Source organism: Lytechinus pictus, chromosome 10, assembly GCF_037042905.1.
Source record: "Lytechinus pictus isolate F3 Inbred chromosome 10, Lp3.0, whole genome shotgun sequence".
Classification (NCBI taxonomy): domain Eukaryota; kingdom Metazoa; phylum Echinodermata; class Echinoidea; order Temnopleuroida; family Toxopneustidae; genus Lytechinus; species Lytechinus pictus.
In genome coordinates, this window is record NC_087254.1 from 11,740,406 (window position 1) to 11,812,494 (window position 72,089).

Sequence of the window (72,089 nt, forward strand, 5' to 3'; positions counted from 1 at the left end):
TCTCACTGATAAAATTACGCAAGCGCGAAGAGCGAGCAATTTTTTTTTTTCGTCTTGAAGACGGGAAGTTTCAAGAAGTTTTATTAAAAAGAACACAATGTATCTCAAATTTAAAAAAAATACGAGTGCTACCAAAGCGTGCCTGACTGAGCTGATTTTTTTTTCTTCTTCTTGGCCTACTGACCCCCAAATTACTCTAATAAGCATTGCATACCATGTAGGAAACTTGCGAAGCAGACACATATCTCACTAAGTGCAATAAAATCAAGCCCGAAGCGCGAGCTAATTTTGTTGAAATTTAGCTTCTTTTCCTTTTGTAATCCTAAATAATATGCATAATAATGTAAGCGCGATGGTGGGCTGAAATATTAGTATGACATGTAAATGAACCTTTTTTTAAAGGATGCTCTGCCGGAATTTATAAAGAGGACATGTATATGCTACTTATCAAATAATGTGAGAGCGCAATGCAAGCTGAATGATATTCAAACCTGAAAGCGGATAATTTTGAGCACTTTAATAGGCATTTATGAAGTGACCTGAAAGTTTTTAAATTTTCATTTCTTTTTCTTCCCTTATTTGATCCATTTAACCTTCTTCTTCTTCCATTTTCCCCGCTCTGTTTTTTTTTTTTTTTTAGCTGTTTAATACCGCCATTAATTTCGATTCTAGAATCTTACAACAACAAAAATCTGTGGTTGTTTTGAGAGGGATTTAACATCGACAATTTTTTTGTAACGGGTGGCACTCCATACTCAATATGCTTACATTTGCACCTCATAATTCTTTCGCACGCTTTTCGAAAATGAAATTATGGACGACCGATATTTCGCTGCATTTGAATTAACTTAAATCATGAAAGCGATATCTTCAAAAAATTACATCTGGATTGTCCTTGAAAAATTGATACAAGAGGCGCAGTGGTACGTTGAATTCATTACTTATGATTTGACGTAACGTAGAAGAGTTATAAGGCTCGATGATGAGCATGATTCGATTGCAGGCCTGTCAGCCTGTTAACGCCATAACGGTGTGGAAGGGTTATTTCCTCGGGTTACTCACCCGGCCCGGGGAGGTCGCGACAGGCATGACAGGCCACACACACACACACTCGAACTCGAAAGTGTTCGTGTTCATGGCTTCTCTTCAGGTAGACAGGAATAGACCTTATCGCAAATAGATTCACGCAAAGGATCATGGGATCGCAAAGGGGGCAATAGCGCCGCTGTTGTCCGGATGCGACCATGCGAGCGCAAGCAGCCGACAATAAAGTGTACGATTTCCATAGTGTATCAAAATACGATCGACGCCCGCAGCCACTCATTCAATGAACAAGGTTATGATATAACCTTGTTCTCAGTTATATCTCCATGTGTGGCAAAATAAGGATGGCAATGTTTGGCTTATTTTCTCTTTTTCTTTGGGACAAATGCTTGATTTTTTTACACTGACAGTTTCCATTACACCTATTCGTCATACATCTTGGCCCTTAAGTAAATTTGATTCTTTAAATTATTTTTTTCTTAATTAAAAATAGAGATAAAAAATGAAAATTTTCTTGCCATATTACTTTTCACCAATAGAGGGCGTATACAAAAATATGCCCCCAAATCAAGTTTTTGAGCGCTCTGGTGAATACAAAAATTATTCCCAATTTACTTATGAAGAATAAATTGCAACTGTATGGAAATTAGTAATTTTGGTCACAAAAGTGATATTTTAATGATTTTTTAAAGTGTGTGCTCTGTATAACATTGGCATACCATAGTTCTACCTGTAGATTCCCCACAGGCAGGATGGTTGCAGTGAACAAGTGCCCGCAGCCAACATTTTGCTAACTTCCAGTAAACGCCTCGTCATATTTGTTCCAGAGTCTAACATTACTTTTCTTCTTAATCATAGGTGGCAGAGATATATGTGCCGTCTATAGCTGCAAGAATTACCACAGATTTTATGAAGACAAGTGCAATTTTCTTTCATTTTCGCGCACTGTCTGTGCGTATTTTGAGCTGTGCAGCTGCTGTGTGCTTTGAATTGTATGCACGGACAGCGGGCATGCACTCTCGGCCCAGGGGTACGTCGGCGAGGCAGTGGAGGAAACTGGTCCCAGAATTCCAAGCAATAATAAAATGATGATCAATAAAACAAACTCTGCAGTAGATTTGATTACTTTATTCTAGTGTTATATTTTTGTAATATCAATCGATAGTCAAGAATACATGTTTCATAAATAATTATCTCAATCATGATTTTATTCAGAGTAGGCCTATAAACCGAGCTGTGTTTTCTTTTTCTCTCCACAGATAGGCTACATAATATTATTGCAAATTATTCAGGATCGTGGTCGGACATTCTGAAGTTTTATAAGTGGCATGCATAGACAAAATAATGAATGAAATATAACCAAAAAATGAGAATAGATGAAAGTATATTGATAGAAAAATAAGCACCAAAAAAAAGAAAAAAGAATTTAATGAGGAAGGTGATCTGAAAGAGAAGTGACTGAATGCGATGAAATTAATTGAATATGTAAATGTTGAAATAAGATTTATTTCAAATGAATGGAATATATATCATTTATATGAATTAAATATCCAGTTTCAGACAAAATAAAATTACAGAGGTTTGAGGGATAGGGCCTATACGGGATCATAAAATGTTTTTAATTTTATTAAAACTTAAAATGTTTTAAATTTAAATAAATTCAGATTTATAGTATTCTGCATGTCATAGGCCTATTATTATGTATATATAAATATATATATATATATATATATATACTAGCTTATTTTTGGCTTTAGATTTGTCTCATGCACCCCCTATATAGAAATTGTATGATCAAACTAAACAGCCCGACTTGCAAAAAAAGGACTATATTTCCCCCAAAATAACAAAAAACTTGGCTAGCTAAATTTATATGGAGATATATGGTCTACATTATGTTTCTCATGAATATTCTTTAATGGAAAAATATGCTATCTAATTTGGATCACCGATCGACGTGCTCTTTTCTAAAGACGATCGGCAATGACCCGCAATCACCGTCTCACTTTTCCCACAAAATCTTCCCAAGTTTAGCCCCAGAAAACTTCGAAAAAACGGTGAGTATTGAGTTCATACTTTCACTGGGCAATCATGATACAAAGATTGTTCTATAAATCTACATTCAAGTATCCAAAATAATTTAAATACGAAGAAATCAGACTTAAAAAAAGCCTGGATTTTGAGTGACACTACACAAAACATATGGCGTTGTATGGCTTCCCGAAAGCCGATTCCGCGTTTGCCCCCTTTCGCATCCCGTGATCCTCTGCGATGACAGACGCCCTCACGCGACAGACGCTATTTGCGATAAGGTCTATAACCGTCGTTTCTGGGGATTTATTTAACAATTTCTGACATTTTACTATCATCCCCATTCACCGACGGTAGTACGTTAGTCATTAGTGCGAGCCTAGCTAGCCGGCATAGTCTAGACTCTAGGAGTAGGACTGTGATGACCAGATTTCACAAAATCAAAAATGACAAAATGAAGTACGGGACGATGCACGAGCGGATCGACCGAGCCAGGTAAAAAACAAAGAGGGCTTCACTATGTTAGACTTGTAAAATATTAAAAAAGGAAGGGAGGGTGAACGAAATAATATGAAGGAAAGAAATAAAAGAGATGAATGGAGATGAAAGAAAACAAAATGAAGGGGCAAGTAAAGAAAATGAAGGAAAAAAGAAAGAAAGTTGGAATAAAAAGAAATTGAAAGAAAGAAAGGAAACGGGTTTCTGGTCATTTTTGGAATAAATCAAGAAAGAAAGGAATGGAAGATGAATGAATGTGTGAAAGAAAAAATAAAGGAGAGAAAGAAAAAAGGTAAGAAAAAAGGAGGAAAAAAGAAAGAATGAAGAAAACAAAAATGCTTCCGACCTTCATTCTTTGAAAGAAACAAAGAAGAAAAACAGGAAGGGAAAGAAAGAATCGGAAGGAAAAACAGAAAAAATGAAAGAGAGAGGAAAGAATGAAAACAGAAAGAAAATAATGGAAGGAGAGAAAGAACGAAAAGAAAAAGGAGAGGAAGGGAGAAGGAAGCAAAGAAAAGTTTAAGGAAAGAAAGAATGAAGGAAATAAAAAAGGGAAATTTAAAAAAGAAGGAAAGAAAGAAAAATGAACAGAGAGAAAGTATCAGAAAAGAAAGGTAGGAAAGATTGGAAATAAAGATAGATGGAACAAAAAAGGCAAGCAAGTAGGATGAAGAAAGAAGGATAGAAAAAAGTTCAAACTTCAAGCAAACATAAAAATCAAATCATTTAACCAAAATGGTAATTATATTTGGTTTTTTTTTGTCTCACCAGCAGAGCTGAGTGAGACTATAGGCTCCGCTTTTCCGATGGCGGCAGCGTCAACATCAAATCATAACAGAAGGTTAAGTTTTTTAAATGACAGCATAACTTAGAAAGTATATGGACCTAGTTCATGAAATTTGGACACAAGGTTAATCAAGTATTACTTAACATCCTGCCTGAGTTTCAAGTCACATGACCAAGGTCATTTAGGTTCAATGAACTTTGACCATGTTGGGGTTATTTGTTGAATTACCATCATAACTCTGAAAGTTTATGGATCTGATTCATATAATTTGGACATAAGAGTAATAAAGTATCACTGAACATCTCGTGCGAGTTTCAGGTCACATGACCAAAGTCAAAGGTCATCTATTAAAGGTCAATGAACTTTGGCCATGTTGGAGGTAATTATTAAATTGCTGTCATAACTTTATAGTTTATATATAGTTAATGAAATGTGGTAACTCCTTCGCCCTCCCCAACTCTGCTGCATTTTGGCCATGGGCATGGCAATATGCAGTTCTAGTGCAAGTGCACACCTGTCGTGCGCATGGATATTTATTTTATTTTAGTCTTTCTGGCCAACCGCTAAAATGGGGATACCACTGCACTGGCTAAGGATCACTCCCATTCCTACCATTGGCTGCGTGGTTGCTCGTCATTCAAACTGAGCGAAGCAGTTTACCAATTGTGATCAGTAGAGATGCTGGACCAAAAATTGGGATTGTCCCAGAGAACATAGCCTGTAGGCGGAGGCTGCAGTTTTTGTCTTTGGCTGAACGCAAGCGAATTAAGGATGCGAAGCATCCACCGCCTATACACTCCTGTCTTGCATTGGATGTTTTTTTTATTATCAACAATGAAATGACGCCAGTTTTTCGTAGGAAAAATTCTCATGCATGCGTATGAAGAAGAAATAAATCGGACCAATCAGAAATACGTTGGAAAGAAGGTAGCATATAAGTCACGTGCCATGACGTCACTTTCTTCATCCAAAATGGTGAGTACACGTGAGAAACTTCTGTGAGAAAGTTTGGATTATGCTGCTGATAAACCCATAAATTCTGAGACCTTCAAGAATCTGCTATTCGCAGCGTATTGACGACGGGAGGGATATATTTGTTGCCTTACCAACATGATATGGAAAAAGTGCAATCTACCAGGCAATCCCTCTGTGTTATGACTGTCTTCGCGATCACGACTTTTGAGATGGAGATGTTTCAAGTCGTTGAATAAACATGAATATCGATTAGGCAGACAGGAGTGTATAGGCGGTGGATGCTTTGCATCCACAATCCGTAGTCTTTGCCACATCAGACGTATCCTTTGCGTTCAGCATGACAGCAAAGACAATAACTGCAGCCTCCGCATAGATTATACATGTAGGCTACAGAGAACAAGGAGACAAATCATGTCTTGATATATTGAGATTGTCCTTGTTTATGAGGAGTTTATTTTTGTTCTCTGCGGGACAACAGTTACACTTACAGGGATCGAGGGTGCTAAAATAGATTCAGTGACCTCAATTCCCTAGTTTACCATCTATTTTTATGACTTTCCTTCTTCCAATAATCCTGAATTATGAAACATGTTTTACGAGGACACTTGATTGGTGTTGGCACTTTACAGGTGAATGAACTTTTCTAGATTTCTTGTGTGGAGAAATCTTTGAAAACTGAGACAGTTCCTCAGCCTGTTCCTGTTAACTGGGACGATCCTAATTTTCTGACCAGTTCCTCTACTGGTGATATTGATAGGTCCCGTGAGCTGTTTTTACCTTTTAATTTCTTCCCTATATCACTTGATTCGAATCTTTCTCCAAACGACAATTGCAAGCCAAGGCATTTTGCAGTAGCATTGTTTGGGGAAAGATTTAAAAAGAAAAAAATCAAAGGTAAAAGCAGGCCACGAATTCTGTGTGACACCCTGCCAGTATTATAGCCTGTTAGACAAATACTGTGCAATTTACATGTAAATCACACTTTCAAAATTACACCACCAGGGTACATTCAAATTTTAAATGTATACATGTAGGCCTACATAAAATACTTGTAACAAAGTTGAGTAAGTGATTATATGATTATTGTACAATGGTAACATTCTATTCTCAATTTCCAAGTTGAAATTATGTTACAGAGCCAAGGATTCGAGTTGATGCAATTCAAGATGGGTTTGGTATTATTGCTTATAGACTTTCTCTTTGAACGGTTATACTTTTAAAAGTAAACATTTAAAACACAACTAATGCTTTTAACGTGTAATATACCGGTACATCATGTATTTGGGTGGGATTTTCCAACGTCTTTGTGGTCAGGGTTTGCGAAAAACAGATCATGCATTTAATTATAAAGTTTCATTCTTCCCTATTGCTTCCCTTTATTTGTAGCTGTTACGATGGCAAACAAAGTGAGAACATGATGGCAAGTTTGTGGTAAAAGAAGAGGATGAAAGACATATTTCTCCGTCGAGAGGAGAACTCTGACATCAAGGAAGTTCTTTTCCAGCTTCAGAAAACGGCTTGTGAGTCAAGAGACCTTTCGTTTCACTTCCACCAAAATGTGAGCATGAATTCCAGTCCTTATCGTACCGGTATATTGAAATTTTGATTAAAGGTTCAAAATGTGAAAAATCCTCACACTTTGAAAATTTTGAAATACCTGGTATCATTTTACAATTTTCAACAAACTTCCAACATACGAAAATTGAAGATTATTTTGTGGGAATATATAAATTTGTTTATGTTATGTATCGCTGCCGGAGTGAGTGCCCAAATGCAGCTATTGAAGTTAATTCAAACCATATTTCAAGAATTGTTGAAACATATTTTTGTTTTCCCCTGTAAAGTAATAATTGTGTATGTTCCTAATATCGGACCAGAGGCGGTGAAATGTTTTTAGCATATTTTTTTGTAAATGACCATGGAATACAGTATCTTACTGTTCTTTAAAATCATCATATGAGTACTTTAATATGTTAAACTTAGTGACTATGCTACCATCCTTATCAGAATTAAAGTGAATTGATATACGGTATATCTAGTGGTAATGACGTCAAAAATTGCATGATTGGCTATGATTTGAAATCAATTTGGCCTTTACTCCAAAATAAAGGAATGCAATCATCCAAAATTGTAATAGTAGTATTTTTACAGATAACTTGAACCTGAAATAAAAAGACATCTTTCATTCACATTTGCGATTTGTTCCAAAATGGGATCATGGACAAGTCGTGTGCGGAGGCCTTAATATATTTTATCCTTGCAGCATCAAATGTGACTTGAACGATCTCTTAACCCTAACCAGGTTGGGCTTTTTGGGGTGTTAGCTTGCGGGGGGTAGGGGGAGGGGGTATCAACCCCCCCCCCTTGATATCTTTGATGAAAATTGGTAGAATAATAGTGTGCGATGTGCTTTACAAGGTTGTATGGTTAATTTTTCCAATATAATTAGATTTTTTTATATGAATTAATTATTCTAATTTAGGCATACATTGTAAATCATACTTTTCGCTTAATAAAGCTCCTAGAATGCTGATTTTTGTCTCGCCTGCATAGCAGAGCGAGACTATAGGCGCCGCTTTTTCGACGGCATCAGCGGCGTCGTCAACATTAAAATCTTAACCAAGGTTAAGTTTTTGAAATGTCATCATAACTTAGAAAGTATATGGACCTGATTTTATGTTCTTTGCTGCAGATTAATTACCCTGCCAAAACTAACTTTCATGTATCTGGCTACCTTGCGGCGGTTGCCCATCCAATTGATCCAAGAATGAATACGAAAGAAAAGTAGAAAGCTTACTGAAACAACAATATTTTCTTGATGTAATATTCTTTTAAATATGTTTTTAATAGGCTTTGGGTATTGATGCTGAAGAGGATATGTCTACAAGTTAGCAGGATACTTTCTAAAGCTATGTATAACAAGGATCAATACCAAAGATAAAGGATCAGGACCAAGGGTCAGGATCAGGGATAGGATCAGGGATAGGACTCAGGGCCAGAACCAAGGATCAGTACTATGGACTCCGGACCAAGACCAATGATCAGGACTAGGGATCAAGACAAGGACTAAGGATTAGGACCAGGGATCGGGATCAGGACCAAGTACCATATAATGTAGAGGTAAGATCTCATCATACAGAGCAGTTAGCAAGCATTTCATACCAGGCATTTGATTTAATTTTCAATATCAGCATACAAAACTTTGTTGAGTACAATAATATCATAATATTATCAGTGAATAATATAGTTTTTGAACAATTGAGCCTCTGAAATTGGATGAATGTAGAAATACCAGTATTTTTGTACTGTGCCGGAAACCCACCAATATAATATTTAGCTTTCTTTTTGTCTATCAGTATCAGGACAGATTGAATCATTGATCTTGTTAAAGTTCATCATTACCAATATGAACAAATTTAGTTCAATGAAGCATTGTTTTAGGGTCATTCTCAGAAAAACGTATCAATTGATGGGGAGAAAAATCGTATAAGTGAAATAGTTGACAGAAGAGTTGAAAGATGCATATTGTGAAAGTACAATGGATGAGAAAGTGGCAACAGAAAAGGGCAAGTGGCTGTTGCGTCTGTCTGAAGTACTGACCGGATTAACTCGAGCACTGTTTATAAAATATTATGGAAGTTAATCATTGTCCACTATGTTACTCAATTATATCACTTTTGGAATAAATTGAATAGAAATGCACACAATGCAGTTGAAGAGTGGTAGCAAAAACTGTGTTTAATGAAACAAAAATCTTTGCTAGATATTAACATATTCAATATTGTTTTCAGATGTTGTATTTTACCAAATAAGAAACAACAAAATCTACACCATACTAATCAATGCACAGCTCTCATTCAGTTTAATGTGCGCAATATAACCTGAGATCCAAAGCAATGCATGACCAATTCGTTGGCGGTCTTCTGAACCGTCGTATCACACATACGACGGAGGAAACCCATTTCAGAGAAAATCGACTTCAAAGTTTACTATAATTTTCACACTTAGTTACCCAGCCTTACAACATATTCATTGCTAGAAAAATACATGGTTGGAAAGACCAAAACAATTGCTTGACAATGGTATCCTTATTTTTACACAAAAGCAAGGATCAGAGAAAATATCGCGAAAGACTAGAGCTACATGCTTGTAATTTTGGTTTGAGCAGTTTAGATTTCCCCCGTATAAAAACGCCATAGGTAATACAACAACCCTGACCGCGATTTCAATGCGTGCGGCGGGGCGGTCAGTCTAAACCCCGGGGGGGGGCACTCAGTATATAATGCATAGTGGGTATGTGCCGCGGAGGGGACCCCCATTTTTACACTCAAATTTCCGTTCCAAGGCATAGCATTTTTGTCCTATTGAGAAAAAAAACAAAGAAAGCCGCTCCAAGGCATAGCATTTCCTTCTTATCGAGAAAAAAGAAGAAAGAAATCCGCTCCAAAGCTTTGCATATTTTTCGTTACGCTGTTCCGGTCGCATTGATCTGCTACAATTTTGGTGAAAAGCGGCCGTAGAGCGCTTTTCGACCATCGCCTAAGCGCGAGCGCACCCAGCGGAGGCCGCGCTAGCTGCGTCATGCACGATTGCCCGTTCCATAGGGATGCATACGCATTCACAGAGATACGGAGATCCGTTCCGAGGACCCCCGTTTTCACAAACATTTGTAGTTCCGAAGCCCGTTCCGAGGACCCTCCTTTTTACAATAAGCCCGCTCCAAGGCCCCCGTTTTTTGCCTCGCCCGCGGCACACCCCTACCACTGTTTTGGTCGAGTGCCCCCCCCCCCCCCCCCCCCCCCGGGGTCTAAACGTCGTATCGATTTTCATGTGCAAAGTCAATGCAGTGCAGAGGGCCGATACGACAGTTTGGCTGACAGCACACATTGAAATCGCGGTCAGTCAAAACATTGTATCGCTCTGTTACAGTACATGTTTCCAATGGGATTTGCACATTTTATTTAAAAAAATATACGGCATCGCCTTGAAAATCCTCTCATATCTCAGAAAATAGAATAAAGTGCTGCCTAGAAATTTAGTTACAAATAGAGTAGGATTTGTACTTTAATTTTCTGCAAAAAATTTCAAAATCCATTTTGGTTTTGGACCAAAATTGACTGATACGACGGTTAGGATGACCACTGACAAATTCTGGGAATCCCATGATGCTCTATTTTATTCTAACCCTTGAGTGGCATTTGCACTTGTCAATCTTTTTTACAGAAGTTAAATCAAGTTACAAATTGAAATACTTTTTGTGTTCTATGTAGCTTAGCAAAATCTGTATTTTGGAAATCACATCAGTTTTTTTACAATAATTTAAAATAAAAAAACCACATTGCATAATCTATTTTTTCAAATGCAATAGTTTGCCTCCTGTCCCCCCCCCCCCCAAAAAAAAAGTGTTTTAATAACACAGAACAAGAAACAGACAACTTTTATTCCTTTTTGTTGTTGTTGTTCATAGTTGAAATGTGAAAACCATATAACCAGGCAACAGAATTGTAGTTCATTTTAAATGTTTTGGGCCCTAAACAAAACATGCCAATCTCAGAACTTCATATAGAAGCCATGGTCATGCTCATCAAGCCATATACTGGCAAAGTCATCATTTCTCCATAATAGAAATTGAATAATTGAAAATAAGAAAACAATCATTTTAGTTGTGGTTTACTTTCTTAAAAGAATGTGAGAATTTAATGATTTTAGTACCGGTAATGTCTTTTCACAGCAACTTTATAGCATCCTTAGTCTGGTCCCATCAGTTGATGAAGTTATAAAATCACAATAAGTGACCAAACATGCCAAAGACAAGTTTGAACAATCCATTTACTCTGATTAACCTGGAATTTTGAGTTGGCACAAAATAGATGACAGGCAAGGCACACCCCCCCCCCCCTCCTCTCATTCCTTATTAATCAAACTTTCATACAATTCTTTCACATCTTGTTATTCTGTCAGTAAATCAATGACTAAATACTACTCTCTGCGACGTTCTTAAAATCAAGATTCGGTATCAGTGCAAATGTGTGTTCGGCTTGTTGCTGTTATGGAAGTTAAGTTTATAATATCTTGAAGAGTTTCATGTGAACATGGGATCTCGTATCTTTCTTGTCAAGTAAGTAGTGGACTTTCCAGCCAGTTGCAGTAGCAACTCGTTTCTCTGACCACCACACTATGTTTCCCGACGGGTTTTACCGCATGTATTGTGAATGTTTCCGGAATCGGTAGCCTTTTTTTCTGAAAGGATATCTGAACATCTGTTGATGTCATCCTGTGTGAAGGAGAACACATGTCAGCTATGCATGTAATACTTGACTGATCAGATTCTGTCAAGCGAATGAAGTCTGAGGCACCTTGGATAGCAAACTTTTGCCTCTTTACCGCCACATCTGCTGCACGTTTCACGCTTCCACCAAGACCATCACATGGGCCTTCCATGCCCAATCAGAAGCTCACATTCCTGTTAAAACATGTACTGTATTGCTATTATTAAAGAATTGTTAACAAAATATATATGTATGCATCATTACCATTAAATGTGATGATTAGAACCGTCTATATGAATTATTTCAAAGGCAAAGTTAATCTCTCAAAAAATTTAATTATTCTCTTTATTTTCAAAGACATCTTTAAAAACTTGACTTGCGTGACGAACCTAAGAAATCTTAGTGTGACTCGTTTTTTATAAAGAAGGGGTTTACATACACATGGAAATCTTTTTTGCTGGAATTATTGAGGATCCTAAGATCCTCAAGGTAATCAACTACAATTCTAACAATCTACTACTTTTCAAGCAATCTAAAATATGGACCTTTTTTGTGGTTCGCTTGACAAATTTTGAGGGCGTTTTATCTAGCTCATCACATATAAATGTAATAACCCAAGAGATCGGGATCCCCTGGAAGTTTAAAAAAAACTTAGGGGTGGGGCACCACCATGATACGATTTCATGTAAATACAAATCAATATGAAACATACATAAAGAGTAAACAACAAATAATAGCATTGGAATACAAAAATAATACAATGCAAAAAATGGGCTAATATAGGGGAAATAAACTTGCAAACAAACAAGAAATGATAATAATAAATTATAGTGACCTACATGTACAGTGTGCTATTGGCAGGATTTTCATACTGAGAGAAACTTTCAGAAGTTTTTGTAATTTATTTAGAGTTTTACTTTGCTTAATATCATTAATCAAATCATTCCATAGCTTGATTCCTCTACAACCAAGAGAATTTTGGGTAATTTTAGTTTTTGGAAGATATTGGTGAAGATCTGCTGAATGACTCGTGAAGTATTAAATAATGGTAAGAGGCATTTGTGTTGAAAAGATTATTAAAGATATTTGGCAAGAGATTTGAATGGTAATTGTACATAAATATATAAAGTATACATAAGAACCAAGTCACAGATTTTCAATATTTTACAATCGAGAAATAACTTGTTTGTGTGACTATTAAAATGTGCATTTGGGACAAAAAGTGAAAATACTCACCAATTGATCACCAAATACTAGGATGATATTGATATGCACAGATGGCCACACCAAGCTGCCCTCACCAGACATAATATAAGTAAGAAATACAGGCTACTTATGATAGAGAATGATAGTATAAAACCAAAAACTGATCAAAGACATTCAACTCTAACAAAATGAAAAAAGGGGCTTTTTTTAGTCAACCTTCACCCTTTTATTCAATTCAATTAATTTATTTCCATATTCAAATTGAACAATATAAAAACATGATAAATTGTACAAAGAAGAGTCGATTAAAATATGACAAATGTGCAAAAAAATATCAATATCAAAAGCTACAAAAATTACAAAGAACAACCAAAGAAACAAAACATATGTAACCTGAAAATGAAGGAAATGCCAAAAGCCAAAGATGCTTTTTAAGGGCAATCCCAGAATAAGATTAAAACATACATTGTATAAAACATGAGAGACGGAGAATGCGAGACAGACAGACAGGCAGAGAGTTAAGAGTGGGGGATTGGGAAGAAAAGAGAGAGATATAAGACAAAAAAAGAGAATTGGTATGGAAAGAAGAGTACGAAAAAGAAGGAAAACATGCTAAGTTTTCAAAAAATCTACACGCAGTAGTATAGAAGCCTTGTATTTACATTTGAATGCTGACAATGAAGGACATGATTTAAGTTCATCCAGAATATCATTTCAGCATTTAGATCCAATGAAAACAACAGTAGAGACAGTTTGAGAAATTAAATATTAACAAGGGTAAATGTAAAATATAATCATTGGAAAATTCTAATACCCACCACTGGTCACAGATCATGCTTTGTGGAGCTTGTCTATTCATGTATAAAAGTGGCTTGATAAAATGTCTTAGAAAATGCTCAGGCTTGTGAAGCTACTTGTAGGAGCAATAAGATAGTTACATGTAAGACATGCTTTTTGGTGAATTGGGATGCGGGTGTTTTTTTAGAATGATACTGTAATCAATGCTGTTGGAAGAAGTACACTGTGGCTCAATGTGTAAAAATTGAAGCAATTATGAATTTATGTTAAAGACTTACAGTTTTGAAACATTTTTTTTTTTTCATTTTAATTGATTGAATTGAAAGCAACAACTTTTATTTCCCTCTACTCACAAGTACAAGGATCAGGGTAAGGACCAAGGATTGGGACGAGGACTAATGACTGAGGATTAGGACGAGGACCAATGACTGAGGATCAGGACCATGATCAAAACCAGATCAGGACCAGGGCCAAGAACTTGGATCAAGGACCAGGACCAAGTCAAGCATCGGGACCAAGTACCACAGAATGCAAAGGTAAGGCTTCATTACACAGAGTAGTTGACAAGCATTTCATATTTAATTTAATTTCCATTTTCAACATACAAAGCTTTGTTGAGCTTGTAAAATAATATCAGTGCATTAGCGGTTCTGACTCTCGCCTTGTAATCAGAGGGTTGTGTGTTCGAATCCCACCATGGCCTAGCGTCATTTGGCAAGGCATCAATCCACAATTTGCAACTCTCCACCCCAAGTGTTAAATGGGTAGCCGGTAGGATGCGAAAGCCTACATGTATGTAGTATGCCTGGCATTTGAGTCTTGGAACTCTTGTTGGAATGCTCCTCAGAGAGTGGAGAAGGTGCATGCATTGTATGTGGGCATGCCACGATCCGATGACCGAGGTAAGAATCTGTAAATTATCTATAGATCTGTAGATTATTATTATTACTGCAGGAAACCCATCTATATAAGTTTTATTTAATTGTATGCTAATCAGAACATATTGAATCATTGATCTTGTTTAGTTCCTAAAGTCCATAATCACCATTATATGCTTCCTAGATTAAATCTTGTATAGTGATTGGTTCAAATAGCCAGAATGCAAATAGCATCACATGACTGAACATATTCTAGCTATGCTGTTGAGATAAAACGCACAGGAAGAAAATTTATTTTATCATACACAAATTAAATCATGTATGCTGATTGGTTTAAATAGCATCATGTGACCAAACATATTGAAAATATGTTGAAAATGAAACGCCAACTGAAGAAAAATTGCTATTCCCTGGTGGCAATGATGGAATAGTGCACTATCCCATCATCGCATCACAGATCATGACGACGCAAGCACTAATACTCGTTCCTCTCGCTAAACACATGGCTTCAAAAAAAGTAGGTCAGTCAGCGCAGCGGGTTATCTTGGTTCAGATTAAAAATGGATGAACTACGAGTACAATAACTAGATTATCAAGATCTATTGCTCTAACTTAGTAAAGTAGGATATAAAACAAATATGCCAGGCCTTTATTTCGAAAGTGTAGAGGGAATTGTTTATCCTCAGTTGTACTGGCGAGTTTACTATCTTATATTTTAATTAAAAAGTCAAAAGGGGCCTAAGCTTTCGATCCTAGCAGAATCTTCGTCGGAGGCAAAATGACAAACATATAAAGTGGAACAACCATAATATAGACCACAGACAAGCTACAGCAACACTAGAAACAAGGAGACAAAAGGGGCGTGAGTAGAGAAGACCAATCAGGTTAGTGAAGGGGATGAAAGAAAAGGAGTAGGCAGGCACAAAGGGAAGTTAGTGTAAGTAAGGCCAGTAAATGACCTCAAGCCAAGAGGGATTAAGATAATGAGGCAGGCAACATCAAACAGGATCTGGAACAAAACAGTGATAGAGGGTATGAGGAAGAGATGAATAACAAGAGAATTGGTGAGAGGTGGGTCAAACAGGTTACAAAGAAAGGCATAATAAACTGGTGCATAAGAGTGGGAGGAAAAGGAAAAGAATGGGGAACAACTGATAATGTGCAAAAGACATAAGTATTATGATAAAGCATTAAACAAACTAAGAGAAGAAGGAAAGTGTAAATATGTATATTTTAATTATCATTTCAACCTCTGACAAAAAATTCCTCAAAGCCTGCCATATTTGAATGATATCCATGTATTTAGTTCAATGACGCATTGTTGTGATCAATGCTACAGAAAGGATTACACTATGGAGAGGCTTAATGTCTAAAAATGGAAGTAAGTTTGAATTTGATTTAAAACGTCTTCTTTGCATTTTGATTGATTGATTTGGAAAGGATCAGGGCTAGGACTAAGGAGCAGGACGGAGAAGCAGGGCCAAGGATCAGGACCGACAAGCAGGACCAAGGAGCTAGACAGAGCATCAGGACCAAGGACCAGGGCTGAGGAGCAGCACCAAGGATCAGGACCGAGGAGCAGGACCAAGAATCAGGACCGAGGAGCAGGACCAAGAATCAGGACCAAGGAGCAGGACCAAGGATCAGGACCGAGGAGCAGGACTGAGGAGCAGGACCGAGGATCAGGACTGACGATCAGGACCAAGGAGCTGGACAGAGCATCAGGACCAAGGACGAGGACTGAGGATCAGGATCAAGGAACAGGACCAGGGCCATGAAGCTGGACAGAGAACTAGGACTGAGGAGCAGGACCAAGCACCAGGACAGAGGATCAAAGATAAGCAGAAGGACCAAGGATAAATCATCAGGACCAAAGACCAAGGACCTGGTACCATAGAATGCAAAAGTAAGATCTTATCCCACAGAGCAGTCAGCAAGCATTTCATTTCTATTTTCAACATTGTGCAATAACATCAAATTTTCAGTGCATATAATGAAAAAACAATGGAGCTGTTTTAAATGAGATGTTGGGGGATGGGGTGGTGAATACCTATATAAACTCCTCAAAAAAAGTTTGGAAATCTGACTTTGATCGATAACCCCTCCTCGGTTTTAGTAAATATCAATGTCTTATTAATATCAATGGATAGATCATTTAATTTTCTTTAAAATTATACCCTATATGATATGATTATGGTTCACATGGAGGTGCAGTGCCTTGAAATGTGGGGCAAGGTCAAAATTCAAAAGTTGCAAAATGACACAATATTGAAAGTCTCTGTTCTTTTTTCTGTGGTGATGAGTGAGTTTCTCAGTGGTTTCTTTAAATTGTTTTCATGCACCTAACATCAACATTAACATGCAATCAAACACACCTCTGCACAAGCAAACACATAAGAAACAAAAAAACATGCATGGGTATTTTAGACCACGACTCAAACCAGGTTATCTCACAGAACCATCACTACAGAAGCAGGGGCTTGATTTGCATGGATTTTCATCTCTATTGACACAGACAAAAGAACCATGTTCTGTATTGACCCTTCATGACTATTTCTGCTCGTTTTGCAGCTTTTCAATTCAGACCTCATCCAACACTTTTGAATCCTGCTCTTTTCATGATGGCATGATCATAAGCATGGTACCATTTTAAAGAGAATTAAATGATCTTTTGAATGATATCAAATATGCATTGTGTAAAATTGGGAGTTGGGAGAAATTAATGGCCAAACTCAGATTTCCAAACTTTTTTGAGGGGTTTATTTATGCCTATCAAAACAGATTGAATCATTGATCTAGTTTAGTTCCTAAAGGGGCCATTCCACAATGCCGATCTAGCTATGATTCGGTAAACCCACAATTTGGGCAGGATCAGGAGAAAATGAACCTTTTATCTGGAGTTGAACAGGGGCTTAATTACGTCCTAGTGCCGCTGTAAGTACATCTGGAAAGATCAGGTTACGTTCACCCACAACTGCTTGCCGTGCTGTTTACACTCTTCCCGCTTTACACATTTAGTCATTTAATATTAGAAAGCTACTGAAAAAGAATATATCCTGTGCATTTTCAGCCCATTCTGTGTTCGAGAAGGTGTTTTGTGTAAACACGACAAAAATATGCAGATATTTTATTTTGATTGAACACCCTATCTAATTAAATTCTGATGTGAAATCTGTAAATTATCCATTAAAGGTAAATTCCAGTTCTGGTAACGATCTCAAAATGACTTTTTACAGAATCTAATATAATGACCACCCAAGTGTCTGTTTGTATGAATAAAAAATATGTGCCAAAGGATTCTGGAAGAAATTGTGTAATTGCTGAGAAATAAGCAAAATAAGCGCGGATTCGGTCACTTCCGCCGGGTCTTTATTCCAGCAATAATAATACACTGTCCCACGTGTGCCTATCTGTGTTGGCGATCTTCAGTGTGATCGTATTTCAGCTTAGATTTTATGATTTCACAAAGTTCAGTTTATGTAACTGTACCAGATCTAGATCCACGATGATATAGTCATACTTAACCTTGGTTTTACAGACTTTCTCACAAAATTAGTGTTTTACTGCAACTACTGTAATTTAGCTTTAAAACACATGCTTAGTTTACGTCCTTCACACCACAACTGTTTTGAGGCACATGTATTAATATAAACTAGCAATGAAATGGAATAGTGACATGCAAAAATGTGTTGCAATGTAATCTTCTGTCTTATAATGGTTGAAATAAATGAAGAGGGTTAGTCTTCTTCTATTCCTATCTCAGGACCGACCTCAGTGGGACCAAACCACTTCAAGAAGTGCAGGATTGGATTCAGTAGCCCCTCTGCCAAGTGGAAGATGCCCCACCTTGAGAGCAACACTGAGCAAACCTGCCAAGAAGAGCACCAGTGAATAGCAGCATAGACACTACAAGGGAAAGACTGGACTCTCAATAGAGCACATAATGCAATGCTTGGGAAGAGCACCCTACAGCGTTGGGTATATATGCATTCACTTATCGTTGTATAGGTTTGTGTATAAAACGTGAAGGAAGAGGCGATTCTCACATCATAACAAAAAATTCCTTAAAACAAATCCTAATATAAATCAGAGATGAATATGTCTTGGAGGTTTCTGAAAAAGAGCGGTGGAATTATCCATAATCCATCCATAATTATCCATTCTCCCAATCCCCTCTTTTATTTTCTCCATATGCTTTATACACAGCCGCTTGTCGATGTGTGACGGTTTACTTACTCAGCGCTGTTGGGTGCCCTTCCCCATGAACAGAATTGAGTGTTTCATACAATCACAGAAGTTTCCAGTCTTCCCCGTGTAGTGTCTTTTGATAGCAGCTCCTATCATCAGTTGGAAATAAGGGTTGTGCGATATCAACAGGAAGATCAGTGTTCATTGGGTGATTTCAAGTCCGGTGTTGGCCTTGGTGTTGGTGTTGAAATTTGGATTGCTTCCCCTAGCTCCAAAACTTATTCAGAGTTTGTAAAACTGATCCAGATCACATTATTGACATCTCAACAATTAGTGAGTGACTTTTCGGGACCATCTTCGTTTTATGTTTGGTGTTATAATCGTGTAAAAATTGACCTGACACCAACACCAACAGGTCCACACTGAACTTGAAATCCCCCATTGAGTTGTCATATGTTCTGAGACATAAATTAAAAATCATGCCCACCTCCACGTGGCAGGTTCAAGCTATTCTCCCATTGGCCCATGTTCAAAATTCCAGTTTAATTTTCACCATGGTCTACCTCTATGAAAGTTATGAGAAAGTGAAAATGTGTACATATTGTTCACATTGTATGTTTCTTATATTTCCTTTTTTGTTTCCCCCTGCTTTAAATGATGAAGCAAACCATACCCAGACAGTTTTGAGCACTTTGAGGTTCAAATGAGTTGATAAATTGAACCTGTATTTTCAGAGATTTGTGTTCACCTTAAATTAATGTCCATTAATTAACTTTAGACTAGAGTTGTGATTAAACCAACGTTCTAAATATGGGCCTTTAAATTAAAAAACCTTTTAAACTAGATCCATTACTTACTGAACCATTTGATTGTGGCTAAACTTTTTATTCAATTGTTTATGTTTAGTAACTTCGAAAGTTGGGGGGTGTTATATCTTGGTTGGAAAACAAGAATTCTGTAGTTATAAAATAGGCAAAATCAGCTTCAAAATATTAACTGGGTCCTGGAACTCAGAATTGAGTGATTGATTGTAAGATTAATTTTTATGATTAAGTCTATGTTCTAGTCAATGCAATCAATCATACAAATATGTCCCACAATCAACTACTAAGCCTAGTGTTATGAGGCCCTGATCTTAGACTATAAGCCAGTTCGTACATGTAGTTCCACTCTGCGCATGATCAGAGGAAGGTTATTTGTACAAAAGTGACATGGTGGTTTACAATTTGATGAGATAAGCACCAAATTTGATGTCTTGATTATTCATATATTCTTTTGAATTGTGTTTTTCATTTACATCCACAAAAAAAAACAATGCGTCCACGAATGACTGGTATTTCAGTTCGCCAAGTGCATTGTACAACATGCTATAATATGCATTCAAAGTAGAAATACAACAAATACCTTCATAGAGTAATCATTGATGTGCTATTCTAGTCACCTGGTCTATTCGATTTCTGCATCCTGCTATTTAAGGCATGCTTACGTAATATCTTGCTTTGAAATCTGCCTATCGCAATGAAAGAAATGAAAGGTCATATGACCAAAATTGTCCATGAAGTAACTACGAACTGGTCTATTATGATGTTCGTCAAGTTTTGAGCTGACTTAATTTTTATAATTGGGATGAGGTCTACACTCGCCCATAGTTTCAATTTTAGTTTTCATATTTTTGTTGGAAGTTTGATTGAATGGACTTTTTTTAGATGTGCTTTAACATTTTGATTTTATAAATGAAATGATATGATGGTTTTCCTTCTAAAAAGTGGATTGCAAACATATTGCCTAGTATGCAGTGGCCTTGACTTTTTTATTTGAATGTTGCAATTAGACAATGAAATTAATTTATGTTAGAAAGTTTGCCTGTATGAGATGGATTTTAATATTTGCAGACAAAATAAGAAAGAAATCATGCCGGGAATGACATGTTGATCTAAGAAAGTCGTGAGGTTGAGGAAATTTAGAATATATGATTATGCCAAACTTAACCCATTAGATGGAATGTGGTGTAGGTATTGTATTCATATACCTGCAAATGTGTTTGTTCTTGGGATAATTAAAGAACCATGTGACCGATCAACTTCAAACTTTGCTTATGTATGCATGAGCAAAGACATTATCGGACCAGTTTCCCAAGTGACAAGGTGGAAGGTATTGAAGTTTCTTTATATCAGAAAATGAGATTGATCAACTTTGAGGACCACAAAGTTGGAGATGTCAATCATAAAAATGTCACCTAATTACAATGATTTAAAGGTCCATCAAACAATCAGATGTCTGTACTTATAGGAGGGGTCATCTAATTAGGAATTATAATAGTGTTTTGAAGTTTGTTTTTTATAAGTTATTGTTTCACAGATCTAGCAATAGCTTATGTAAAGAAAATACTTTGTGTCGAGAATCCATTTAAAGTTTTCAACTGAAATGCTTGATGAAAGTGTAATATTGTTCGAAAAGTGTGTAAAACAATTCATTTTTGTAATCTGTGCATTAAGTAGGGTACTGTATAATATGTCAAAATAGCTTGAACCTGCCCTTAAGTCTAAGAATATTGTATGTCGTATTGTATTAATGAATTTGTAACCCTTTTTATCTTTCACAAACATTGTAAGACCGGCAGCCCAAGAGATTTATTCGAGTAAAAGCTCTGGAGCGGTGACCTTGTAGATCGATGGGAGCAGGCCCTGGCCCTCACAAACATGGACTGGTGCCTGGTCTGTGCTGTGGTCTTCCTGCCAACTCCCACACAATTTATGATGTCACCACTGAAAGACTCTTCTTTTATCAGCGTGTAGAGAGAGGCACATGCCATCATCAGACATGACATACATCTGTCCTAATGTAAGTGCTTTAATTGTGATTTCAATGACTTTTCTTCTGAGAGTATGCAATACAATACAATGAGATTGTCCAGGTCTTGTCACTGTGGGTGAATTCTAAAAGAGACTGCCATTATTCTCTCTTCCACTTTATCCCTCAATAAAAGTTTCAGCTATTTCAAACTATCCCCACCCCCACAAAAAACGGTAAATTGTTAATATATTCTTTGATATCTTTGTCACTCCTCATACTCAATGATTTTTTTCATTTTCATACCCAATCCACTCTTTATAATTAATCTGACCCCCTCCCTAACCATTTCCTCATTCTCTTATTTGTTATATCTCATTCCATTGATCTCTTGCAGTATCTCTGTTCTTGTACCACACCCCCTCCCTCTGATTACCCCCATTCCCCTCTCATTCTCATTACCCCTTCCACCTCTCTCTTTCTCTTCTCCTATCTACATGTTTATCTCTTCATCAATCCATTGATTACAGACTTTCTTTCTCTCCTTGTATTTCCCATCCATCTCTTACACTCAGTTTGTCTTCCTTTTATGCCCTTTCAACATGAATTCATCATGACTGATGTTACAATGTTCTAAATCAGCAGAAAAAAGTTCATGAATAAAGTGACATGATATATATTCCTCGATATAAAAATTAAAAAAAAAGTAAAATTCACTTCAGTAGAAGAGTTTAATACTATACTTAGATATCTGTACATTTTGCAATTAAGTTTCTATGAATTCCAATGACATCCCCCCCCCCCATCCCTTTCTGGAAAAAAAAGATGTACATGTATGGTAAAAACTACATGAAAAAACTTATAAACTTGGTCCTTTGCTTTTAGTCCATATGGTAAAACCAATGTAGGTGTTTATCCATCCAGACGTAATCTCAGAATTCGTGAGGGTAAGTGTAGACTGGCTTACGAATTCAATGGCTCTGTGAAGAAGGTTGAGACTCGGCATAGGTCGTTTCTTAACACTTGAATGTGCTTGAATGTTCATTCCCTAATCTGAAGAAAATAAAAATGAAAAAAACATTGAAAAAAATGAAGACAGAAGACTTATTATCTGTCATAGTATAAGAAAATGAAGTGCAATGTCATATTTTGTGAATAGTTCTAGGAAAACTAGAACAAATTTGCCATCTGATAACCTCCAAGAGCATGACCCCATCAGTGAAAAGCTTCCCAGGTGGCATTTCCTTCTCTCATGAGAAAGTCGTTCCCAAGAAGTAATTCCTCCTTGAAATGATTCCCACCCGGTACCAGAGCATGACGCTTAGAAGACTGCTTCCTCATAGGCAACTCTCCTGGGAGAAAGTGTTTCCCCAGGAGGATAAATCCTCTTGATATGATTCCCATCTGACACCAGAGCATGACTCTTAGAAGATAACTCTTGTGGGAGAAAGTGTTCCCTGGAGGATAACTCCCCTTGATATGATTCCCATCTGACTCCTCCAGAACACAAATCTTCTGGAGGACAGCCCTCTAAGAGCAACTCTGAGGCCTCACACACTTTCCCCCAGATGATGGCTCCCATGTGGTGACAGTCTCCAGGGAGTTGTTCTAATTTATAGACAGCAAATCACTTGTCTGTGTCTTCCATACGGTTACTTGATTGACAACCATAGTGCAAGGTGTCAATTCATATTTTGGCCTTTACGTACTAAACTGCTGTAGGTGTTACTTGATTTACGTACTAAATTGCTGTAGATGTTACTGTAGGTGTTGCTTGATTAATTGTCAGCCATAGTTTAAGTACTTGTTAAAGTTGTAACTTGATCTTTTTAGCAGCCGTTCACAGTACTGTCACAGCAATCTAGTTGATTGTTCTGTACCACACTGGCAGAAACCACTTGTTTGATGATGCTCCACTATTTGAATATCATGCTCCGGTACCCCTCTGGTTTCAAGTTTTGAACATCCCTCAGCAATTGTTAAGGGTACGTAACCCAGCTAGAAAGATCTCTCTGTTACTGCACAAGTATGAAGCACTGATTCCTCCAATGATTGTTTTGAGGAAGGTCTCCATGCTTTATTAGCAAATTTTCTCTGCAAAAATGAAATCTGAATATTTCACTTGATTTTCTGAATATTGGCCTTCTGGTAAATGCCATTACAGTTTTATATCCCGGATTCAGTGCATCTTGTCAAAGTCCTGGTCTAGATTCCTCTGTTGTATTCTGGAAGCATTATTGATTATTGTAATTGCTGGTGAAGTTAATATGTCATCACAGTTTATGATGACTTCTGATCAGAACTCCTAGGTGTAGTGTTGCTTTAATATCTTCGGTGGACTCAACAACCATGCTGTTATCTGGATAACATTGGATCGCTATCAAACAGAGGATAATTCCAAGAGCAGTGTTGACCTTTGGGTCATGGCTTTAGGCTGACTTCTATATTACAGTGACTGCTGTTTTTGGTCAGATATTTGGTTGCAACATCAAAATGCTGACAGTTGGATTTTAGGGTTTGTGTACTTTTCTGTGTGGACTATCTTGAGCCAGAATGATACCACAAAAAGACAATCCAGTCTTTCCTCTTTGCAGGAACATTCTTGCCAAGCGCCTCATTGATGATCGCTATGTCAGCAATCTAATTTATGCTTACCGGGTACCCTCTGAATACCTTGGTAAATATTGTCAAGTGTAGGCTGATATCATCTGGGCAGGATCAGTACCGTAGTGATGTGTCTAGATAAGACCACAGCTCATCTCAAACGTAGTTTCATTTTTTGAACGGTCAGTCCCTTGCTGCATTATGTGAAGGTTGGTCCATTTGTTGCATCAAGGAACTTAGCAGATCAAGGCCATGACACATAGATAAAATTAGTATGGATGGGGTGTCAGAACCCCTTTAGCTTGAAGGAACTTGGGGATACACAGAAGACTCCTAAGCAGCAAGCTAGAGCCTGACAGAGCTCAAAGACCAGCAATGTATGCGTTTTTAGACCAGAGACTCTATCCAAGCAGAGATCACTGAGGGTTGTGTATGTAGGAATTCACTGTGATGTATCCTTGAGAAAGCAAATGTTTAGTATGAGCAAAAGCTCCTACTGCAGGACATTCTATGTATGAGACTTCTGAATGTCTGCAGTGACAGTCCGATGCTATCCATGAAATATGACATTGCACTTTGCTACTAATTATTGATTAGGTTTTATAAACTACCTTTCAGGGGATATGAAGCACCCAGTGTTCAGGGACTGGCTTATGTTCGCCCGCGGGGCTTAGAGGCTCCCGCTTCACATACATTGTTATTTCGATGCTAAGATCTCCTTTCTTTCCGAGTAGTGAGGTGCATTGGATATATAAACACAAGCATGTGTTTTCCATAGATAAATGGACCACCCCCACCCCTCCCCCTACCAAAATATGCCAGTTGCCTTTTTGTCATTTAGACATGCAACTGAATGTTTTAATTCATTTGGAATTCATAGAAACAAGATGTATTCTGTACAGATATAAGTATCAACAATAATTTAAGTAGTTGATAACTTTTTCAATCAAATGATTAAAAGCTGAAAGAAAATGGAAAAAAAATCATTTTGGTATTATGAAGAAGCTGGTTGAATTGAACATTATTACATCAGTCATGATTGACAAATGTTGAGAGGATGTGAAAGGAAAGAAGAGTGACAGAGATGGTTGGATAGTACAGGGAGGTATAGAAAGACTGCAATCAATGGATTGACAGATAAACAAAGGAGAAGATGGAGAAAGAGGAGGGAGAGATGGAGGGGATGATGAGAAAGAGAGAGGAATGGAGGTAAGAGGAGGGGGTAGTACAAGGATAGATAGAGGGACGACAAAGAGTTCAATGGATTGTGATATATGAATAAAGAAATGGGAGGGGTTGTCAGGTAATGAAAAAAAAAGGGGTCTGGTACAGAGACCAGAAAATGGGAATTAGGGGAAAAGAATCAATGTCGCCCTCAACGACATGAGCCAGGAAATCTCATTGTATTGTTTGTGTACTATTGAAAAGTCTTCTTGGAAATCACAATTCAAAGCACTTTAGCTTGGACAGGTGTATTGCATTGTTTGATGTATGTCACGTGCATCTCTCTACACGTTGACAAAAGGAGTCTTTTGCTAGTGATGTCATAGATTTGTGTGGGTCTGGTTGGAAGACTACATCTCAGACTGGATAGCAGCCATTTTGTGAGGGTCAGGGTTTGCCTTATCGATCTTGGTCACCTGCTCTGGGGCTCCTTGCTTGAATAAGTCTTTTGGGCCGTCGGTCATTTTTTTTTTTAAGATGGAATTTCCAAATTTGATGATATTAAAAACGAAATTAATGTAATTTTGTTTCATTCTTGTTATTGTAGTTGATGTTGTGTATAAATAATCTCCCTTCCTTTCTCACCCTCCCCCCCCCAAAAAAAAAAAAAAATCGGCTCATCCAAAATGGAATGGTGCCGCCCCTTTAAATCTACATTAGAATAATAAAAAGTAAAACCAACCCTAATGGCGCAGTCACATTTCCCCTATGACAGCCTTTTTATTAATTTCTTATTCAAACCTATATATGGCTGGTACAAAAAATATTAAAATGGCAGTTTTTTACTCTCCATACGGCCGCCATAGGGAAAATGTGACTGTGTCATTAGGGTTGGTTTTACTTACTATTCTAATGTAGATTTAAAGGGGCGGCACCATTCCATTTTGGATGGGGGTGGCTAACAAATATAGTAGTGTTATACATTCAGTGATTTCCAGTTCGATTTTGGTGTTGGTGTTACAAGAATAAGATTACCTTATATAACTTCAATGTCACATTGATATCTCTCACCAAATGGCACTTTCCTATTGGTGTTATTTGTTTTTGGTGCAGTGCTTATTTAAAAGTAGGCTCAACACCAAAACCAAACTTTAAATCAGTCATAACAAAATAAAGTAATCCAAATTTAGACGGTTCCAATAGTTCTATAGATAACTATGAAACTACACATAGTCGTAGATGAATGAATTAATCTGAAAAGTAATCTGTTTATCTAAGATGGGTTAAGCGTTTGAAGTGAATGGAAACTGATGACATATTCATTGTATAAACTTGGAGGGATGAGATATTTTTTAAGTTACGAATTGCTCTTTCATATTCCGGCAAATTACCATTTCTTTTAAAAAAAGGGTTTTTTAACCAAAATTCTTGAGATCTGTGTTGTACCTGATATTGTACAAATGGTCAAAAAAGAACATTAAATATTTGCCCTCTAAATTTGGATTACCTTTTTTTTTAAACGCACTGTAGTTGACCAACCCCTCATTTTTTTAACCCCCCCCCCTCCTTTCATTAATATATTGATCATTAAAAGTCACAAGAAGTGGTGCCGCCCGTATTTTCACAATCGTCACCATTTTCCTGGATTAGCTCATTTGCATACCGTGAAAGAGCCAAACTATCCCGTACATTTCAAATTTACTTCCTTTTTTTTTTCGTTGGAGGAATATTTTGTCTATCTCAAAAATTTGGAAGATCTGAATGCAAGCGAATGAAGCGATCAAGCAAAAAAAGTTGTGGATAGATTCAGAAATATTCAGAAATAATATAGTATTGCATTCTTTCAATTTCCTTTTCATATTCCCTTCTTAAAAAGATTTTTGGGGGGCTATGGTCCCAAGCCCCCAGTGTTCTTGATCCTGTTGTAAAATGAGCTTCTCCAATAAATGGTGACGAATTGCTAGTTTATTCAAAAGGTTTGCATTTTTTGTTTTGTTTGAATACTGGTCACGTTGTGGTGGTCATGTGAATCCTGACCAAAATCTTGATAAATTATCTACTTCCAATCCGAGAAGAAAACTTCCGAAGAATGAAAGTTCGGCTAACAATTTTTTTTTTACTGAAATATATTTGTATATTTTTTTGATGGTATATTCGGTATTGATATGATATACTTCAACAAAACAAAAAGAACAAACCTTTTTATGATTGATGTGAACTTCATGAAATTAAGATGATTTTTTTTTTAAGTGAAGTCTAATAGATAAGTTAAAATCTATTTTAAAACCAGATTTTTTTATTCAATAGAATGTTTTGGTCTACTTTGACAGAGTAAGCAGTATTTCAGACTGAAATACATTTCTCGAGGTGGATTCTTTATTGGCTTTAATGACTGAATCAGTCTCAAAATGTGAATAAGATTTACCTGTAAACACATTTCATGAAGTTCACATTTTCTTATATTAACGAAACAAACAAGATAATAAAACACATGCACACAGAGAGGGGAGGGAGAGATAGAAAGAGAGTGGGAAATCGAGATTGACAAAAATGAGAGAATTTAGGTAGATGGAGAGAAAGGGGATACAGAGAGATAGGTCAACGGAACATGACAAAATTTAATGGGGATCAATCAAGAAAGAGAAAAGGGATGCAAAGATCGAAGTGTACAAGGACAATTAATATCAAAGGGCATGTCCACCCCAACAAAAAGTTGATTTGATTTGAATAAAATAAAAAGAGAAAAATCAAATCAGCATAAAACTTAAAATTTCATCAAAATCGGATGTAAAATAAAGTTATAAAATTTTGAAGTTTTGCTTAATTTCACAAAATAGTTGCATGTAAATGCATATCCTGGTCGGTATGCAAATGAGGTGACTGATGACATCACCCACTCACTATTTTTTTTTTGCTTTTGTATTTCAATATATGAATATTCTAATTTTCTCCTCATTGTCATGTGAAACAAAGTTTTGTTCCTTCACTGAACATGTAGTATCACCTATGGTTCAGTCAATTTGGTCTTTATTGTCAGATCGATAAGAATTGAAATAATGTATAATTCAAACAATAAAATACAAAAGAAATGGTGAGTGCGGGATATCATCGAATTTCTCATTTGCATATCACTGAGTTGTGCATAAAACTGTTTTGTAAAAAAATAAGCGAAACTCTAAAATGTTTTACATCCAATTTTGATGAAATTTTCAGTGTGTTTGTTTGATTTTCTCTATTTCTCCAAATCAAACATTTTCTGGGTTGGACTTGACCTTTAAATACAAAGCAGGGGCCGCGGAACGGTTTTCAAAGTGGGGGCTGAGCCAAAAGTGGGGGGCTGACCATGCAAAAAATCACAATTCTATGGTCATTCGCGGCCCCTGCAAAGTAGACAAAGCGGGGAAAATAAATCATTTAATCAAAAAATTTCAATGGAAAGGACAGTGTCACACAGGAGTATATATTCACACTGATAAAATTTAAGAGTCACAGTGCATTTCACAAGTCATCATGGACTGTGGAAATACAATTCTCACTGTTGAAATTCTCTAATATAACAATGTAAAGATGATTTCACATTTTTGTTCCACACTGTGAACCCAATGTGAACACACCGTGGAACTCACTGTGGGACACTATGTTCTTTCCAGCAGAAATATTATATTCAAGGAAACTCAGTGTACAAGGCAAGACCAAGTTCATTTAGCAGATCTTTGCAGATTTTCGACTGCAGTGCACCTATGTATATACGTCGTCAAATTTCATCTCCGTCAAGACCGTCCTTGTAAATAAACAATTCGATACATTGAGTAGTAGAAATAACCAGTTGTCTCACGATGTATCGACTCAGTAGGAAAGCGATGTTTGATACATCGTGAGACAACTGGTTATTTCTTCTACTCAATCCTTCACCACGATGAACCTATTCCACATCATCAATTCGATACATTATGGAAAAGGCAATCGGAACTAAATGATTTGGGTTATATGGATCATGATTAATCCCTCACAAAAGTTCTGCAACTGGGTTAGGGGTAATACATTTCGTATTGATTATTTTCCATTGATGATAATATTTCATGGGATGCGCAGTCCTGATAAGTATGCAGCCAAATAAAAAGATAAAAATTAATGTTGCGAAATAGGTTCTTTCAAGTAGTGAACTCCTTATTGTACCGAGGACTGATTGAGTTTGAAAGTCCACAAATGTATGTTGCATTCACATTTGCATAATGGATTGAATGTATTTGGAATAACATTGAACCCCGTCATATTAAAGAGTTAAGAATATTAACAAATTTGAGAATCGATGTTGATTTCATAGTTTACTGAACATTTTAAGTTTTTTGAACATTTTAACTCCAAGCAGACACTAAGTCATCTGGACAACATACAAAGGACACTGCATATTCCAAAGAAATTGAGATTTCAGATTTTAAAAAATTCAATTTCACTTCCCCCTTTTCCCAATATTCAGTATTAATGCACATTCCATGAAGAAGGAATAATGAGTGGTTAATAATGATACAATTTTGCTTTTCATAATTGAGTAACAACAAAAAAAATCCTTCAAATTTGAGTTGCCATGGTTTCCGATGCGTTCAGTCTGATGCGAGTCAAGAAATGATGGCCAGGAAAGGAATCCTTATTCTTCTCGTGTTTCATCATGATAACCCTTTTTTATATTTTGTTGCGCTTTTCTCATTGTTTTTACCTGTGCCTTTTTATTTCTCTGAATACTCTGAGACATCCGCGCTTCCTCTCGTAAGGCTCTTCAAAGGCATGAAATGTTAGCAAACATGGGAAAGTTAAATAAGAGGTCACCAGAAATCAGAGCTTGTGAATAGTTAGATCCTAATCTAAGAGAAAAAAAGAAAAAATCATTAGACACAATTATAATATCAATACATAGAATATGGAGGATGGAGGGGGATTAGGGATGGGAAAATTTGCGATCTATATTTTTTTTTATAAATATTATATAGAAAAGAGTATGAATACTATAAAAACTAAAATATTAGCTCTTTTACTAGGAAATGTAAGCTATATAACTCAATTGTTATATAATGAAACTAGCCTTTTTCAAATTTCATATTTTAGAGTGAAAATGTGTCTTACTTCTTTAACGTCACTAGACAGGGAATTCCAAATTTGAGGGCCGTAAAAACAAGTTTTTTTCGCAAGCGTAACACGATTTCTGTGAAAGTGGTAGATTTTTTTATTATTATTTTTATTGTTATTTAATTTGGGGGGAGGGCTGGCGGGATATCATTACACTTTCTTATTTACTTAATATAACGCAGAGGGAAATTCATGTTTTTATAAGCACTGCAAGAATTAGTTACATATATATTATTAATTATTAGTTATACGTATGTATAAATATATATATATATACAGTTGAGGCCAAAAGTTAACATACACCCATGGAATTCAGTGAAACTTGTTAGCTTGCCAAACATCGTAAAATTTACTATATCTTCAGAAATATAAATACTACCATGACGAATTTGGTATCAAATGAATGAGCGTATTAAGCTCTTTCACATGATTGATATTTGTGCCAAATGTATTCTATTATTTGTTATTATATTTTCAACATCGTTTCATAGAAATATATAGATGTCAAATTTATGATTTATATTACATTTACTATTATGTTATGTCAACACTGAACAAAAAAATGTAATCTCAAATGTTTGTGTTGAAAAGTTACTAGCACATTTATGAAATGTTTTTGTCAAGTTTTTATTTTTAATTTCATTAATTTGTCTAAAATATGAATAATTTGGGGGGAAAATGACACCTTAATATTTTTCAGCTCCTGATGACATGGATGACAAAACAATGTGATGAAGGGGCATGACATACTCATTTGTTTGATACAAATTCGTCGTAATAGCACAAATATTTTGTAAGATATACAGTGTTTGGCAAGTGTCAACTTTTATTTGAATTTCCTGGGTGTGTGTAAACTTATGGCCTCAACTGTATATAAAACCAACCCTAAAAATGGTATTGAATATATGTGTGTTGACGATAATTAAAATCGCCAATAATTCGAAAAGCATTTTGAGGTAATAAAATTCTATATAGTATGACTGACAATTGCACCACTCTACAAGAGGGTAAAATTGTTAAAAAGAAAAATAATTGTGATTATTACAGACATTGCTGAAATTGTGTTTATTTCCTATGGGTATACCTTAATGACTGAGTCTGTTGTAATATAACTTTGCTAAACTACCATGGTAACAGGGCTCAGCAGCTGATCAAAAATCGAGATCTCTTTATACCATCGATGGTGTTTTCAGGCAAAAAAAATGATACAAAAATAAGAAATAAGAGGATCGCCCTTTTCATACTGTGCACTAGAATTTCGAAAACTTCGCTATAGTAGTAGTGAACAAAAAAAAAATCAATATATATCATGTGAAGATTCGAATTGTTTAAATATTAAAATCGAACCTACATTCTAGGGAATTCGATCAATACTATAGGCACTTATCTTGAAAATGGCAATTGCTAAACTTAAAGGGGAATCCAACCTTGGTCAAAATACGGTGTGGCTTATGAGGAAGGAGTAACTAAGTTAAACACAATGGTAAAAGTTTAGAAGAAATCCGACAAAGAAAGTTTCGTCTGTTTTAAGAATAAAATCATTAAGATTAAAAAAAAACGGCAATTCGGTAAGTAAATTATGACGGGTGTTAGAGAAAACTTTCCAATATTCGGTGTACTTAATTATCAGGGATTTAATTGTGAATTTTTCCTCAGTACCTATATTCCACTGAAGCAGTACTCAAAATATAACACAGATAACTTAGTGTTTTATGACCTCATGAAAGAAAAAGAAAATTTGAAGCAAAACTTTTGAAAAACATGTAGTTTAGCCATATTATCATTGGAGTAAATGGAAAGGTAGACCTTGCCCTTAATCACAATAACACCATCAATGCGGCCAATTTGAAGTCTCCGTAAAAGTTATTACATTTCCTTAATCCATAACTTTCCTTTGTCGGATATTTTTAAAACTGGATGTCACCTAACTGTTTGTCAATATTCGTTTTACATTAAGGTTGGATTCCCCTTTAAAAAAGATTCCCTTGTGGGGGGGGTGGGGTATCCACCCTCATCCCTCAACCATATACACTGCAAAAACTCCGGAATCTATATATGTCCACACCAGACAAGTATTGAAACAACACCAGTTTGGAATCAAACCGATGCTGTTTTAATACTAATTGATGTTGTATATATAAACACATATCTGGTGTTAGACCAAAACGAAACTGGTGTTGTCTAACACTTCTCTGGTGTGGACTTATATAGATTCCGGGCTGGTGTTTAATCAACACCGGTGTTTTTACAGTGTACCAGGACATTATTAGTTACCACATACTGACAATGTTACCATAACAGTAGTTTTTATGCAACGAAGCCCTGCTCACGTCTCATCGTGACTCTGGTATAAGAATTCCGTCAGTCATGAGTCCATAATCTCTCACGGCGCTCGACGTCGAAGTCGTCGTCATCATCGAATTTGTCTTGCTCCCATCATGGGCTCGATGGATTCACTAGTGACTTGGTAGATAATAAATGGTCTAGATGTGTAGGTCTTGCCATTTTACAGCCGACACTGAGATGAAATCAATAAAAAAAAATCACTTAAAAAAAAAAATTGGGGCTGATAAGGGGGTAAACTACAATTTTGCATTATCGTAATACGTGCCTCGCATTAGTGACTCTCTTCCAGACTCTTGTACATTCGCAATTTTAGGAGAATGGACATGTTGAAATTAATTGCTGTGCTCCGGCATGCAGTGGCATGATTGCCCAACTCTAATCTCATTCCTGCAAACTGTTGCTAACAAGTGTCGTTAAAATGGTGGAAATTTGTATTTTAAAAACGCGATCTCTTATGAGAACATGATGTTGAGAACAAGAAAAGGAGAAACTTAATAAAATCCTATAATCTTTGAAGTCAGTGAACCCTTTCAAATTACACATGTATTTTTAGAGTGACGCAATGAGCCAAAAATATTGAGGGGGGCTAGATATGGCGTCTCACGTAAAAAACTATAAAAGTCGCGAGCGAGCGAGCAAAATTTTTGATTTTTATCACAAAAATCCAAATTTGTGATAGATTTTGACATGATATTCTGAAAAAAAAAATATTTCACCCTTCTCTCTTTCCTTTTATTTTCTTTCCTCCTTTTTTTTCTTTGTTGTGGAAATTTTGGGAGGGAAAGAGCCCCTCCCCTTCCCCACCCCCCCCCCCCCATCTGTACGTTGTATACACTACGATCGCTGTTTAGTTGCTTCTATAGCTAGTTCTACTACAGATACTCTTTTGGTCATTCTACAAGGGGCTACAACTCTACTGATTGCCATGATATATAGCGTCATGTCTTGATAAGTCACTTAAAAAAAAAATTACTATACTTTTAGGGTCACCGTGGATTCTTACCTCAGCTTTGGGCATTCGTCTTTCGCAGCCCCCCCCCCCCCAAAAAAAAAATAATAATAAAACCATTATAATGAAATCCTATGAAGAAAATTATTACTATATTTTGAACTTCTACAAGAAAGATATGACTTTGTATTTTTGCATTAATTTGTCTTATTTATTGAAGGAAACCTTCAATAACAAGCTTTGCTTTTCAGAAGGTTTCTATTTCATTTCATAATGTTATATTATATTTTGCTTTACTTTGTAACCTTGTTGAAATTTTGGAATGAAATAAATTCGTTATCAATCAATCAATTACGGTGAAGCTTTATCATCATCATTAGAGGGCACTGGGAACGATTTTTTTAATAAGGGGTGCTGGTTTGGAAACAAAATTACAAGCAAAATTAGTTTTAAAAAGGTTTTCGAAAAGAAAAAAAAGAAATATGTTGACAAGAAATAATAGATAATAAATATTGCGGTGCACAGCTTCCAAATATTATATGCTTGTCATCACGCGCATCCTAAGCTCCTGAATATACTCATTTAGCCAAGGGCAGCAACGGGATATTTTGACTGTGTGAGGGGGCTACCTCATGTTATAAAGGTGATGTTATTTTATTTTTCAATCGAATATTTAGCAGTATTTTACACAGCCCAGACCTGTATTTTTATACACTTCTTTCCCTTTTCTTTCCTTCTCTCTCTCTCTCTCGTCCCATTTTCTCCCTTCCACTTTTTTATAACAGGGGGCTGGTCACCCTGCTGCCCCCACATTGCAGCCGGCCGTCCCGGTAAGCCATATATGAGTGGAGGGTGAAAATTTTTCATTTATTTATTTTTATTAGTATTATGTTCTTGGACACATCCACATCCATTGTACAAGTTTTTTCACTCTGTTAGCTCTTGTCATTAATCCACGTCTGCTGAAATAAGAATACCAATGTTTGATATATTTTCTCTTGATCTAGTTGATAAATACCTATATTTAGGCAAAGTAATTAGGTATTTATCATGATTATGTCTTGGCCAAAAACTAAATTAGATTTAGATTTACATTTTTTTTCTAATAAAAAAGGAAGTTTGTGGTTTATATATTTTTTAACTTCCACCAATAGAGGACATCACAAATAATGTTAAAATACAGTTTTGGTGAGCTCTGGTGGATAAAAATGATAATCCCAAAGATTGTGATGAATCAAGGATTATAAATGAAAATAAATTAGTTTTTTTGTGATATTATAAAGAACTTTTTAGTTTAGTTTTTCGAGAGTATTTTGTTGCATCTAGACTCGGCTCACCGTCATAGTTGGAGACTATAGGAGGATCCACATGGCCTCTGCAAGTTTCAAAGGGATCACTGGCGTATAGATGGGGGCGGCTTCGGGGACATGGCCCTTTAAAAAGTTTCACGATCAAGAAAAATAAGAGAAAATGAAAGGGGAAAGGGTGAAATATTATATCATTTTCCTACTATGTCAAAATCTATCACCAAATCTTTTGTGTATTGAATTAAAAGATTTTAAAAAGTATGTCAAAATCTTTCACAAAATTATATTTTTTAATTGAAAAGGTCAACAGTTTTGTTCGCTTGCAGCTTTACAGAAATTTTGTTCCATATGCACGTCTGGCCCCCTCATTTTTTTTTGGGGGGGAGGGCTCATTACGTTACTGAAAGGGAAATCGTTTGGTATTTAGAGGGCACATTCTAAATTAGATTGAGTCACCTCCATCCCCTATATCCTTTTTAGATTTATTTCTCTAGTATATGGGACATTAATCTTTCAAAGGCATGAAAGAAATTATTGATAATTAGGGCTCAATTTACTTAGTTCACATTGATTTAGAGGTCTATGCAAATTGGAAAAGTACTGGAAATAAAAATAAAACATAAAGGCAAAATATGAAGTAAGCAAATTCATTTTACTTTCCAGAAACATGTTTTAGAATAGTCGACCGCTACACTCATTCAATGAACAAGGTTTTTCGGTTTTGATCGACACTCATTTCGCTTCATAATCACTGATAAAATCAGAAATTCACATTACTTCTCTTACCTACATCGTCCACTTGTTGTTTTGTCTTGCATGCTGAAATTGTATCCCGAATTGTATATACAAATACAGGCGTCAAACGTTCGATAAATATACAAATTGAACGGTTTTGACAAGACTATTTGAATTTCTGTAGGTTTTCTTCCATTTTCAAATGTTGTTCACATTCAATCAAGACTTCACCGTGTTCACTGATTGTCGTTTGTCGTTCTAGACCTTTCAAAGCTCAGAGTTGTTTTCTACATTCCTTGCTTTCTACCCTGTGAGAGTGAACTCGTTCACGCGCTGCCTCTATTATTCTGAAAGAGTGATTCAGATTTTCCCGCCATTGTGCGCTCGTATCGCCCCTGCGCATTACGTAACCGCCAAGTTCGGTGCGAATGCGAATGAAATTAAAGGCACCACTGAACTCTCAATTTCATTAAAAAGAATGATTTCGTAGATTTTGTTATCTCTTTTCTGTAAATTTGGAAGAAATGAATGTTTAACTTATTTAATCATTAACCTCCGACGGGTCCAAACGGGGGCTCAAGGGACCCCCCCCTAAATGTTGAGAATCAGCCATAATTGTCATCATGCACCCTCTATTTAAAAATCATGGATTTTGCCACTATTCAGTTGACCTAGGTAAATGATTGAATATTTTATTAATGTTATATTATCATTATCATTATACAGATATGTATGTATTTATTAATCATTTTCTTTATCCCTTCCTCTCTTTTTTTTTCTTTTTCTCTATCATACCCATTTTCCTTTTTTTGCGCAGCTGCCATTTCGATCCCGGACTACTTCCGTTTTAACCCCCCTTCGCCTTTTTTTTTTTGGGGGGGGGGCTCATCCTCTTTCACTTTTAAAATATTTTTTTTTTTTTTAGGGCAAGGCCTTATCGGCACCCCCCCCCCCCCCCCAATATATCCGCGTTTGTCGTAATCAGCCCAAGATTTGTCAAACACAACACTCCGTTGAGGTGGATGGCGATCTTCTACACGATCTATGACTATGATCTAAGGTCCTGCAGATAAGGAAATAAATTGGATTTTTTTTTGTAAGGATGCACAGAACATGATACATCAAAAAGTGAACAAACGCCCCTGGACAAACGCTCATCTATCAAAATACAGTCATCTTACGACAGTGCGAGACTAGTAACCTAGTGTTTGTTATATGTATCTCTTTTTTTAGTATAATATTTGCCATTTTGATTGATGTATTCTTTGTAAATGTTGTTCATATTTACTTTTATCTCAGAGCCCTCAAGGACAGCAGTTTGTGTAACTGATGAGACCAACCTGATCAAATAAATCTGAAAATAGATAAATAAATATAATAAATAACAATAAAGCTATGGTCCTCTTTTCGTATCCCATTCAAAAGCATGCATTTGGTTTTCAAATAAAAAGTAAAATACACAAGTCAAATGACAGAGCAAAAATAAAACTTTGACCTCCTTGAAATAAACTTGGACTGCGCGCTCAAAGTCACCTTCATTGCTTAAAACGATTCTCGATTTCACTATTGATTTTTCTGTCAAGCAAATCGTTCTATTCATTTGCGGTGAGTCACACGTAAGTTCAGTCACATCTCCGTACCCGATCCCAAACCGACCGATGATATCCCATGCGAAACATAGTTATAGAATTTGTCGGTCTGGTTTCGGTCCTGTCGATGTGACTGAAGCAAGCTTGTATTGATCAAATGTCACAGCGTTGTTTTGCTGAAGAGCTTTTGAAACCGTGGGCGCAGTTCGAAACCTTGTACAGTAACAACGATTTCCCATCGTGTTTGGTTTCTTTTTGCCTGAAAAGAAAACACGAATGAAAATAAAACAGTTAAAATTTGACGACTGACTTTGCAATGTGCTGGAATATGAAGACACTCTGAATCTCACAGTTTTTCCAAACCTTTAAACAAATTAACATTATATCCTTAAATATGTAATTTTTTTTATAAGGGATAATGTTCACCAAATTCGGCATATTTCGACTCGAGATGACAAATAATCTGCTGCATATACATGATATGTCTTCCCGAGCCGTTCGCAACGTCATACTTCACGAACAGATTTATGAATCGCCTCTGAGTATTGTTTTTTCATATGAAAACAGGCTTTCACATATTTTTATACTGCAACATTTTGCCGTGTGCGCATATATTATGTTGAACTGGCGTATGTAAATAGAGGGGTCTTGGGGCCACCACCCCCTCCCCCTTTTCGACTGCACTAACGTATCTACTTTGCGGTATATAAGCAAGGGACAAAGCGACCGAGCATGAAAATTTCAATTCAAATCTTAATCTAAAAAAAAATTGCATTTCCCCCACGCCATGAATTTTTAATTAATGAAAATATACAGTGCAATTTAATGATAAAGATTATTGATAAAAAATACTTGACAATTTCATTTGCATTTCCCCCATGCCATGAATCTTTATAAATGAAGATATACACTGAAATTTAATGATAAAGATTATTTCAAAAAAGTACTTGACATTACGAATTCGTTTTCTGTTTTATCAAGTTTTAATATTGGTTCGAGTTCCAGAAAATTAGTGATATTTCAAACCCTAAAAAGCTTAATTTCTGGTAAACATTAGGATTTTGATTACCCCCCTTGTGGGTTTTTCTACGCCTAATCAATTACAATTCTCATAGCTTTCAAAATGCTGCAAAATCTGGAACCCGACCCCATGCCCGAAGAACATTGAAAAAGTAAAGTAGGGCACAATATTATGAGATTCTTAAACATGTCAAAGGAATAATGCGATGGAGCAAAGCGATTGAGCCTTGAAATGCATTTTGATTAAAGATTCTAAAGACCAGTTCTATGTTTTCATCAACCTTTGGGAGGGGAGGTCTCAAAATCCTCTATATCTATTATTTTGCTATATTTTCCTCCTCCCCCCCTCCTTTTTTATATTTTCGCCACCAGCAACAATGCACTTCCATGTATTGTTCATTTGAAGTGGCGAGATTTATTCACAACCTTCATTTTACTTGTTGGGAGTTGAAAATTTAAAAAACTTCCTTGAAAGCTAGAAAATACATAACTCTGCGCAGGATGAGTGGTATATGAAATCCCTAAATCGCTTCCACTTTCATAAGTGATATTTTGAAAAGGGGCTTGAAATCACAAAAGGACTTTTGAATTCAGGATCAGTTTCGATAGTCTCAGTTGATCGAATATGTAATAAATTTTGTTGTAATCACATCTCTAAATACTGTCAGTGCTTTAGCTACCAGCTACTGACAATGAAAGGCAGACCGAGTGAATGCCCCCCCCCCCTCTCCCTGGCCGAAGACAAAAATAACATTTGCCCACCCCCCCAACACTTTCAGAGGACTGATTGTGATCTGTGTCCCTTATTGAGACCATTCTAACAAACAGCATCTACAAAATTTGGAGGGAAATTTCAAATCGTTTAGGGTGAACAATTCCAGCCCCCCCCCCCTCCTTCTGATCATCCTAGACCGCCCCTTGATAGCCGGTTATAGACCCCCTTAACATGAGACCTAACGAAACCATTTTTTTCTCTCGTTTAGTCTTTTCTAGACATTTAAATTCTTTAATTCTTTGGAAGTAATAAACACGGAAACAAATTCGATGGTATGTTATTTTTCATGTATCCTTTGCCTTTATTGAATGTGCAGCATGTTGATCAGAGGTGACCTAGCCAGACGTATCTCCCTCACCTTCGTATTGGTAATGTCGACACTTGCCATGTCATGCAATGGCTCTGGATCAATCAGCATGGACGCAACGCCAGAACAAGCCACTATCTCAGACGGGCAAGCTCCAGTAACCCTCCAGTGTACGCTCGACGATGCTGACCCTACCGAGTACAAGATCGAATGGAGCCACTCTTTTCAAGGAGGCCAGGAAACTTTACAGAGCAACAGAACTGCCTACAGGGACATAGTGTCAGGGACACTCACGTCCTCATTGATTCTGTCCGAACCAGGCCCGAGGTTCGTCATCAGTTTGTACGTTTGTGAGGCGCACTCTCTGGGCCGAGGCGGCAACATAGTTACCTTCAAACAATCTTTGGTTTCTCCAAAGACATATGGCAGAAGATTGGAATGCACCAAGTCTGGTCGTGCAGGTAGAGTCATCCACTTGTTCCAAGATGGCCCCCACGTTGATATTTCATGTAAGATTCCTCGAAAACCGATCGTCGTGCTCAGATGGAAAGCCCTGCACAGAACAAATGACAATGTCAGAGATTTATTTGGTTTTATTCGTGACGATGATGGTAAGTTGAAGGATGATCCCAGAAAAATGAACATATTTGTCAAGATCAGACAGTCAGGAGGCTCAATATTATGTGACTGGGACAGGGCTATACTATCACCCCCTCCCCTGCCAAAACGCCAACACGAATGGGGGAAAATGTAAATGTAACATGTGCGTCTAGCTAGCCTTATTACATGTATTACATGATGAATTCAAGACTTATCATTGAGTCCACTATTTTCTGTGATCGGAGAACATGTTGGACCAGACATTTATTTCTATTATACGTCATTCTCTTTCTTCGTGCCATACATCCGGACCCCTGGGACCACTATTTCCATTTATTTGTTTTCCATTTTCAATTATAATATTCATCGTGTATAACTAGGCCTACAAGTCGATTTATTCTTTTGGCATTTTACGATACTCTAATGTTTATACATGTATTTTGTTCAACTATCTTTGTTTCATCGGTCGGGTATCTGCCACATGAGCTGTTTGTTTTTTAGTCGAAATTAAATAAATAGTGACTTACTTCCGCAGTAACATTTACCATTTTAATCACACTCATATAGGCCTAATTAAATGGAAATCAATCAAATCAAATACAAAATATAAACATGTCATTGTGTTATTCATGACGGAGGTACATGTAATTGTGCCACAAGAACGAGTTGCTTTCTCTTTTCTTGATGTGAGAGGTTTTTTTTGCCTGACATCAAGGCTGATTGTGATGCATTGTTGTCACATTACTTTCGTTATATGAAAGGATGTTCTTGATAAAGTTTGCTGCTCTTCATGTTTATATCAGTCAGGCACTTATAAATCACTTATGTGGTGTGCAAGTTTTGATGACGTTCATTTCTTAATCTATCACAACTTTCCATTTGTTTGAGATCTGTTCTCATTCAATCCATAACAGTTTTAAAAGGGTTCATCAAACCAACTGAAGGTTGTAAGACCCTGTAACTTATATGATGTACTCCTATTAAGATTTCAATTTATTTTGTAGCAGTTATATGACTTGGCCAACGTACAAACACATGTAACGACGAAACACCATACTGATTTCTTCCTGGAGAATCAAGGAGTTGTGTTTAATATAATGGGTCTGGTCAAGAAACTCTTGCAGATCATCGTGCTCGTAAGCTCTTTCCAATTAATCATTTCATATGACGCTGGACCAGTCATTGCAGTTACACCAGAAATCGAAGGAGAAAAGTTGACTGTGCACTGCATAGTGAGCAATATTGATGCTGATAAATACACGGTAGAGTGGAGTCATGCCCAACACTTCCAAGGCAACGAAACTGTCCACCGGGACGTCTTCTTGAAGACACTTAATTCTTCCATTAGTCTTTCAAATTTCGTCGCGAGTCTATACGTTTGTGAGGTTCACTCCCTTGGTCGAGGTGGAGCCCTTGTTGCCTTTGAAAGTTCTTCCGTTTCTCAAATAATCTCTAAGAGTAACTTAGAATGCACTAACTCCAGTGGTCGAGGGAAGATCATTCACCTATTCCCGACGGGCCCGTCTGTGAATATTTCATGTCAGGTATCACGCGAACCCATAGTTGAGCTGAGATGGAAGTCTTTTCCAGAGCTGAAATCATCAAACCCTCATCTTGATGATTTGATTGTTCCCTATCGTCATGATACCAGTAAGACAACCTTTCTCTTCACCCTAAACAGATAAATAGCCTGGTTGTTTGTTCGTCTTTCTTAATATTTTCACGATGGCATAGTAGTGATTTTTTTTCATTATTTTGTTTGCTGAATTAACCAAATTGTTTGTATATTCATCCTGGGGTACTCCCCTTTGTATGTTATCCATGTTATCAAATAATGAACGTATCTTGATGATGTAAGATATGTAAATTGATTCTTGTTTTGATATTAATTATGTTTTCTGTTATTTGTTTTTCTTCAGGTGAACATCGATACATCAATTCATCTCTAAGATGGGATCCTCGATTAAACGGATTGATTCTTTATTGCCAAGCCTTGTCATACCGCGCGACTGCAGCTGAGGTCGAGCCATGCATCGTTGGGCTTATCAAGGTTGTGCAATCACCGAGGATCGTCCCAGAATCTACCAGCATCAGCGTAGGTCTGGTCAATCAAGCCGAATTTTGGTGCGATGTGAGAGGGCTGTCGCGCCAGGCCTGTACCTTCCTGTGGACCTGTAAGCCCATGATAGCTGGTTGTCATGCAAATGGCGATAATGGGACTCTCTTTGTGGGTGTTGACACAACTACTCAGATTCCTTCGAATGGTGAGGTTATAATTACTTGTGAAATCCAGTGCTCCCCCGACATCACCGGTGAAGCCAATGCAACGCTGACTTTCCATAACTTGTCTTCAGTCTCTCCTGCAAATAACCGCCAGTTAGTGTCAGGTTTGGTGGATGGCACTGAATTCGAGGCGACACTTATACTACACTCTGGACCAGGAGGAGATGGAACCACCCTGAAATGCGCCGTGAATACGACAGGGTATCAGCCAACTTTCTCATGGTACGTCGATGGTCAGCGAGTATTGGGAAACATGACCTTCGACGAAGAGACGAATTCTTACTACCAACTTGGAAGATCATTCAGTGTTGTAATGTGCGAAGTTTTAATAGGTGCCACCATTGCAAGGGTGTGGGACACTTTCACGCATCTGTTTTCAAAGGTCGACTCCACATCAGCGCCCACCTCAATCGTGTCGACTAGAACTTTGATCACATTTGAAGAGATTTCAATCAGCAACAGCTCTATCGGCAGTCATTCCACACACCAGTCATCTACTAATCCAACAATACCTTCAGAAGCAAGGCCAAGGCTCTTTCCAGGAAACTCTCGGATATTAGTAATATTCGTCATAATCTGTGGTTCCACTGCGCTGATATTCTTCCTATGGATGGCTGTCAGTGGATTAACCAGACACGGTAGTTCAAGGAAGCCAAGAGAATGCACAAAGACCAAAATATTCAGAACAAAACGGCAACGCCAAGTGGATGACGGTTACCTAACACCGAAATCTACTAGAGACCAGAGAGGCGTTTCTCTTGAGCCAGTAGGCGTCGTGGGTGAATATGCCTATCCTGTTTTCGAGGGGAGGAATCCAAGTGATTTTCAGGATGGTCCGAACGTGGATCCGATGGATTTCCTAAACGAAGCCCCCCAATACGAAGATATTCCTTGTGAAGGCATTGATTCACAATTGCATCAATACCAGACAGTTTCCCAAGATTATGCTTACGCAACTCACAATTCTTTAACTCCCCCTTCACCAGAATCACATTCAGCATCGTCGCTCTCATCGGCACCGTCTTCCAGTCCACCCCTTGTTCACGAATACCATATTGGGCATTGTTTCTTTCCACAAGATGATTCAGTATCCAGTGAGAAGCCTCAACGAATATACCACGAGTACCTCATGTAAAAGGCAGCGATTTTTGATTGATTGAAAAATCACATTTATTTCCTTCAAACAAATACAAAATAATATTTGACATAGTAACGAATACAGTATATATTTCGACACAATTTTGAAGGAGGCGAAAACCCGGAAAGCAGAGCTTGAGTTGGGGTCGCCAGATTTATTGACATGAACATTAATTTTTGTTTAATTATTGTATATTTTGTATGTAATGAGATGAAATATTCATATTGAATGCTACATGAAATATTTTTGCAAATGTATGTCATTGCAGTTTAAGAGAAATTTCTGTTTTCTTTTTAATTTCCATTATATATTGGTTATTCTGATATGTATCATCAATGTAAGTTCTATACAATATAATGTAGAAATGAAACATTCCTGGGTATGAATTGAAAATTCATAAGAAGAAAAAAAAGAAATTCCGGTGAAAGTTTCAAAGTACTTATAACCATGGTCAAACGTCATATTACCGGCCAGTCAGATTTCTTAGGAATATCACTGAAAAGGAAGCCTTTACATCAAACCGGCATGAATGGGGTAGAATTGTAAAGTTAGACCCAAACAAACGTCAGAACATTTCCAAGAAGAAATGAGAGTTTTGTTTCTCACTCCTGGAAGTGGTAGTAAAACTTATTTAACAATGAAATTCAAGGGACAGGCATTAGCCAATAGTATTTAGAGATACCGCACAAAAATGTTACGAGTTTTCATCTGAATACTATATTCAGCTCTCGGTGAATACGATAAGATTTTGTTAAGGACAACCAGGGGCCCGTCTTAGAAAGAGTTGCGATTGATCTGATCAATCGCAACTAGGATGGCCAGCAACTTCAACATCTATTAAGCATGTTTGTTCAAAATATTTTCCAGCTGTGATGTATAATCATGCATTCATTGTTTTCTTGAAAGACATGACACCCAGAGGGGAACTTCAGACTTCATTGCTTCAAACTCTTAATGATAATTTTCTAACTCAGAAAGTGAACTTTCCAACAAGGACAGATAATAACGGGACTGAAAATACTCTGGATCTGTTGCTCACTACTCACCCTTCACTGATGCAGAATGTTAGACCTCATGCAGGTATAAGTGATCATTGTGTCATTTTGAGCTCTATCTCCACCAAAGCAATGGTTTACACAAAACCACCTCGAAATATTCCCCTGTGGAGCAAGGTCAACGAGAATGAGTTTAAAGCAAGATCGTCTGGGCTGAGTGATTTCTTCGCCCGTAAACCAGAAACAAGCACTGTACAGGAAAACTGGACATGGTTTAAAGACTCTTTGAACTCTCTTGTAGCTGAATTAGTCCCAGATATGCGTGTGAAAGGTAAACCATCTGCACCGTGGTTCAACTCAAAGCTGAAACGTCTCTGCAGTAAGAAGGAAAAGGCCTACTTAAGAGCAAAGAGAAGTGGTTCCAGAGTTGATTGGGTAGCATTCTGTTGTATTCACAAACAAGTGGACAGAACCCTCCGCAAGGCACATAGATCCTATATACAGTCAATAGTCGAGACCGAGGACCCGAAAATCTTCTGGCGTTATATTAAATCAAGACGCACAGACAACATGGGAGTCCAACCCCTAAAGGTTAACGGCAAGTTGTTCACCAGTGACGCTGACAAAGCTGAAGCTCTTGCAAATCAATTTCACAGCATATTTACAAGAAAAAACACAGCCCGAGACTCTATGCCAACTCTGCCAAACAGTCCATATCCAGACATGCCGGAAATTCAAATTAAAAACGAAGGTGTAGAGAAACTTCTTACCTCCATCAAGGTCTCCAAGGCAATAGGGCCATATGAGATAAAGAACCAGACTTTGAAATTAACAGCCCACGAGCTGGCACCTATATTGACATTCATCTTTCAACAATCCTTGGATACTGGTTCTCTGCCTCTTAATTGATTGGAGAAGAGCAAATATATGCCCCATCTTCAAGAAAGGAGCTACCACTGATCCCGCTAACTATAGACCTGTGTCCTTGACATGCACATGCTGCAAAATCTCGAACAAATAGTAGATGGTCAGGTGATGAGTCATTTGAGTAAGTTCAACATCATTGCAGACAATCAACATGCATTCCGCAAAGGTAGATCATGTGAAACACAACTTATCCTGACCACACACAACTTGCTTCAGAGCATTGACAATAAACAATCTATCGATGTGGGAGTACTTGACTTCTCAAAAGCCTTTGATGTAATGCCACACCATCGACTTCTTCTCAAGTTAAAATATTATGGAATCAGAAATAAATCCAAGGACTGGATAGCCTCCTTCTTGATGAATCGCTTTCAGAGGGTGGTCATCAATGGTATCCCTTCTGAATGGACACCTGTCCTGAGCGGAGCCCCGCAAGGGACCGTTCTCGGCCCCCATCTTTTCTTGATGTTTATCAACGATATCCATGAAAACGTCTCCAGTACAACTCGTCTATTTGCAGATGACTGCCTTGTGTATAATACCATCAAGTCGCCTGGCGATGAGCAGCAATTACAAATAGACTTGAATAAGATGGTTGACTGGTCCCAAGCTTGGGGGATTAAGTTTAATCCATCGAAATGTAATGCCATGAGAATCACTCGGAAGAGGAAGCCTGACCCTACAAAATACACAATGTTGGGAATTAGACTGGAAGAAAAAGAGAACGTCCAGTACTTGGGAATCCAGCTCCAGCGCAACCTTCGCTGGAACAAACAAACACAACATGCTACGACAAAATCAACATGGGTGCTGAACTTCATTAAGAGAAATTTCTACCATTGTGCCCCCTCCATCAAAGAAAAGCTATACACTTCCCTCGTTAGACCCCACCTTGAGTACGCTGTTGCATCATGGGACCCCTACACAAAGAAGAATATATATAGTATAGAGAGAGTCCAAAACAGAGCGGCTAGATTTGTCTCTAACACGTACGGACGTGACACTAGCATCAGTGCCATTCTTAAGGACTTAGAGTGGGCCCCACTCCGTGAAAGAAGGAAGTATCATCGCCTAACTTGCCTCTACAAAATCCTGAATGGCCAACTGGACATAGATCATGAAAACTTCATCAAGCCCAAGCCATCAAGAGGCAGAAGAGGACACACTCGACAATTCCAACAGCAGTACACAAACTCAGACTCATTTGCCAATTCCTTCTTCATCCGAACTATCGACCAGTGGAATGGCCTTCTACCAGAAACTGTAGACCAGCCATCAACGACAACCTTCAAAAATGCCCTTACTAAAGACCCAATAATTTACAAAAACTAGACCACACTCTCCGACACACCTCCAGTTTAACTCTTCTTGGAGTATTTCGGAGGAACATCATACCAAGTACCAAGTACGGGATCATTGGTCTAACATGTGTCTAAGTCTAGCTAGAGACAGGAGCTGACGTCAGATAGTCATCGTCAGGACACTCAAGCAAGAAACCAAGAATCAGAGAAGAAAAAAAAAGAAATATATAGCTAAACATCATCATTAGTCATTGAATTGTATAAATATGTTATTTATCTTCATATGTTTATACTTTGTTTATAACCTGTTATCCTTGAAAATTGTTTACTATAATAAAGATTTTCTACACCTAATTATTTGTGTGATTGGTAGTCTGTTAACAGGTTTACAAAAGTCTGTGGATACGTGGAACATACACTGCATATCCCAGCCACAAGGTAGGCTCTAATCTACCCTGTGACAGCGGCGCTAAATGAAGACAACATGCTCGGACTTTTTCGAATTCCATTTATCAAGAGCAAACACAAGATCTTAAGACACTTCTAAATACAAGTTCAATATGCTTAAACTATTTGATATATTGACCCAGCCCGCCACCACCTGGTTGAATAACGTCGCTCATCACCTTACTCAAAAACAAATGTACACTCATCATTGATGACAACTCTCCATATCAAGGTAACTGCATGGTAACCATGTCCGACTTTCAATCAAAATCAAGGTTTCAATGAAATAACTAACTAAAGCAAAGCTACCAAGTAATCATCTTAAGAAACTAGTCTCAACTTGGTAACTAACTACCACACAAATTTGGTAACCAACTCGTCAATCGCCTCTTTAACCATATCAAACACCAACTAGTCAAGCAACTCGTCAATCGCCTGTGTAACCAGATCAATAACCAACTAGTAAATCAACTCGTCAATCGACTCAAGAACTGATTTGACAAACTCGTAAATTAACTCTATAAACAATTTTGAAAACAATTTGAAAACCGACCTAGCAACCAACCTGGTAATCAACTCGTTAACCAACTCGACAACCTTCGTACCGTCGTACTTAAAAAAAAATCAACTCGACAATGCAGTAGAGAACCGACTTGACCAGGGATTTGACCACCACCTCGATAACGTCATGGTTGTCAAATAATATAATCTACTTGACAACCAAATCTACAATCTACTTGACAACCAACACGACAACCTACTTGACAAGCAACACGACAACCTACTTGACAAGCAACACGACAACCTACTTGACAACCAACACGACAATCTACTCGTCAACAAACACGACAACCTACTTGACAACCAACACGACAACCTACTTGACAACCAACACGACAATCTACTCGTCAACCAACACGACAACCTACTTGACAACCAACATGACAATCAGCTCGACAACCAACACGACAACCTACTTGACAACCAACACGACAACCTACTTGACAACCAACACGTCAATCTACTCGTCAACCAACACGACAACCTACTCGTCAACAAACACGACAACCTACTTGACAACCAACACGTCAATCTACTCGTCAACAAACACGACAACCTACTTGACAACCAACACGACAATCTACTCGTCAACAAACACGACAACCTACTTGACAACCAACACGACAACCTACTCGACAACCAACACGACAATCTACTCGACAACCAACACGACAATCTACTCGTCAACAAACACGACAACCTACTTAACAACCAACACGACAACCAACTCGACAACCAACACGACAATCTACTCGTCAACCAACACGACAACCTACTTGACAACCAACACGACAATCTACTTGACAACCAACACGACAACCTACTGGCAACCAACACGACAACCTACTTGACAACCAACACGACAATCTACTTGACAACCAACACGACAACCTACTGGCAACCAACACGACAACCTACTTGACAACCAACACGACAACCTACTCGACAACCAACACGACAATCTACTCATCAACCAACACGACAACCTACTTGACAACCAACACGACAATCTACTTGACAACCAACACGACAACCTACTGGCAACCAACACGACAACCTACTTGACAACCAACACGACAACCTACTTGACAACCAACACGACAACCTACTTGACAACCAACACGACAACCTACTTGACAACCAACACGACAATCTACTTGACAACCAACACGACAACCTACTTGACAACCAACACGACAACCTACTTGACAACCAACACGACAATCTACTCGTCAACAAACACGACAATCTACTTGACAACCAACACGACAACCTACTCGACAACCAACACGACAATCTACTCGACAACCAACACGACAATCTACTCGTCAACAAACACGACAACCTACTTAACAACCAACACGACAACCAACTCGACAACCAACACGACAATCTACTCGTCAACCAACACGACAACCTACTTGACAACCAACACGACAATCTACTTGACAACCAACACGACAACCTACTGGCAACCAACACGACAACCTACTTGACAACCAACACGACAATCTACTTGACAACCAACACGACAACCTACTGGCAACCAACACGACAACCTACTTGACAACCAACACGACAACCTACTTGACAACCAACACGACAACCTACTCGACAACCAACACGACAATCTACTCGTCAACCAACACGACAACCTACTTGACAACCAACACGACAATCTACTTGACAACCAACACGACAACCTACTGGCAACCAACACGACAACCTACTTGACAACCAACACGACAACCTACTTGACAACCAACACGACAACCTACTTGACAACCAATACGACAACCTACTTGACAACCAACACGACAATCTACTTGATAACCAACACGACAACCTACTTGACAACCAACACGACAACCTACTTGACAACCAACACGACAATCTACTCGTCAACAAACACGACAATCTACTTGACAACCAACACGACAACCTACTCGACAACCAACACGACAATCTACTCGACAACCAACACGACAATCTACTCGTCAACAAACACGACAACCTACTTAACAACCAACACGACAACCAACTCGACAACCAACACGAAAATCTACTCGTCAACCAACACGACAACCTACTTGACAACCAACACGACAATCTACTTGACAACCAACACGACAACCTACTGGCAACCAACACGACAACCTACTTGACAACCAACACGACAATCTACTTGACAACCAACACGACAACCTACTGGCAACCAACACGACAACCTACTTGACAACCAACACGACAACCTACTTGACAACCAACACGACAACCTACTTGACAACCAACACGACAACCTACTTGACAACCAACACGACAACCTATTTGACAACCAACACGACAACCTACTTGACAACCAACACGACAACCTACTGGCAACCAACACGACAACCTACTTGACAACCAACACGACAACCTACTTGACAACCAACACGACAATCTACTCGTCAACAAACACGACAACCTACTTGACAACCAACACGACAACCTACTTGACAACCAACACGACAATCTACTTGACAACCAACACGACAATCTACTCGTCAACCAACACGACAACCTACTGGCAACCAACACGACAACCTACTTGACAACCAACACGTCAATCTACTCGTCAACAAACACGACAACCTACTTGACAACCAACACGACAATCTACTCGTCAACAAACACGACAACCTACTTGACAACCAACACGACAACCTACTCGACAACCAACACGACAATCTACTCGACAACCAACACGACAATCTACTCGTCAACAAACACGACAACCTACTTGACAACCAACACGACAATCTACTTGACAACCAACACGACAACCTACTGGCAACCAACACGACAACCTACTTGACAACCAACACGACAATCTACTTGACAACCAACACGACAACCTACTGGCAACCAACACGACAACCTACTTGACAACCAACACGACAACCTACTTGACAACCAACACGACAACCTACTTGACAACCAACACGACAACCTACTTGACAACCAACACGACAACCTATTTGACAACCAACACGACAACCTACTTGACAACCAACACGACAACCTACTGGCAACCAACACGACAACCTACTTGACAACCAACACGTCAATCTACTCGTCAACAAACACGACAACCTACTTGACAACCAACACGACAATCTACTCGTCAACAAACACGACAACCTACTTGACAACCAACACGACAACCTACTTGACAACCAACACGACAACCTACTTGACAACCAACACGACAATCTACTCGTCAACAAACACGACAACCTACTTGACAACCAACACGACAACCTACTTGACAACCAACACGACAATCTACTTGACAACCAACACGACAATCTACTCGTCAACCAACACGACAACCTACTGGCAACCAACACGACAACCTACTTGACAACCAACACGTCAATCTACTCGTCAACAAACACGACAACCTACTTGACAACCAACACGACAACCTACTTGACAACCAACACGTCAATCTACTCGTCAACCAACACGACAATCTACTCGTCAACCCACATGACAATCGGCTCGACAATCAACTAGAAAGTTTGCTCGACAACCACGTCGTTCAAACATATTGTCGTGTTTAGTGATCATATTAAAGTTAATTGTCAGGTTGTCGAGTCAGTTGTCAAAAAGATTGTCGAGTTGGGTTGACAAATAAACTGTCCAGATCATCTCAGCAATTTACTTGACAACAAAACGAACATTCCACCTGACAGCTAAGTCGACAATCTGCTTCACAACCAATGAAAAAAAAAACGATATTCAATTCACCTTGCGTTTTGCACGCAATTTTAAACGAGAAAGGGATGACTTGCTGAACAACAAACTTAAAGAATTTATCCTTGAGTTTCAAAACCCCTCAGCCAGTTCATCGTAGTTTCTAAGATATATTGTTTCTAAAAAATACAGTCTCTGGCAACCAGCGTTTTGCTATTAAATCATTTATATTTTGTATTGTTTTTGCTAATATTTACGTATTGGTATAATGTATTATTCAAATACATCATAGCTCCATGAATACATGTTGCTATTCGGAGAATTCATATTACAGGACTGGGTGTTTGTGAATAACGGTTGTAAAATCATCGCAAAATTATTGCATGTACGTCGCGTCTCACCATAAACAGCGATAGAATTTGATTAAAAGGATCAAACGCTCTACAAGGAAGCAGTAATTTTATTTTCTTTACAAGTGACTGGATTTCTCTTCAATGATTGACAAGACATGGTATGAATATAAACAACTGAACAAATCCGAAAGCAATTAGACCTCCACACAACAATATTCATTTTATAACAATGCTAAATTCCCCTTCAATCTATAACGACAATCGAACAAAAAGTATCTTTCTGTGTTCATATCTCTGTATTTGTCATCTCTATTAAAAGAGCCTTCAAGCCCTTCATGATGCATTAAGTTTCAGTTTTCATGATTCATAGAAGGTTAATAATCTGTTATATTACTCTTGCGCGGAAGAGAATATTAAACTAGGCGTGTCAATACCAATTAACATTATCTGACCAATAAAATGTATTATGCTTGTCACGTTTAGGGAGTTTTCGTTTTTCTGTAAGCTAGGATAATTTACAGATATTTTCAAGTCGTTCCATTTATTTGGACCTCAGTCAACACTAATTTTATTAATAGTTGGTCACTTTGACACTTTCAAACAATACTGCCATACTTTGGCAAAAGGAAGCAAGTTACAAAAGTATTGTAAATGAGCAATGTGTGTTCGTCATTTGTCAATGCAATGTAACAGCATATTTTCTTCAATATCTTTCCATGGAACGATAATTTCTTCCCCAAATTTTGCCTGAACGTGCAACATACAAAGAGTGTTTCAGAAACAACAATAACTCAAATTTGACTGATGTGTCACTTGCTTCCTTTTGCCAAAGTTGGGCAGAATAGTGTTCACACGCATCCGACCAACAATGGCCCGCCACGGATCCATGCAAATCCAAGGTTAAATTCACTATTGTGAAGTTAAGTGATTGTTTTGCATTATTTATTCTTCAAAAGTTATTGCTCGAAAAAAAAATCTTATTATATCTCGTAACTCGTCACTTCGTTGCCAAAGTTTATCCAAGTTCAACAAAGGAAAGGTGCGCGAATTACCTTTACGCAGAGTTGCCTAATGGTGGTCTCCGTCACAAATTTCAGATTTTGTAAGATTTTCAGCTGGTCTCTGCGACGAAAAGAAATTCGTTGGGTTGAAAATCCAAATATAGTGATTTTAATTTCATATTGGGTTACTTTTTCCAATATTTAGAACAAAATATCTAGAATTTAAGTTTTTGCAAATAAAATTTCATATTCATGCATGGGATTTGTGGAGGCTTTAAAACAAAGTATATGATTAAAATAGTAACGCCAAAATGAAACATCAGGCAAGACCTAAAAGTACTTAATAAAGACACCTATTTCATACAAAGTAGTATTGCCTTAATAGGAAAAGTTTCACTAATTTCTGTCTTCATTCGCCTCTTTAAAGAAGAGAGTTGCACCACCAACAACAGCAACAACAATTGTTGCCTCAAAATTTGAACCCAGCCTTCCCACGCTCATGACGCTTCGTACAGAATAAGTATATTCGATTATCATTCTTGTTTTCACAAGACACTCTTGCGTGTTAACACAACTCTTGGTAAGCGCAAAAACATGTTTTCCCCAACATCCATAACTTAGCATAACCATGATATACTGTTGTTATCATATCTGGACACAATTCTATAACCATTGTCCCCATATAGCTGTTAAAATAAATAGAAAATAAAGATCAGTGTTGGGGGAGTTTCTCATGATGATTGCGTTTTGCAGATCTGAGTTGTGAATTCCAGATTGTTTGTCCATATTCTCTGAAGATCACCTTCATAATACTTGTCAAGGTTCTCTGCCTTCAAACTATGCACAAAGGCCGCAAAAATATTTGACATTTACTTAAAAAAGAGATTTATGAGTGAGCAGCTTTCATTGAAAACACAATGGACAATATTCTAAACTCTGGTTTAATTCAAAATCACACTAAAATCATTATCAGTTAATCTTACTTCATTATTATCGCTATTCCCCTTTTCGTTATTTAACTACTTTTCAAAATCATAATATTTGACCCCCCCCAAAAAAAAAAAAAAGAATATTAAGCTACTGCATCTAATAACGAATTTGTAATCATCTATTTATCACTCAATTTTCACTTCAATTCAAATACAACTCAATCCACTTCGATTTCTGCTATTTCACTATTAGTTATGTGTAATTATTAATGAATAAGAATGATGTCTATTTATTTTTGCAATTATTAATGAATTGACATTGTAATTACGCTACTTGAATCATATTTTGATATTTTTATTCCACAGTATTTATTCTGTGCTTATTAATATCAATTATTATTCAATGTTATGTATTTCATTTTAATGTATTGATTGATGTTAATCTATATTAGAATACATCACAATTCTGCTTGGACGCCGTGATGTATTACTTATATCAAATAAACCAGCATTTATCTACCTATCTATATATATCTATCTATCCAGCTAAAGTTGTGATTGAACTCTGGCGAGTCAGATGTGACACAATTCTTTAATATTACAGGCTCAATTTATCATCTCACTTTCTCTCAAATCATTCGTAACTATGGTAATATTAACTAAAGGTACATTTAGTCATCATTAAACCATGGGGAAACAGCACAATAACCACAAGAAACATACAATGTAAACCTAATACATTTTCAGCTTACGATAATTTTAGCACAGGGTGAAACCATAATTATGGTCTAAATTAAACTGGAGTTCAGTATAACGGCCAATGCATTTATTTATTTTTCAAAATTCGTCAACAGTGAATATGAGAAATGTGTGTTTATCACATTGACCTATTTTATTTTGTTTCTGTTTCATTTAAATGTTTTGAATGACCTATGGCTACATTTGTATATATGTATAATGTATGTTTGTAAAAAAAAGAAAAAAATGACCACCAGTGTGACTAAAAAGTTTAATTGGCTGCTATGTCGGGATGTACATGAACGAAATTCGTTTTTCTAGAAGATGTGAATCGTGGATAAGTGGATAAGTCTTCTGACTTTGAAACAGAGGGTCGTGGGTTCGAATCCCAGCCATGGCGTAATTTCCTTCAGCAAGAAATTTATCCGCATTGTGCTGCACTCAACCCAGGTGAGGTGAATAGGTACCGGGCAGGATTAATTCCTTGAATGCATGAGCGCTGAAAGGCAGCTCGAGCTAAAGCCGGGGTAATAATAACAATAACAACGCGCCTCGCAATATTTCTAGATAGATTGCGCTATATAAATGCCTATTATCATTATTATTAATAATCGCATTTTTGCTAAAACTTACTTGATCCCCCCCCCCCTGTTTAAACTCTTCATACAAGTCTCACTTAACGGGATGTTTGAATGTAATGTTGCAAACTTCACGTAAATACTGTGACGATATACATTTGTGAAATTTCATAATTTGGATTCGTTAAAGTGTATTCATGAATTTTTTTTGCGATTTTTTAATTGATCAATGAAGTAAATAATCATGAACTTTGTGGGATATGACCTTTGCTTATAGGAAGAGCTGTTGGATTTAAGATTATCGAATGAAGTTTACTGATCGAGATGATTTTTGCATAATTATAAATGAACTCTTATCAAATTGCCATTTCTGTTAGTTTTATTTGTTGTTTATAGATATATTTCTTTGTATTTTATTTTACCATCACTTCTTTTGATCTGGTGCAAAAATGTTGATTTCAACAACCGAATTTTCTGTTCATAAATAAAACAATTATTACATATATTGACCCATTTCTACTGTATGTTGATTGGGCCCTATGTGAATCTTCTCATTTATATTTCTAGGGGGTAAATAATGATGAATAATTGATGAATAATCTGCATTGACAAAACAGGGCCCTGTGAACGATTTCTGAATAATAGAGGTGCTGGTCTGGAAGAAAAATTTGACAAGCAAAAAAAAAGGGGTGGGTTACAGTCCAATTGAATGACAAGCAATGATAAAAAAGATTAACAGGGTTTTCACTACTACAACATGAAGAGGATTTTGTTAAAATAGTATTATTTTTTGTTTTCTTCAGACAGGGTAGTCTCTTCAGTACACTAGATTTCGTATACAATTCAAAATTCTACTCCTAACATTCAAATCTCTCCATGGAGCATGCTCCAAAATATCTCTCCGAATTAATCCAGGCATATACTCCCAGAAGGTCCATTCGTTCTGCAAATCAAAATTTCTTAACAGTCAAAAAAGCCAAAACTAAACTTTTTGGTGATAGGTCCTTTTCAAGCTCTGCCCCACGTCTTTGGAACACTCTTCCAGCTTCCCTCCGACTTATCAAATATCACTTCGTTTCAATCCAACTTAAAGACGTACCTCTAATTTCACTTTTATTTGTATATTTCTTATGTTCTACATTGTAAAGCGCTTTGATATGATTTCATGAAAAGCGCTATATAAGACTAAGTTATTATTATTATTACATAAAAACTGCTTTTCGAGAAAGCCCTGTACTTATACAAAAACACATAACAATCATAATACAATGGTGAACAATTACATAATTAATTAAAAAGAAAAACTACATGCAATATAAAAGAAATGAAATTCAAAAGCATACATGTCAAATTTACATTACATAATATAATTGTACTGTTTAGCATTTGGGGTTGTTTCAGTACCCCCATTACCCCGCTTGGCCGCTTCCCAGGCATGCCAGGCTATGTAACAAAAGGCAAAGGTAACTGGGGCGAAATTGAGAAGTGGGGAAAGGAGAGAAAAATAATAATTTAATTTGATTTGATCTCGTTTGATTTATACAAGATATTACACATTATTGTGCCGTATGCTTTGATATTTGATACCCCCTCTTGTGCTCTATTGTCAACCACATCTCATTATATACTGAACAGACTATTCTTGAAAGGGGGTGGAATATAATTATACATATGATGATAATGAATAAAATTTTGTTGAGAAAGCAGCCAAATATGCGGGATAACCTTCGTCCTACTTTCGAGCTGTGCTTGCAATGATAAGAGGGCATGGCGAAGCCCCACATTTCCGATTTCAAGTTCAGTGTTGACCTTATGGTGTTGAAGTTAGGTCATCTCTTACACGAGTATAACGCCAAACATAATTAAAATGAAGATGGTCCTGAAAATTCAATCACTAGGTGTTGAGCTGACAGTTTTGGGATCTGGATCATTTTGTGTAAACTCACAGTAGATTTTAGAGCTAGAAAAATCGTGCTTCCAACAACTAACACCAAAATCGGACTTGAAATCGTCCATTGTGTGGATCTGACATACCATTCACAGACATAAAGGTGAGAGGGCTAAGGACACTAAGACCATGAACTTATGGTGTAAAATATTGTGTGTTTCCTCTTTCACATCGACTTGTGTAGTTTTGACACCTCTGCTTTGCAGTGTAGAGATGGCACTGAGACATGATAAAGAGATGGAACGGCACTGTGTAAGATTGCGACAGGGCGCCCTCTGTATATAGTTACGCTGATATTACCGGCATCGTCATCAAATTACAGTTATGTTTATGTATAATATCAAGATATTACCGATTAAACAAAAACATTGACTATTAAAACAGACATATACCCAAGATGTTATGATAATCATTTTCGAGAGCAGTCAACCATTTTTCTAATGATTAATATGGAACACCATAATATCACATGTCCGCAATCAAAATTTCTTTCCTCAACAGCACAAACTGATAAAAACGAACTAGGGGTGAAGTTTCGCCCCACTTATTACTCAATAAATGCTGTCTTTGCATTTCCGCTTGAATTATTTTCAATATGTTATTGAATCTAAATTTAGCTTCCCCTTTGATTGTTAAGATACAATACAGGAACTAAAATATGAAATAATAAAAATCTATTATATGAGCAATCACAGTACCGTTTTGTTGTACATCTCGGCCTTTTGCCAAAAACCCATTCATTGTGGTAAATATTACTTTGCCCTTTGATAAGAGCTTGTTTACAAATATCCACAGGGTTAAACTTTCGCTGGAGGATATTTAACCCGTGTATATGTGTATATAGAGCGCATTACACAATGACACCTTCAGTTTGGTACTAATTTCTTTTTTTTATTATACACGTACTGGCCTCTTGCCAAAACCGACGTAGATTTCGCGCCACCTTCTAATATTTTGTTTCAATAAATCATCTCGTTTACAAAATAGTAAGAGCGTAATTAACAACAAAAAGGGGGGTTATCATTTTTAGGCAATATCATGCTTAAAATAGATTGCTGTAACTCGGGTCTTTATGTTTATAAATATAGGCATATAGTGTATGTAATATGGAGAATCCACCATTTGTGATGATCAATATATGAGACAAATTAAAATGTGCGATTATTGAGCAAGAATAAAACTCACCATCATACAAAATTGAACGGGTACTTCCGGGCTGAAAGTAATTATATCCAAAAAAAAGAGTAAAATTGACCGAGCAAAACTTTGACAATTTCTTCAAAATCTGATAACAAATCACGAGGTAAGCCTTTATAACGAAGTGTAAGGAAATAAGTTGCAGTAATGAATATCTTACGCATTAAGTCGTCAGTCCATATTATTTTGTTAATTCTTGGTGGAAAATTCGAATTAATACGATATCATATAATAATAAGATACAAAATAATAAGTGGGGATATGACGTAACTTTTTTTTTACTCCTATATATAGTCCACTTTTGATGAAAATATTCAGTGTTTTGTTTGTCTGATTAGACTTAATGGCCCGTATTCTGAAGTCAGGTTTAAGTTAAACTCAGGTTTAAAGTTGTGGTTTAAGTATGGACAGCCAAAAGTATCAATTTTTTTTATTAAGTTGTACGTTTCTTATGTTTGCTGTGCTCTTTCCTGATTCATCGATGGTGAAGACAATAATCTATATATACTTCCTAGACGACTATGAATGATTTGAGAGCCAAATGAGCTGAAATATTATATCCCTACTGTTAGTGATTTATGTAACAATTGGCTGTCCATACTTAAAGTACAACTTTAAACCTGAGTTTAAGTTAAACCCGACTTCAGAAATCGGGCCAATCTGTTTAAATCATAGTCTAGAGTATACCCTTTTAACATAATTATAATCGGTCAGACGCAAGTCTTCGGATGCCATCATAGCCTATACTGTCGCCAATTATCTTTCCCTCCTCAACTTTATTTATTGATTTATCTTGAATCAATTACCGTTATAAATTACCTTTGTGGCATGCTCTCAGTGTATATGAGGACAACTTCTTCCTTTCTTTCCATTCGTTTGTGAAAGTCGATTTTATTTTATAGAAAGCTTTCTTGCATGTAGAATAGTGGCATCGATCTAATCTTCTAGTTTGTGTAGTACATATGGATGCTTGTTTACATGTAGGCCGGCATATCCAGTATCATGCTATATCATTAATTGCTGTTGCATCACGCTATCCCCCTCTCTCTCTCTCTCTCTCTCTTTCTACCCCCCTCTCTCTGTTTCACTCTTCCTGTCTCCTTCCAATTCTCCCTTAGTTTTCTCCATCGCTCTATCTTTATACCCCCTCCCACTTTATTTCTTTCTCCCGATAACACGTCCGTCTCATTTCACTTTTTGAAAAGGAGCGACCAAACCAAAACAAAAAGCATTAAAAAACAACAAAGGAACACATACGTCAGAATTACGATATTTGCACATGAGATATTATTACAGTACTTATACATACAACACTCGCTGTATGCTAACACATGATTATGTATATCTAGTGACGAAAGAAGACAATTATTCCGCAAAATAAAACATTAAAGACAATGAACATCTTGTGTATTTCAGCGTGTGCGATATAAAAACCATCGCGCGGTTGGCAGAAGTGCGTTAAGGGGCGCGAACTCTGAAAAGTAGTTTTTGACAGCGAAGGATTGTGCCCTTTTACAAGGCGGGATTGCGTCGTTATTTTTAATACTACGTCATTGTAGGCGAGTACAGTTATACCAAATTAAAGAGCTATCAAAACTCTATCATACAACGGGAGAAAATTGAGCTAACGCCCTTCTGCCAGCCGTGCGACGAAACAGTACCGGTAGCGAACTCGCACGGAGTATTCGTCTTCCTCAGAAATTTCAACATTACAACTCATTCATTGAAATCATGACGAAGAAAATGAAATCGTCATTAGAAATGTCTTCGTGGCAAGTAAACAAAACATTCCCAGAAGTAAATTGTTGAAATTAAATCCAAGGACACCCGTCATCTAGGCTTAAACCCCTGGGCCAAAGAGTGCAAATACAGCTTTGAAATGTTTCCAACAGTAAACATAGTAAGAGGGAGGGAAGCACACAAAAAACGCTTCCACTGTGATGGTCAGCTCTCGGTCACTTAAAATGGACAATGACTGCACACCGTTGGTCAAGTAAACAAAAACAGAACCGGTAAGAACACGTGCGCGAATTGAATCCAAATTGACCACTGGCCGTATACACAGAAAACCACCATCAATAAATCATAATAAATAAAGAAAACTAGTACAATCGCATATTGACCATAAGATTATGCTAACAATACCTGGGCTCCGTAACACAAAGGTTTGCGATGAATTGCAAATATGAAAGAACCGCTGTTATTGGTTCCCGGTCAGTATTACAAACTAAGTGCGCATGCCACGATGATCTTGATTGGTCATTGGTATTTAGCGATTGATTGCAAACATTTGTGTTACCGAGCTCAGATTATCTTGACCTTTGGGGAGGGGGTGGGACAACAACAAAAAACAATAAATTACACTCGAGGTTCGTTGCTATTGCCACAAAATTTCTCCGAAACCCTCACTAACAAAAGGGCCAGCGAGTATTAATTTGACCCTTCCAAAACCTCGTATACGTTTGAAACGTTGAATGTACACAGAACTTGAAATAATGAAACAATAAAGTGTTTAGATATAAGCTGCATTCTAAAAATGAGTGAAATGCTTGCAAATCATTTACACTATTTATATACATGCGAACGCACAACAGAATACTGACAGTGATGATAAACCATAAACAAATGTTCCATAAAATACCTTATTACAAGCTTCCTCATTATATACATGTACGTATGATTCGAAAAGCGGAGTGAATAATAAATTAGTTTTAAAAAGATCGGGGAATTTCATAAAGCTGTTCGTAAAATTAATATTAATATAATATTAGACAGCATATAATACTAGCCAACCAGACGCGCGCGCATTCGCAGTTTGCGTTTGGTGTAACAGACCGACCCCATGGGAAAAAGGGGGCTCAAATTTGGCCTCTTCATAGTTTTACAGACAGCTTTACGAAACAGCCTTCAATATATAAATACTTTTTTGAATCATACATCTACCCCATGGTAGTGAAGGTAAATTAAATTCTTGGAAACGTTTCATGGAACGTCAATCCAGTGATTAAACTAACATAATTTCTGTCTCAGCAAATTCGATTGAATGATTTCAGTAGCTGGTAACAATTGCCATTAAAAATCATTCAGTTTATTTCTTGACATTTTCCGTGATTCACTCCTCCGCATCTTGGGACTTTTTAAAAATGAAAACAAAGTACCCTTTAGTAAACGATACCCACATCATTAATATGATTATTGTTGATTGAACCTGTTTTATACTGAGATGCGTATTTTCAAATAATGATTACTGAGTTAGTCACTCATTATCATCATGGCGATGTTTGGAGCTTATGGATATACTTCATTCTAAATTCTACCTGACGTAATAGTGCAGAAAGCTCTGAACGTTGTCTCTAAGGGATTTGGAGGTTCTATGTCGCAATCAACGACGTGGACAATATAATAACTTTAATATTCATTGAAGGCACTGACAGCTTAGAGTCACCTGACAAGGGCAAATGTTACAAAATGCAGAACCCTTTTTCATACATCAGGATCTTACAGTAGTGCATCTCACCTCCATCACTCTGCTTCAAAAATGGAAGAACGCGATAGTCTGGTTATAACTGAATGTACAATTTACAACAATGTCTGTTCTCATAGTCGTTGAGTCTTTGCATGAACATCTTCAAGACATTATCACCTATGCGTCCCGCGCCCTTACTCTTTGTTTGCACTCTCTCCTGGCCTCTCTTGACTCCAGGTATTTGCAGTTGTCGACGTCTGTGTTGATCTGCAGTTGCCACTCGCAGCACTTGCTGAACATTGACCTTGAGGCCTTGTTGGGGTAGCACTTCTCGACCTTGGTCATCAAGGATTTGTATGCCACGTCGGAATCCTGACGCACGGAATCGAGGAACTTCATCTTCCGTCTGTAGACCTGGTTGTTCTTCTTCTCAACCTGGCGAGAAAAAGAAAGAGATGGTGAAATGTTTAAAGAACAGAATGAGATAAATCAGTCGCGAGACGTCATTATTTGTTCTTATTCCTTTTATAGCTGTATGGTTTCAAACCGTTCCCTTATTTGGTAATGTTGTGAATACACAAATCAGTTCGAGATTTTATATCATCAAACTCTATAACCCTGCTTCTGTTCTTTGATATCCAGTCCGTGACAATCAACTAGAAACTTTGGAGAACAACACACTCCCTCTATCAAGTAACAACATTGGGTGGTCTCCCTTATTTATTAGACTCCGTGACATTTCCTCCTGCGACGACTACTCCAAGAAGAAGTTCACACAATATGCCAAACATAAACCCTAACCTCAAACCTAACTATCGTAAGAGAAATGGCGGAGGAGCAGTTGTCGCAGGAGCAAATATTGCATTGACATTGGCAACTTTTCGACTTAAAACGTTCATTGGTCCATGTCCATCCAATATAGGCAACCTCATTTCACAATTTCACCTAAGCACCCTTAACTAAGATAATTCCTTTCTACTTACTTGCATGAGGTCGATGGTACAGAAGAGACCCTTGTCGGCGACCTTCTTGCCGATCTTGCAGCACTTGTGCGGTGTATACTGTCGGTTGTCTCTGGTCAGCTCGTGTTCGGTGATCTTTCGGAAGGTCTCCCGTTCGAGTTCATCAAGGGTCTCCTGGACGTCCTGCTGATCCCTGGCCGGTGCGGGCAGGTCAGTGGTTGGAAGGTCACCGGGGACTATGTTAAGAGGCCATCCTCGCTGCGGTGCGACTGAAATGACAGAGAAAAGACAAGATTGGTCAGTCAATGACATCGATGTGCATGATCATGATGATTATCAAAAGAAACTTGCATTTATTTGTTTTTCAAACTAAGACCTACAGTCAGTCACTAGAAAACGAGCTACTCGTCATAGCCCTAACCAGGGTTTCAATGTCCATAACTTATGACTCTCTAATGGAAGATATCTCGCGATCATTATGGAGATTGAAAGAATATGACAAAGCAGGAGAACAATGTAATCATGTTTCGATTGAAACATAGAAAATGGAAAACCCCTATGATTTAAGACATTACTTGTCAGGATCAGTCACATTTCCGTCTCTCCTTTTTCTTCATAGCAAAAAAAATCGAATCTTTTTCTGCTCTCAAAATTATCATAACCCACGATCATTGAGGAAACAGCAAATTTTAGAGGCCGACCTTTCCGATGTTGAAGCAACAAAATTTGTTCCCAAGAGACCCGAATTACCGTAATTGCTCCTGTGAACTCGGTGTGTTTACTGATATTTCTTGTAAACCATTTTCTACTTTATTGGCACGGTCACACTCCAATCAGTGCCATTAGCCTCTATCGTCACCCTCACGTTCCCCCACTGACCTGGGACACCCCCGGACGAGGGGCGACAGGTCAAGCGTGCATGCTGTTTGCCAGCTAGGCTACAAAGTGACTTTGACGTTCAACTCCAGTGGGAAAATGCAAAATTTCCACAAAACAGGCAGAGACGAATTCAAAAAAATTTGATACAACTTTGACTGTTTAAGCAACAAAATTTTGGGAAATGTATATAAATGCCGAAAACATCTCAAACACAAACATGACAAAGGGTCACAAATCCCACTTTCTCCCGAAACCTGCATTCATGACTTATGCAAATTTTATCTTTGCCATTTAGTGATTTAGATCGTGTGGATATTTATAAGCCACTTACTTTATTGACAACAATGCATTTAAATGTCACTGCTGATGTCCAACAAGATATATTGGAGACCGTTGATGGAAAGATACTACAACTCTGGCAGGTTAAAAGTTCAAACAGAGTAATCTTAAAATCTTTTAAGTATAGGCTATACCACACCCCTATTCATTAACAAGCAGTAAGATGCTAATTAACCTTGCGTGTAAAACAAAGTCCATTCTGCAATGTTTCATTCATTCGGCTTCATTTTATTTGAATCCCCTCTCACGGCCTCAAACACGACAAAAAAAAGACAAATATTTTCTTCAATAAATCGTATGCCTGTTGTGCGTACGTCAAAGTAAATAATTCCAAAGTCCCATCTCTTTGGGTCTCTACTAAAACTTCTCAGGAACGCAAGACGCCACTCAAGCTTGTTTATGAAACCCTAATTCAGATAACCTGTCTGAAACTTATCTGACTGTTTGCTCTGTAAACGCATTTTTACTACGATATGACATCAGAAATTTGGAACACATGTCATAACAGTTTTGGTAGAAACGAATGAATTACGACGGGGACTACACTCTAAATTACAGGGATTTAAAATAAGTCCAGATGGACTGTAGCTAGGGACCAATCGATTTCTGAATTTAGTTTTAATCCTAACGACTTAAATTTAAATCTCAAATGATTTAAATTTAAATCTTTCGAGATTTAAAAATGAATCTTAAGGATTCAAACTAAATCCGGAATTCGATTGGTCCCTAACTACAGTCCATGTGGACTTGTTTTAAATCCCTGTAATTTAGAGTGTATATTGGATGATAAAATTAATGTTTGAAGGTTAAAAGTGCATCATAGATGCATTTCCCCCTTAAAGCTTTTGATTGTCTACTTACAGGGACAGTTCAATTTGACACATTTTCATATCCCCCCCCCCCTCCCATTTCCCGGCCCCTTCTACCTGGGAACGAAAAGGAAAAGATAAGATGAACATAGACTCGTGATAGATCCAACAATGTCGACAATTATTTGAGTTTTATAAACATATATATAAACATATACTTGGGGCGACCTGATAATGTTTGAGGTGGTTTTCAACTAAAGCGTTGTTCGGAAAATTATGATGTCCCTTGGGAAATATGACGAATTAACGTCCCCCCACGCCCCCTCCCCCACCCCTTTACGACAAGCTTGCCATTTAAACATCTCCATAACCTTCTGACCTTCTTAGACCAGTCCGCCCCCATTGGCGGCCCAAGTTACTAAAAATGCCCTTTTGCCGTCGCCGTGGACAAGGGCCAAGTTATCCAATTGATTTTGAGGTGGATCCTAAATGTCCCAATAGATTGTCTCTATCCATCGGTGACTCATCGATCAGGGAAAGAAAGGTCGGGGCCGACAATTTTCCCGCCAAACAATCATTTATTTATCTCTTTAACTCGTGACATATCGATTAACTTTCCCTTTCTTTCTTCCCTCTTATATGGCCACTGATATCTGATTGGTTTAAGGGAGAGAGGTGTCGCGGTCTATTCGAAGAAAATCCATAAATACAATTTGTGTTTCCCATTCTTAAGAATAGAAGTCAAACAGAGCGTTCACTTTCATTGCGTAATTCAATAGAGGGGTTTCTTAGAATACAGACAGATAAATACAAATCAAACAGCATGGTGGATATTGACGATATTTATTATGACGTCTATGTATGTATGATCAGGGGCTTAACCGTAATGATTCAAAACAGATACTGTCTTTGAGAACTTTTTATAAAATGCTCATTTTCAACACGATATCTGATTTCCTGCTTATCACTTTGTTATCATGTGACATTTCGTTGATTTGTAAAAATCCTCAAATAATTTAATGAATTATGCATGTTTTGTCAAAGAAACACTAAAGAAAACTCATCTTACTATTTTTTTTTCAATCGAGATTTAAACGAACTCGTGCGAATTTCGTTTTCCACGGTTTCGTAACTTTATGAGGCAGGTCCAATATACATGGTATCGACATAATTTAACCTATACAATGTCTTTGAAAATCTTAAAGACTTCTCTTGGTACCAATCTTGATGTAATTACCACTATGTCTGGGGAAAACATGGATTCCTTCCCTTTAAAAGTAATGCAACTGTGGAAAGGTGTAATCATCCTTAAATAGGGCCGACCAGTAGTCAGCTGGGTGCAACTGATATGTCTAGTCACATTTCGGACATATATTCTTGTCAGAAGTAACTCTGTTCTCGTAAAATATGACTAGAAAATAGTTAAATACGACTAGAATAACAGTTTCACCCAGCTGACTCTATAATCTAGTCATTTTTTTTTCGCCTTTTGTGTTTTTAGTGTATTTAAAACTAGGAACATCACTATTGTTAAACATCAGGCAAAGAGACTGAAGGTATCCTTTTTTTTTACCTCAAAGAGCTTAAAGCTTTTAAAACTACATCCACCCAGCTCTCATCACAATCTCCACAGCGCTAGGAGCAGGTGCTCCGGTGTTCTCAAGCTGTGTTATCGATCACTGGGTCAAGTTGAGTTACAAGGTTAATGGTTAGGGATACCCTGGATCGACCCAGGGGTGTGAAGGAGACGGTCACACTTGCCAATCCCACTCCAGACCGACGAAATCTATTACGTTATTACCAGTGACAGTTCATCGGTCGGTTTCGTTGATGGGACTGCAGCATGACCGCGTGGTAAATAGTTGGCTCGATTTTACATTTTTGTCCTTGGGGTTATATACCTGGGGACGACATCTTCAGAATATTCAAAGTTCCTTTTACATTTTTTTTGGGGGGGGGGGTTGACTTAAGCATTATCGAACGAAATCAGTACAGTCAGTTGGGTGCACCAGAAACGCCTAGTTATATTTTTCGAACGATATTTTAGTCAGAATTGTCTGTGTTCTAGAAAAATATAGCTAAAACAACAGCAGGCCAAAATAGGAATGAAACAGGTGCAAAAATGGGTAATTAGATATTGACCTAGGCTATACAGAACAAAGTATAATTCGATATGTGCATGTAAAGAATTTAGCAATTATCATATCTCTAATACAATACTGAGAAACTGATATAAATAGACTGGCAGAGTTTTGCAACTGTTACATCCCCGAACTTTGTTCTTACTGATAAACAAGATGATGTAAATTAAATCGATCGCTTTATATCCTTCAAAGTTCAAGAATCAAAGTCTAAAACACGCTGCCTGCTCCCATAAAATACCTTATATATGGAACATCGAATGTACAGTAAATATTCTGCACTAGATGGACACATGTCGAATCATGTAATCTAAACAATCATTTTTATAAACATTTTTACTACATGAATATAGGCCTACGTCTTACTCTCCAATCTCCATAGCACACTTTGATTGAAAAAAAATGAAGATGGTAAATTCGCAAGAGTTTCCAGTGGATGCTATTAATGTAAACATCTCACTAATATCTCCATATTTCACTTAATTTGGGCATGGACCTACTAGCTAGTAGGTCCATGATTTGGGTAAGGGGTAGATATCTTAACTGATAGCTACCATGAACTTACAGACTTATAGTTATACTCCAACACGATTATGATTCATCGACTCTTTACGAGTAGAATAGCAACATAGACACAAAATTATGATGAATGATGGTTTATAGATGGAATGTGAAGAAAGACTTACTTGCAATCGACAACGAGATGAAAACCAAGACTTCAAGAAGCAGAAGCTGGATCTGGAAGATATTCATCTTGTAAAATTAGAAGATCAGTTGTGTCCTCGACGAAGAAAGTGTATTCAGAAGTATAAAGCGGTGGAGCAAACGTACGGTAGACTGAATATTGCTTTCGATGGAAAAGGTTTAGTAATAAACAGTTTGCAAGTCAAGAATCCTAAGATGTTTGAGGTATACGATGTTGGTAGTCAGAGGTTCAATTCTAATTTGACAACAACAGTGCGATCCTGTCTATTTATACGTATTTCCCATTGCTCGCGGGCTCTTCGGTGCAGTTCTGTGTGCTATGGCTTCGTCAGAAATTGAAAACAACTTTTGTTTGCCTGGGAAGAAGTCAAGGACCTGCTGTCAATAAAGACTATTCTCGCCGAACAGCCAATCACGGCAGCGCGGGAGGGAGCTGGGGCGAATCCTGGATTTCTATTGGCCGAGCAGGATGTCAATCAATAGTGCTGGCTGACCTGACTCGCGAGGAGTGAGCGTGAGGATAATAAAAGGGGCGTGTCTCTTTTGTGAAGTTAGCAGGTTGTTTTTCCCCAGGGACGTGTTTCTGAATCCGTCAACAAGGAGAGAAATTCGATAATAGAGATTGATGAAAACATGGCACTAAATTCACAGAGAGTTCCTGTATTCTCATGCACACGTGTGCTATCAACTGCTCGACCCACGTGTGATAGGCAGTGGAATTCATGGAAGTTTCATTTTGTAAATCGCATTTGATTTTTCCTATTTATTCGCATTTATTGATGTCAAATAGAAAATGCAAAGTTGTTATGCATACGTATTAAATTAGACTCATACCTATATTAGAGAACATAATAATCACGCAAAGATGCACTGCAAAAACACCGGTGCTAATTCAACACCATCTCGGTATCTGAAACAACACCACTTTGACTTTTTAGGTTACCACCAGTGACCAGATAGGCATTTAAACAACACCGATCAGTGTTAAACCATTATCGGTTCGATTCTTAACTGGTGTTGTTTCAACACTTCCCCGGTGTTTTCCGATATAGATACCGGTCTGGTGTTAAATTAACACCGGTGTTTTTGGCAGTGTGATGTATAAAAGGATAAATATTCAATCTACGAGCACAGCAAAAGATTCTCGTTTGAGGGTTTTGGGGGTACAGGTATCATAAATTTAGATGTCATGATAGGCCCTTAAGGGCCCTCAAGTTTAAAAGAAGAACTTCATTTCCTTCTTGATTCTTGCCAGTTTGATAATTTTGTTCGATATCCCCAAGCAAAAATGCAATCTTCACGTCTGGTGGGTTGACAGACTGTACTTTATTCAACACACGAGCGATATCATCACTTCATGCATTTATGTACTGTCTCACGCATTCAATCGTCATTGATATCAAAGACAATGGCGTGAGTGTGATAAGCTAGTGTGATTATTACCCCGTCTAGGATCTTCTTTACCCCTTCTTTTGATTTCGAAACAATCCACAATGGTTGCGTTGGTAATCTTGACGCGCTTTAGCCAAATCATGTACAGTTACAGACAAGCAATGTCGCTCTTATTATCTTTTCACAAAAAGTGCAGACGATTGTTGATAACCTTATGAGAAGTCTACCGAAAGCGGATCGATACGTGCTATCATTCCTTTGGTTTCTTGGTAAACTAATAAACAATTCTGGGTTTGATACATGCATAAATTGAAATGGATGGCTTCTTAGACAGAAATCTTTCACAGTTTTCAGGCATTTAGAGATCACAGTCCAAACGATTTAAAAGTCGCCTCATTCCCAATCAAATTTCGGTCTGAGGGCCAACCAGAACCGTAATACCGTATACACATTGATTTTAACCTCCCCCCCCCCCCCCAAAAAAAAAATAATAATAATAAGGAGCGTGGTGTACGAAAATGTTACTTATGAAAATGCACAACATAGCCTGTAGGCCTAGTTTTGTCAATAATTTGATGTAACGTCGGTAAGTTTAAAACATGTGAATGCCGTCAAAATGTTGTTATTTAGCTTTATTCTCCCACCAACCGGTTTCAATTCATGGCTCGAATGTTTTAGCATTCCTTCATGATCAGAATGACATGTCATAATATTATTCGTATTCACTTTAGGCTGAAATAATGATAAATGAATAAATAAATAAAATCGCTATCTCTGTGATACCATTCTATCAACGATATTGAGATATATTTATTTACCATAAATTTTCTAATGATGTGTGTCCTTTAACTGCATTAACAAAAGAAGAATTAATGAGAAATAAAGTTAAAAAAATATTTTAAAGATGCCATTCTATAGATATATTTATTTATCATCAGTTGTCTATAAAGATGTGTATTTTTATAATGCAGGGGCCGCGGAAGCGGGGGCTGGGGGGCTTCAGCCCCACCCCCACTTTTTTCCAAAACCTTGTACAAAAACGAAAAAATTACCATATGATTGTGATTTTTTGCATGGTCAGCCCCCCCTCCCACTTTTGGCTCAGCCCCCACTTTGAAAACCGTTCCGCGGCCCCTGTAATGTAAACATACATGATTTGTCTGCATTTACTAATGAGAAATTGATGAGAAATTAAACAATTCTCTCTATTTTATCCTTTTATTGTACAATGATGTGTACTTTGTTATAATGTATAATTCAATTGTATTTCATTTGCTTTTAGTTATGAGAAACTAGAAATAAAACTAAACTGAAACTTTAAAAAATGGGGAGAATAGAGGGGGGGGGGGCGAAGGAAGAAAAAAGGGAATAAAGGGTAAAACATTTAAAAAGTGATGATGGGAGAATGGGGTGATTGATATTCCTGAAGTAGGGAACTTACTACCGGTAGTGGGGGCTTTTCTTTCCCTTTTCATTCCTTGTTTGACCTTCCACTTCTTACACCACTGAAGTCAATAATTTCGCACGAATAAAAACCAATATGTCAACACAATTATGTACAATGTAAAAGTGGTAGGCCTACAACATAATTACGTACAATGTAAATGTGGTGCTTTCCTTTTTGTGTTTATTGTTATCGTCATTTACGACCGTACTAATCCACTCCCTATAGCTTGCAGTCGACTTAATTAGTGGTTTGGAAGAAAAAATACCCCTCAGATATACCAGTTAAATAAAGCGTGCATGTTTGATCAAAACTTTGAGATGGATTTTACTTTCAAACCTTAAACCCAAGTTCAAATGTTTTCCCCGATTATGAAGTGTTTCCGGAAATCTAGTGGTTGCAGCAGCTGTTGGTCTTTTTTTTTTTTACATTAGTTTATTAAACACGGAAAGTGTTTGCATCTTCTTAATTAAAGTTAAAAAATACAAACACGTTATTTTTTAATGGGATTTGAGTAAAAGGAGAAATTTCTGCATATTAAAAGGTACCTGCATAAATTGCCGTGCAACAAATATTTATATTATCTTAAAAGAAAATCAAATGATTAATTAGAAGCAAGGGGTCCACCACAGAACCCACCCCACCCCCCCCCCCTCACACACACATACATAATACATTCATTAATTTGACCATGTCGCTTACGAGCAGTGCTACGTGCTCATGTGCCATGAATAAAAAGGGCGGGGAAAATAGTTTACAAAAATGGTAGTCCCACATAACCGTCTGATCGTACAGAATTGCACGTATACAAAACGACTTGCATGCACACAAACGTGAATTGTCCTTGTTAAGTAGAATCATTAGTCATTGGCTTTTTTTCGGCGAATTCGAAAAAAGTATTGCTTCACTTGGAGCGATTGGTCAAAATAACCTACGTGTGGCAAATACGACAAAAATGGTCATAAAGAGCCACTGCCGGACACAATAATTATTCACCACGGTCAAAATAAAAATATCTCAGAAATTAATTTTACGCTCTTGGGGACATCATTTCATACCGAGGTTTTTTTTACCTGACTGCTAAGAAAGCACGAATGCCTGTGAGCAAGCAACCAGGGGACCAACGGCTTATGGTCCTCTCCGAGGAACCTGGTAATGAGGATAAATGTCTTACCAAAGGGCACTATCGAACCCGGGTCACCGGAAAATCGAAACCCCCGCTCTACCGACTGAGCTATCGCGCCTCCTCATATCCCTTCTTTACACTCCCCTATAGTTCTTACACGCCCTACCCTAAATTGTTTTGAGGGGAATACCAGAATTCTCCGTATCCCGACATAAACATATATTGAATTTGTCAGGAAAGGAATAAATAGGACGATTATCTAAATAAACAGTGATCTGAATGTTGATAAGCATATGACTAAAATCGTTGCCAAAAGGATCTAAAGACACTCATGTTAGCAGGGGTCATTCTTATGATGATATTATGTCATTTTTAGGCATTCCACTTCCCGACTTCATGGGCCAACTTGCTTTTCCTATGTAAATGAACAACTATTTAGATTTTTTTTTCACGTTCACTTCGCTCGCTCGTTAACTTATAATCTACAGTTTCATACTGTGAAATTCAACGAATATTTCGGGCTCTGGCGTGTGTTTTTTTTATGTCACTCGCTAGTGCATGTCATACAGGTATACAGGTAAACCTGGGAGATCGGTAAACCTAACTTTCTCGACTGAAATACTCAGCAAAATATAACCCTCCCCTGTTCCAGTTCCTAAAATCAGTATTTTTATTATTGGGGGGGGGTTGCAAATGCATGGGCAGATT

At 37.4% G+C, this 72,089-nt stretch overlaps 2 protein-coding genes and 1 long non-coding RNA gene across 5 annotated transcripts; 1 reads left to right on the forward strand and 2 right to left on the reverse strand.

The window, feature by feature from the left end:
* The first annotated feature begins 722 nt into the window (after window positions 1-722).
* LOC129269846 (uncharacterized) lies at window positions 723-25,820 on the forward strand. 3 transcript variants are annotated; one of them, XM_064105341.1, is made up of 6 exons: window positions 723-923; window positions 6,722-6,893; window positions 8,186-8,455; window positions 13,965-14,144; window positions 15,927-16,392; window positions 18,250-25,820. In XM_064105341.1, exons 4-5 carry the CDS (start codon window positions 14,033-14,035, stop codon window positions 16,262-16,264), a joined length of 450 nt encoding a protein of 149 aa, XP_063961411.1. In that variant the 5' UTR covers window positions 723-923; window positions 6,722-6,893; window positions 8,186-8,455; window positions 13,965-14,032; the 3' UTR covers window positions 16,265-16,392; window positions 18,250-25,820. The 3 variants fall into 3 exon arrangements, with proteins under 3 accessions (XP_063961411.1, XP_063961413.1, XP_063961412.1); XM_064105343.1 differs by having other exon boundaries at window positions 15,933-16,392; XM_064105342.1 differs by having other exon boundaries at window positions 6,722-6,855.
* A 3,263-nt stretch (window positions 25,821-29,083) lies between these two features.
* Window positions 29,084-35,970, reverse strand: LOC135155845 (uncharacterized). Its single transcript, XR_010294971.1, has 3 exons — window positions 35,742-35,970; window positions 32,647-32,871; window positions 29,084-30,091 (listed from the first exon to the last, which is right to left on the reverse strand). It is a non-coding gene; the product is annotated as an uncharacterized LOC135155845 (long non-coding RNA).
* Window positions 35,971-59,382: 23,412 nt separating this feature from the next.
* LOC129269110 (uncharacterized) lies at window positions 59,383-68,771 on the reverse strand. Its single transcript, XM_064105344.1, has 3 exons — window positions 67,401-68,771; window positions 62,568-62,815; window positions 59,383-62,019 (listed from the first exon to the last, which is right to left on the reverse strand). The coding sequence occupies exons 1-3, from the start codon at window positions 67,465-67,467 to the stop codon at window positions 61,762-61,764; spliced, it is 573 nt and encodes a 190-aa protein (XP_063961414.1). The 5' UTR covers window positions 67,468-68,771; the 3' UTR covers window positions 59,383-61,761.
* Between the last annotated feature and the right edge of the window lie 3,318 nt (window positions 68,772-72,089).

Coding starts and splice junctions, on each gene's coding strand:
- LOC129269846 (XM_064105341.1), top strand. CDS start 14,033: ATGACTGAGGATCAGGACCATGATCAAAACCAGATCAGGACCAGGGCC. Junction 14,145..15,926: donor AAGTACCACAGAATGCAAAG/GTAAGGCTTCAT, acceptor TGATTTGGAAAG/GATCAGGGCTAGGACTAAGG.
- LOC129269110 (XM_064105344.1), bottom strand. CDS start 67,467: ATGAATATCTTCCAGATCCAGCTTCTGCTTCTTGAAGTCTTGGTTTTC. Junction 62,816..67,400: donor CATCTCGTTGTCGATTGCAA/GTAAGTCTTTCT, acceptor CTGTCATTTCAG/TCGCACCGCAGCGAGGATGG. Junction 62,020..62,567: donor GTACCATCGACCTCATGCAA/GTAAGTAGAAAG, acceptor TTTTCTCGCCAG/GTTGAGAAGAAGAACAACCA.